The sequence below is a fragment of the Diadema setosum genome, chromosome 6 (assembly GCF_964275005.1).
Source record: "Diadema setosum chromosome 6, eeDiaSeto1, whole genome shotgun sequence".
NCBI lineage: Eukaryota > Metazoa > Echinodermata > Echinoidea > Diadematoida > Diadematidae > Diadema > Diadema setosum.
The window spans coordinates 40,305,777-40,377,865 of record NC_092690.1 but is presented as its reverse complement, the minus strand read 5'-3'; the positions used below and the strand labels follow the sequence as shown (position 1 = coordinate 40,377,865).

At 39.1% G+C, this 72,089-nt stretch overlaps 3 protein-coding genes across 3 annotated transcripts; all 3 read right to left on the bottom strand.

The window, feature by feature from the left end:
• Positions 1–1,398: 1,398 nt before the first annotated feature.
• LOC140229801 (uncharacterized) lies at positions 1,399–9,951 on the bottom strand. Its single transcript, XM_072310035.1, has 4 exons — positions 9,803–9,951; positions 5,252–5,558; positions 3,371–3,475; positions 1,399–1,745 (listed from the first exon to the last, which is right to left on the bottom strand). The coding sequence occupies exons 1-4, from the start codon at positions 9,949–9,951 to the stop codon at positions 1,539–1,541; spliced, it is 768 nt and encodes a 255-aa protein (XP_072166136.1). The 3' UTR covers positions 1,399–1,538.
• A 10,431-nt stretch (positions 9,952–20,382) lies between these two features.
• On the bottom strand, positions 20,383–24,526 carry LOC140229800 (uncharacterized). Its single transcript, XM_072310034.1, has 2 exons — positions 24,401–24,526; positions 20,383–21,477 (listed from the first exon to the last, which is right to left on the bottom strand). Exons 1-2 carry the CDS (start codon positions 24,524–24,526, stop codon positions 20,383–20,385), a joined length of 1,221 nt encoding a protein of 406 aa, XP_072166135.1.
• Positions 24,527–37,490: 12,964 nt separating this feature from the next.
• Positions 37,491–69,206, bottom strand: LOC140229799 (sacsin-like). The gene is made up of 6 exons (XM_072310033.1): positions 69,165–69,206; positions 60,947–60,971; positions 52,993–53,075; positions 51,073–51,331; positions 49,223–50,752; positions 37,491–48,502 (listed from the first exon to the last, which is right to left on the bottom strand). The coding sequence occupies exons 1-6, from the start codon at positions 69,204–69,206 to the stop codon at positions 37,491–37,493; spliced, it is 12,951 nt and encodes a 4,316-aa protein (XP_072166134.1).
• Positions 69,207–72,089: the final 2,883 nt, after the last annotated feature.

Sequence of the window (72,089 nt, the reverse complement as noted above, 5' to 3'; positions counted from 1 at the left end):
TCACGATTATAGGAATAGATGGCTCTTAACTAGGCCTGTCAAGTTGGTAGACCTCTTTAATGTTTGTTTAGGATATGAACTTTCATCCAGGATGTGACTCCCCCCCCCCCCCCCCCCCGAAAGAGAGAGAGAGAGAGAGAGAGAGAGAGAGAACCCAAGCACATGAACTGTGATTCATCGACAGCCTACACTGTATTGTAATCAAGGTAAAACAGAACCACCCCCCCCCCCCACACACACACACACATACAGACATCTTCTGCACACACGCTCATACATTTTTTCAATAATCTATATTTATTGACATTTAAAACAATGAAAATTTAGTATCATCAGCTGATGCTGCTGTACAAACAGAAAGATCACTTTTTTTGATGCAGATAACAACATTGTTCTACCCAGGAGGTACTGCCTTTCTTGCATAAATAATGTTTTCTTAAAAATTGAAATTAAGCTTATTATTTCAACACCTGGCATTCCATATACATACATACACGAGCACGCGCACACACACGCACACCCACCCACCCCCCCCCCCCCACACAGGCAAATACACAGGCAGACACACACAGACAGACAGACACACACACACACACACACACACACACATCAACACAAGACTGGTCAAATCTAAAGCTTGATAGGTCTAGGAGTGCAGTGAAAATCACTCTTGGTTTGTCGAAGATACCACACCAGAGCCCCGTTTCCTCAAAAGATAAAATCGATTTTAAATTTCCTTGCAACACAGGCTGTCATAGACTTACAGTTGAATATTGACCTACATATCAATTTGTAACTCTTCATAAAACGGGGCCCAGATCTACTCTTCTTAACACAATAAGAAGGTGATGTGAAGCGACACTGCTTTTTCACTTAGGCTGCATGGTTTCCAGACCCTTTGCCAACTGCACTCTTCGTCGCCGCCTTTGCCGAAGCACCGAAACCACTTTAAACTGTTCCAGTTTTCGACGTTGAGGGCGTCAATATTCCGTACAGGAAAGTAGTACCAGCAGAGGGTCTGGAAGCCAGACTACGTTTTACCTAATTATTGTCAAAACAACCAGTCCCACAGGAAGCAGAACACATTTTTGAAATCTAAGCTAAACACGCTACTATTTGATAGCACAAACTGTGCATAGGCCTACACGGTGATGATACAGTCGACAGTCTTCCATCACATTGCGTAATGTTGTATCACTTAGTATGACGTCATTTCCGGCCTTTCGGGCAGCTTCTAGCCATGAACCTGTCTGACGTCGTTCGACGAATATCGATAAGACGATCAAATATTGCATTATCGTTGTTCGCTGGTGTCCACTCGTTGAGCATATTCTTGTAAATTAAGAGTGACAACGCGGACGCATCGAAACGATGTTTTCCAAGACGCGCCCCCGTCGGACTAATACATGCTTCTTTGAGCGCGCAGTCGAGTAAGGGGTCAACCAAATGCTGTAACAAATAGTCATTTTTGACGAATAGTTGTCTGTTCGCTGCAGCGAATGGCGTTGCGTTGCGTACAGATATGTACTCTGTTCGTTTTATGCCGAGAGCAGCGAACATTTGGGAGATGTGAAGAACGCGATGTGGCCGAGACGAGTGTCCGTTTCACCATGAGTGTCAAAGGCATGAAAGTGCGTCATGTAACCATGGTGACGCAACACATAGGGAACGAGATGACGTAACGAGTCCTTAAAACGAACTGACGCATCTCCCCAGAAAATGGCACCAAATTCGTGTAACGTTATCTGAAAGAAAAACACAAAAATCAATAGTTTCTCATGATCAGATACAGTATGATACGGATTGAATCAAGAAAATCTAAACAACATACCAGGGGGGCGTTTCATCAACGAGTTCGTCGGAGTTTTCACCGACAAATTTGCTATCAGCCAATCAGACGCAAGGATTTACACTGACAACTGTTAAAAGCTAATGAAATCCTTGGTCTGATTGGCTGATAGCAAATTTGTCGGTGAAAACTCCGACGAACTCGTTGATGAAACGCCCCCCAGATCATCGCTGTTAGACCATACATTATTATGCTTTCACTGCCATAAACGAAATAGGCGAAGACATGCAAGCAGTCCATGTTACCATCGATCCATAACCCATTTATCTCATCAGCCAGCAGCTACCCTGTCCCCCTCCCACCCCCCCCCCCCCCCAACTAAAAACCGTTCTGCGGCTCTTGTCTATGACCCTTCATTTACACTGCGATGAAGTTCATTCATCTAGGCCATTCACTTTGTGGATGACCTTTAACCTTTTGCACATGAAGGGGACTACGATTGCTATGCATTTCTATTTGCCAGTCGAAATCAAATACCCAAATTAAATATCTTACACCTCATCACGACAATATTATGACTATAATTTGTGTCAAATTTCAATGACCACTTACTTTCACCGCTGGATGTAAGACAATCCAAATGATAATTAGTTATTTTGTTCATATTCCTATTCTTCATACCAAATTACATATTGGATGGACATTCCTCTATGAAAATTGTGGCTGGAATGGACTCTTTGACCTTTGGTAGGCCTACAAACTGACCTTGACTTTTCAGATACTGCGTGGATTACCATATCCTGAGATAAACTGCACAGCTATACAATTAGTTTGTTCAATTGACATTGTGTTACATTTATGTATGAAAAAGAAATGCAGCAATAAAACCAATAAAACCATTCAATCAATCGATCAATCTATCAATCAATGATCCCCTCAACCTACTTGTATAACAGCGTATCTGTTAATGATTTTACCATAATTTTCCTGACTAGTCAATGTACCCGTGGAGTGTCAGAAATCCTCCATGGGGATTCCCCCAGAAATGGTCAAGGTCACTGGGTCAACAGACGTCAAATATCTGTTTTGCGCTACTCCTTGGTCCGATCTTGGCCAAACTTGCTGGAAGCATAAGTAGGCATACACCAAAGAGATTTTGAGGAGAAAAATCTCTTTGGCGTACATCTGGGAATCCCCATATAAGTAGGCCTACATAGCGCCCTCTATCGGGTGTCTGATTATATTTCTGGGGGAATCCCCATATAAGTAGGCATACATAGCGCCCTCTATCGGGTGTCTAAAGTTATTTGACCTTTGACCCCAGTGACCTTGACTTTTCCAAAAATGAACCCCTCAAGGGCAATTTCGCGGTCAACCTGCATCCACCCACAAAGTTTGGTGGAGATCGGACCAAGGACCTGGGAGGAGTAGAGGAACAAACAGACAAACGTTGCTCGAATTATAGTATGATTACTGGCATCAGTTCGTATACCTTAGACAGGTTAAATAAGTATTTTGGCCCAATTCTAAAGGATTAAGCCATCTATTGGGTTACGGAATTGATTCAAGTCAGTGACTTACATTGATAATGATGACTTTCCAAGCATACGTGTGCAGGTTGCTGACGTGGGGTGGGTAATTCTCAAACGGAAATCGTCGGAGTTCAGTGTTGCACAACTGCTTTACCTGTTGTACCAAGTGAGATAGGGTTCCAAATCGTTAAAGAGGAAAAAAAAAATACAGCACGAGGAAGGTCACTTTGATTCAAAATATGAATTTGACCACGAGAGCTAGAAATTTTATAATGGTATACATTAGTCGCTACCAAAATTCATTGAATGCAGCCATTTGGAAACTCATCTATCAAGACATCAGGTTTAAGACATCTTAAAATTGATATCAGTGACATTTTTTGACGGATGATTCAGCAAATACGTACCCCCCCCCCCACACACACACACACAAATCTTCATTGCTACGTTATTGTCGGGTAAAAGAAATGACGAGATACTAGTCTTCTTTTGAGTTCATGTCCATCTGAGAAATTTGTGAAAACTTGTGTGACGGTCTGTGGTATAGGTTCGGTAGGCCATCGTATTATCATGCACCTCATCTCATAGTCGCAGATGTGGTTCCGACTAATACAATGTGCCAGAACAATAGTGGCCTCTTATAAAGCGCTGAAGTCCATAAAGAATAACGCTCATGACGCACGTTTATTGTTTCATAAAGCATGCAAGACGCTGAAGCTCTACTGCTTTTTATAATCTCGGTACCGATATTGATAAAACATCTAGGCGTCTCCTAAATTTTCTTAGCTTGATTTTACTCAATTTGAGAATGAAGTGGAACTGTACTTTGAATCTTTAGCGAGCAAATCTGGGTGCACGTCACGAGTCATACAGCCCACGAGTCATCCAGCTCACGAGTCATACAGCCCATTAGTTCGACACTAGGACCCCGTTTACAGTGCGAGGCTCGGCCGCGGCTCGGCCGCGGCCGACCCCACCTTCATTTCAGTGTAAACGCGCAAAAGGCCAAATGCGAGGCCAAAATTGGCCTCGCATTTGGCCACGCTCTGGAGGTGGTCTCGGCCGCGGCCGAGCCCGGCCTTTTCTCAGTGTAAACGCAAACTGGGCCAAATGCGCGGCCAATTTTAGTCTGGCTTCCAAACCCTCTGCCTGTACTATTTCGATATTCAGGATATTAACCCCCTCAACGTCAAAAACTCCTGCAAAGGATTTTTTTTTTCCATCGGCAAAGGCCTTTGCCCGAACGGCGACTTCGTCGCCACGGAATTCAGTTGGCAAAGGGTCTGAAAACCAGACAATACCAAATTGTGTTTGTTTACAAGCAGAGCGCCACTACAACAAAATATTGAAAGGTTTGAATTAAAAGCGCGGCCGAACCCGGCAGTGTAAACGGACAAAATTGCGGGGCTCGGCCTCGCAATTGAGGCTGGGCTCGGCCGCGGCTCGGCCCAGCCCCGCACTGTAAACGGGATCCAGGCCACAACAAGGCCCACGAGACCGACACATTAACAGGGGCGGAACCAGGAATTCCGTAAAGGAGGGGGGGGGGGGGGCGCAAACAGTATTTCTGGTGCTACTTCCGGGTTTCATCTCATTTTTTTTTATTTCTTTTGTTTTAACAACAAATAAAGAGGGGGCGCGCGCCCGGTGCGCCCCTTCTGGATCCACCACTGCATTAAGCCCCATGTTGTATCTGTCGAGCTCGTGAGCTGTTTTTACCTAGTGTCGAACTCATGGGCTTTATTTGCCTAGTGTTGAACTCGTGGGCTGTATGACTCTTGGGTGTTGGTCTAGTGGGATGACCCCGCCAATCTGCACCGGATCCATGGTAGTCCCTGTCAAAGTATTTTTATTAAAAAAAATGCATATTGAGATGTCGTGACCCACGGATTTTCTTACAGGCTAAATCATGACCTTAACGACCACGCACCTTGACCAAGCTTTCCGGCTCAATTCCGAGGTCATAGACCACGAGTTTCTTCTCCGGCATCGTCTGCTGAACAGTACCGATAAGCCCCATAGCTTCTGCGTAATGGTTCTCAGAAAAGGCGGTCACAATCGTGAGATCGCGATAGATTTTATCTATTGATACTTTATCGGTGAGAAGCCCAGGTTCGAGTTGTGATTGGTCGGTCGAGCCGTCGTCATGGGGAAGTGGGAGGAGCTTGGAAGAGGAGGGAGTGGGTACTTGGGAAATGTTGGCCGGGGAGGAAGGTTTCGCCAGTCTACGGGAACACCTGTCCATAGAAGAGGGAGATGGGTAACATGTGGGCATGATCAATATACGAAATATTTTATGATCGAATTTAAACACATGGTAACAAAACACATAATACCATTATTACCTCCGATTGGTATATGACGTACCACGATGAATATACACCTGTAATTGAATATAAATTTGGTGAACAATGGAAAAATGTGGATCTTACGTCTAGTATACAACCAGTGGCGTATCTAGGGGGGGGGGGGGCAAGGGGGGCACGTGCCCCGGGCGCCACTTTTTGGGGGCGCCGAAAACGAAAAAAAGAAAAAAAAAGAAAAAAAAAACGAAGAAGAAAAGAAAAAAAAAGAAGGGAAAAGAAGAAGAAGAAGAAGAAAAAGAAGAAGAAGAAGAAAAAAAAAAAAACTCGCCCGGACCGGGAAGGAGGGAGAACGAGGGTGGGGGGGGGGGGGGGGGGGAGAAAACCAAATCAAACAAGATAAAAACAAAAAATGACAATGTTTATTGTGTTCACACAGGAATTCCATGTTTTGTAAGCTGAAATTTTGGCTCGCTCGTTGCGCTCGCTCGCCAAAATTCATATAAAGAGAAAAAAGAAGATAAGAACAAAACGTGATGATGACGCGGACAAAATGACAATGTATATTGTGTTCACACATGCCATCGTTAGAAGGCAAAATGTTACACGGAGCAGCGGCTGCAATTTTATTTCTTTCGCTCTGAAGCGATCGCCTATTGGATCAAACGAGGGCGCCAAAGGTGTCGAACATACGGGGGGAGGGGGGGCGCAAAAAACCAAATCAAACAAGATAAGAACAAAACGCGGAAATATACAATTTCGGCTCACTCGCGCGTAGTAATTTAGAGTATTTTTTTTTTCAAGTCCTCAGTTTGTTGGTATAAATCGTTATCTATAAGGCCGTCACCATTAATTTTCTTGATTAGAATTGTAAGATTTAATAAGCAAAAAATGACAAGAATTCCATGTTTTGTAAGCTGAAATACAAAAATTTTCGGCTCGCTCGCTGCGCTCGCTCGCCAAAATTTATAACAAAAACAAAAACCAAGAACAAAACGTGATGACGACGCGGAAATATACAAAAATTTTCGGCTCGCTCGCTGCGCTCGCTCGCCAAAATCTATCTAAATTTATTACATTTAGATCACCCTCATCTATAAGGCCGTCACTATATCTTTATTAGAATTGTAAGATTTATAAGCAAAAAATGACAATTCCATGTTTTGTAAGCTGAAATACAGAAATTTTCGGCTCGCTCGCTAAAATTTCTCCAAAAAAAAAAAAAAGAGATAAGAACAAAACGTGATGATGGCGCGGAAATATACAAATTTCAGCTCACACGCGCGTACTAATTTGGAGTATTTTTTTCAAGTTCTCAGTTTGTTGGTATAAATTTTCGGCTCGCTCGCTGCGCTCGCTCGCCAAAATTTATCTAAATTTATTACATTTAAATCACCTCAAAAGACCCCTTTTAAGTGCTTGAAAAAGCATGTCATGTAGACTTTTTTAAAGTCTCTACCGGGATGGGCTTGGGGTTGAACACTTTTTCAGAAATTAGGGGCGCAATTTCGCGCTTGCCCAGGGCGCCGTTTTCCCTAGATACGCCACTGTATACAACGTTTAAGCAGCAGTGTGACCGTACGTGGAATTTATGTTATTGATAATTGTAACGGTATAAACATAAGTGAAAGATAAACAAGAGACCGCGGATCTAGCGCTCACCTGAGTATCGCAAGTTCACCTTTCACGCAGTCACTAATCTATATTATTCACAGCTCTACTAAAATTTGACCAGGCATTCTCAAGTAGAAGATGAAAATGTACAATAAGGGCCCATTTTTTTTTAAAAGATTCCTTAATTTGGGGGGATTGGGGCCCCTGGGGTCCTCTGGGTGGGGCATGGTGCCCATTTTGATAAATTGAGATCCTGTCCCCCTTGGGATGCTACCTGCCAAGTTTGACGAAATCCACCATGAGGTTTTCAGGAAGAAGATAAAAATGTACAATTCAGGCCCCCATTTGGACCTTCCCAACCCCCCCCCCTGCCCCCAAGAGGGGCACCCCTGGATCTGCTATGAACAAACTTGAAACTACAGTCATTAATGTACTCCACTCATACTATAACTATCGTAGCTCTATAACTTCTGATTCTAGAGAAGATTTTTTTTTTTTTTTAAAGATTCCTTCATTTTTGGGGGGGGGGGGCCTGGGCTGGGCATGGTGCCCATTTTAACAAATTGAGATCCTAACCGCCTAGGGATGCTACCTGCCAAGTTTGGTGAAAGTGGGTCATGGGGTTCTCAAGAAGAAGATGAAAATGTACAATTTAGGCCCCATTAGGACCCCTCCCCTGGGTCCCAAGGGGGGGGGGGGCACTCCTGATTTTGCCATGAACAAGCTTGAGACTACAGTCATCAATGTACTAACTCATAGTATTAACTTAGCTCTACCACTTCTGGTTCTAGAGAAGAAGATTTTTACAGATTCCTTAATTTTGGTGGGTTTGGACCCCCTGGAGGCCCCCTGGGTGGGGCATGGTGCCCATTTTAACAAATTGAGTTCCTAACCCCCTAGGGATGCTCCTGCCAAGTTTGATGAAAATCGGTCTTGGGGTTTTTAAGAAGATGAAAATGTAAAAAGTTTACCACGACGGACGACGGACGACGCACGACCCACGACGCACGACGGACGCCGGACGAAGGGCGATCGCAATAGCTCACTTGAGCCTTTGGCTTAGGTGAGCTAAAATGGGTAATCCAACTTTGGAGGGGTACCATTTCATGACTGTCAGCTCTGGAGAGTGCAATATGGTTGTGAGGAAAGAAGAACTCTTCCTCTTTCCATTGATGCCTAATTATGTTGACAAATGTTATGCATGATTGAGCACATGAACTTTAAAGACAACAATGACAAATTACACTTTTTCCAAGTTTGGGTGTTATCGTGAAGTGACAATGCGTGTCTCACTGAATGGATGGAATCTCTCAGTGAAAGCGTAAACATTAACAGGCCAGTCTGCATGACTACAGGTTTGTGTTTAGGGCTTCTTCTGACCATTTATGGTCCGTAATCTTTGATATGGCCACCGTTGTTGATAACTTGGTCACTCCCACAAAGGCTGAACCATTATCCATTTTCTCTCTTCACATTCAAGACTTGGTTTGGTGCTGCGAGCTATGTGTTGAATATGGACAGGGAAAAATGGACTGTGTGGGTTTGCCTCAGTAGGAGTGACCATGTTATCGGACAGGTGGCGATGTTAAAAGTTATGAACCACAAAATGTTAGAAGAAACCCTAAACACTAAACCTAAACACATATCTGTAGTCATGCAGGCTGGCCTGTTAAAATGTTGCCATTTTCATTGAGAGATCCCATCCATTCAGTGAGACATGCATTGTGTTCCTTCACGATAACACTCAAACTTAGAAAAAGTGTAATTTGTCACTGTTGTCATGGTTGTCTTTAAAGTTCATGTGCTCAGTCATGCATGACATTTGTCAACATAATTAAGTATCAATGGAAAGAGGAAGAGTTCCTCTTTCCTCACAACTAACTTGCACCCTCCAGAGCAGGCAATTATGAAATGGTAGCCCTCCAAAGTTGGATTACATTTTTTTTTTTTTGATACGCTCTGTATAGTATCGCGTATTCTGTTTCGGATATCAATCGGAGTGAACTCATGGGGAAATTTAGGCAGTCTATATACCCTTTGCTGGGGCGGATTCAGGAATTCCGTAAAGGGGAGGCGCCTTTGCAAAATTAAATGGGGGGGGGGGCGCACGCACCCCCCCCCCCCCATTTTTCTTTTTATTTCTTGTTTTATCCAAAAATAAAGAGGGGGCGCACGCCCGGTGCGCCCCCCTCTGAATCCGCCACTGCTTTGTACCCCACCTCCTCACCTCCCTGCCCTCCTTAACCTTCCCGAGAGAGCTAGGGGAGGGTGGATATAGGCCTACATGTAATTATGATTCCAGACACGTGTATACTTTGTTTTCCTTTTCATTTTTAGATTGATTTATCCTCGGATCTGTAGACCTGAACGAAAATGCATGTCGAATACTCAGTGACACCACACCTTTCCTGCCCATTATTATCTTTTTTCTGTTTTTCTTTTTTCGAAAATGGAAGATTGCTGGGGGAAATCGCCCATCTCCAGATTGAAACGCCTCGATCTAAGACTACTCCATGTGCTGTCTGGAAGTTGAATCTCAAAATCGCGACCCAGGATGACCTCACGTGACCTTGCGCTCGGTGTCTGCAGGATATCCATCTGCTGCCACTTCACACGCTGCAAAGTGAGCGGACCAATCCCAGAACTTCCGCCCTGTGGGACCTCGCCACCCTCTTACCAAAATACCGTTGAACTTTGCAATGTCACGTAGCATTTTGCCAGGGAGGTGGAAAGGAGACTGGTTTTTGCTAAGTTTTGGAAGATAACACATTTTGAAGAGCACTACGTCGATGTAAACAAGTATGCCTATTGAAATTACTATATCATCAGATATTGGCAAAGACCGAAAAAAAAAAAAATCAGTCACAAAACGTGAGAGGCATTGACAACAACATTTTTAATATCTTCACGCATTTCTTTCGAATACAAAATATGCTTTTGATGAAACAGAATAGGTGAAGAATCAAATTGTTATTAATATACTCGAGAAACTACTAACCCGTTGTTAATATGACTGCAAAGTATCTACTTGTAAAACAATGGCCATTAAAATATTAGTATCTTCTGAATTCTTTCTTTTTGTGGTTTTTCATTTCATTGTCATCCTATAATTAACCATCGTTAAAATATCATTTCACTTTTGTAATCTGTCTTTTCACCATAGGTGACAAAGGGGAGTGGTTAGCTAGTAACGCAATATCATATACATATAATCTCAAACTGATGTAATATGGCACAATAATGCTGTGAACCACCACCACCATCACCACCCCACCAATACCATCATCACAAAACATTACCATCTTCATTGCTTCAGTAACACGATTTATATAACCACCGTACTCATTATCACAATCATAGTGATATATCATATGATCCACGTACGAAAATCATTAAAAGCCTGATTACCACCATAATAATAGAAAAGCTGATCTCCAAGAACATCGTCACGCCTATCAATATAAAAGCCATCGGTATTATTACATCATCATTACTACATGTGTGATTCCAATCTGTCATAATTTTGACCTTTTTTATATCCCGTGATAGTATACAATCTATCATAATTTTGACTTTTTTTTTTAATCCCGATACCTACCCGTTGGAGCGGCTCCTTTGAGAAACACTCTGTAGAGAACCACGCAATACACGGCTGACAGAATCAACGCAGCAGCGAGAATACCCCGGGTATACTTCCGACTGCGCACAAAATCCATGCTTACGTCGAGTCGCGCCGCTTGGCCGCGTCAAGTTGGCAGTGGAAACAAAGATAATGCGATCAGCTCGCGATGATCGGAAAGTCCATCTTTTCTTCTTCAAGATTATCGACGTCGATTCCCTGATCGTTGAATAATATCCTCGTCGTTTGCTCGCGCATCGATGATGTTCAATCAACGAAGAGCGAGTCTTCACGTATCGTCTCGGTCCGGTATGCACGACTGTAAGTGTAAACTGTTTTACGCAGGCTGGAAATAAGTCCTCATCTCTCGTACGGAGTTGTTACTAGGTCGAGGTTATTATTTCAACTGGCTGACTGGTCTCTGAGGTAATCAGTATCACTTATACATGCCGCGGTTAGTCGCAGCACAAGATACATTCCCTCTCTTCACCACGATTACCGAGACTATTTTATAGCGATTACGATGATCGAAATGACGATTGCTGATTTTTATGTTATGTATCATTAAATCATGTTTATTCCGATAACTATACATCGTGATTGCTATCATGATAAATAGTTGCTATTGATCATCATTGATAAATAAATATTTCCACAGCAAGTGGTAGCATAGAATTGAATATCTTAAATCATTTTATATACTATTTTAAATTCCAAAGGAATTAATCAAGATTTTTTTTTTTTAAGTAGGGTAATGAGGCAGAATTTCACTTTAAGAACTCTCAATGTCGATAAGCGTGGCATCGTGAGCAAATAAGGTGTGAAATAAAATCACTACTACATCCAAACGTCTGTAAGACTATGCGACCACTATATATATACGTCTAGGAGAGGAGGGCATGTACGGAAAACAAATATGTGGGTAGGGGGTCAAATCCATGTTTGGCACCTCCTCAGGGATACCAATGTTGCTGGCACGCAGCCCAGCGGGGAACATTATAATAAAGTCTTGCCGAGTGCAAATTTCCTCCACATGTTATGGCAGACTTATGACTTGACATCTCGTGTTCATGAATCGGGGAAATATTAAGGATCATAATATTTGTTGTTGTTGTTGTTGTTTTTTTCATGACAGATTCTTGAGCCACTTTGATATAATCACAGTCACCGCAATCGCCATGTCAGCACCTATTAATTAGCCAATCAGCATCGAGCTTGGGATCGAGTTGGTTCTTTGCCCCCTGACGGATCTCGCACCTGTACCTGGACCACAGCCCGAGCCACAGCACTTTTTCGTAGCCGAGATAGGGAGCCGACTTTAAATCGGAAAACAATATGTGTCCATGAAATGCCATATCAGTTATTGTTGGTAAGGGTGCACTAAGGATGCTAAGGGTGCACCCTTCTGCAAAGTACAGGTCTCCATTGGAGGCTGGATACATTTTCTCTCGAATTTAGGGGAGTATTTTGTTTTGTCTGATTGGTGGAATCTTACTTCCACTACTTCTTTACGGACCTCTGAGCATAGCCTTGGACAACACTATGAACACTGCAGAACAGAAGCAACTATAATGATAATAATAATAATAATGATAATAATAATAATAATAGTAATAATAATAATAATAATAATAAGAAGAAGAAGAAGAAGAAGAAGAAGAATGATATAATGATTGATAATAATAACAGACAATAATCATATTAATGAAATAATAATAAAAAAAAAAAACTATCGAAACACAAAATCCCAAAACGAAACAAAACAAAAATTAACACAGACAGAGTCAAATACAAACATGAAAGATATCAAGTCTTTCGTGTATTTCACATTATTCTATATTATTTGCCATTTCAAACGCGTGACTTTGATAGAGAATAAATTACCAACAGGTGAGTGACCTATTCTCCGCCACCCCCCCCCCTTTCCTCTTCCCTCTCCTTCTCTCAAATAGTGATCTGATCACGCGTCAGCGTATACGTTTATTATACAGTGTTTCTCCCCCCCCCCCCAAAAAAAAAAATAAAAAAATAAAAAAATACAATCGGATTTCCGCATTGATAACTTTCAAAATGATTAAAATCTGACTGCTATTTCATGGAATGAAACTACAACCTCTTCCCTACATTTTGCAGAAAATCCATTCAATATAGTTAAGGGGTCACACAGAAATGATGGATCATTGTAAATCATGTCATGGGCCGTTTCTTCCAAGTTCAAGACTTGGATTTTCTTGGAAATGAGAATACAATGAACAAAACTTGGAGGGAAGGGATCCTTGACACGCTTTACAGCGATCCTCATTTCTCTTGGACTACTGAAGCAAGTTGGATGTTGTTTTCTAAAGTTGTCGTTGCTGAAAGTCCGATTGTATTTTTTTTTTTAACATGATACAGTACTGTGGTCACGAAATGATAAAAATAGAAAAGCGACTTCTCTTGGTGGCAAGAATTCTCCAAGGTTAAATACATAAATTACTTTCTATTCGATTTGTTTCATCACAGTTCTACACAACATCGTGTTTACCTTCAGTCACCTCCACGTAGGCTGTGAGTGTGAGGTACCATCGCTTTGAATTACTAGTAAATAAAAAATGGGAATTTGGGAATACCAAAATAATCTTGGAATACAAACATTACTGGAAAGCAATTTTTCTTCTAGAAGAATGTCCCTGAACCAACCCTTGATCTATGTATGCTGATGTTTCTTCCTAATTCGATTCTGACCTGGTTGTGATTTCTTTTTTGTCTTTGTGTTTAGATAAGGGCGCCTAGCTTGTCACAAGAGTTCTCTTAAATATACACAGCTAAAATGTAAACGTGTGTGAATAGTTATTATTCACAAGCACGCGAACACGCACGCACACGCACACACACACACATACACACACCGAGAAAGAAACCCTTGGGTTACTAACATGACAGAATTTACCCGTCAACGCTACTGAATGGACAGATGTCATTTCTGAGGATTTGTTGATGTTTTTCATTCTCAGCAACAATGTGCCCAGGCAATCACACTCATGTCGTGACATTTGTGTTTGAAAGTAGCTGGCGCTTTTCTTGACCACAGCTCCGTACAGTTAAAGTTTCAACTATCCGCATCATTCTATTAAATGCATAGCATGGTAATCAGGATTCTTTTATTCGCAAACAAACTTGTGCATGGCAATAATTGGCAATCTGACCACGAGTGCACTGTACAGTGCACACCCGTTATAAGGATCACGGCTATAATGAAATTCCAGTTACAACAAAGTAAAAATTCAGGCCGCAACATTATCCACTCTTATGTTTTTAATTATTTATTTCAAACAGATTTTTCTGAACCAGTGTATAAATGCTATCATACCCCTGATATATGGGGTTTGAAGTCATGAATTTGTACAATATATTTGAAGAGTTTTATTGCTAATACTATAATTCTTGTCAAGCTATGATATTGGCTAGTATAGGTAATGAAAAACAAGAAAATTACTATGAAAATATGATATATTTTCAATAATAACTGCAAGAATATTTCTTGCTATGCTACAAGTGAGGCATCACTGGACAGGTTTTGATAGCTCTGTCTGATGACGGACTTTATATACTCACAAATGTTTGAAATTAGTACTTAGCCCATTTTGAAATCAAACTCTTAATTTCTCAGCAACTACTTAGCCTACTATCAAAATGTTGAAAAGTCTATTTCCCTTCCCCCTCCAAAAAAGAAAGAAAGAGAATCTGCATTAATTTTTGTTAATGAAATTTCAAAGAAATAAAATAGATCACACAAATATTCATTGCACTGTTGAGCCCTTTAAACTGGCAGCCAACAATTTAGGACAATATCAGAATTATTTCACATCACACCTCAAAAAGTGCACTAATAATTCAATAATAAATGCTACATTGTAAAGGAGCAGACTAAAAATATCATGAGAAGAATATGGGTCAAAGTGAAAAAAAAAAAGGTTTATTCATCTTCCACACGACTATACCTCCACATTCTTCAGTTGAAACACGAATAGAATTTGCATGTCTACATGTGCAGTAATCTGCATATTTCATAAATCAAAGTAAATGCAAAAATATAATACTTAACTCAGTTCTACATAGCACCATTAATACACTAGGGAGTAGAGCACCAAAGTCTATGTACCACCACCATTGAAAAATATCTATTTTATTCGTTCGTGGCTAAGCACATCACAACCTTCTATCAATGCTGAAGAATTGCAATAAGAATAATACTGTCCCTATTCTTCTTTCCCTTAAAAGTTGTTTAGAACAAATGAAATCTTTTGAAAACACAATGAGAACTGAATAAAAATAAACTTACATTTATTGAATAAAGATTATATGAGTATGTACAGACACTAAATCCCTGATACACAAATCACTTAATAATACCCGACATACAATAAATAGAATGATAGAAATAATACTAATATGGAATACTTTTCTATCAACATGACAATTTAGGCCTCTATGCCTAGAAAATAAACAAATTTATAAAAACAAATACTAGAGTTGGTCCAATATAGTTCAACTATTTTCATCTCAAGGTTTTGCCTACATGAAGGTACTGTGTTAGAATCCACTACATTTTCAAGAGGATATACTACACATGTCCAAAGAAAATAATAATAATGCCTGTTACTTCTGTACACCAAACACCAAAGAACTTTTCATCTAATTCACCTACACAGTCAAGCTGTGTTAGATGATTTCATCACCATGGCAACATGCAAATTTTCAATCCACTATTTAGAAATGCAATCAACGTTTAGTACTGATACCATTGACCTTCCTAAAAAATTTTGAATATGTTGAATAGAAACAATAAGACCTGAACAATCACAATGACCTGAACCCTTGGAGGAAACAATTTAACTCTGAATGTGCCATGGTGGAAACCCCCTGTGTGCCACATTATTCTGAGACACCAACATAGTCATGCTTTGAGATAACATTCTGTTTTTCAAGTCTATGTATTTCAATAAATTTTTGTTGATCTGGACAAATAGTGTGCAAAGTTGTGGAGAAAATGCCAAGCTTTACTTTGATGTATTATTGTGTGACAAATCTATGATTGTTTTTCTTTCACATGGCCAGTAGCTACATTACTGTAAAGACATGTTTTTTGCAAACAAAACAAAGACAGAAACTTACAAATTACACACAAATCCAGTAGAGAACATCGCTTGATTGTAAATCACCACATAAAATGCAAGCTATCTGTGAGAGGAACGGAAGCGCGAGTAACACTTTCATTGTACCGAGGCATTTGACGATTTATCGATCAGAATGGACGGGTTTGTGCGTTTATGCACAATGCGAAGTTGGCACGCCATTGACTGAGTCGGGGATGCAAATACGGCACACAAAGAGTTAATGTCCTGTCATGATATTGGAGATACATTCTTTTCTCACCTTTTTGCAATTGCATCCCCCAATTATCTGCTTGTAAGAGTAAGCCTGATAACTCCATAAAAATTGCATTCAAAAATGCTAAGAATGGTGCGCACTATGTTTTTACAAGTGCCCGTTGAAATAAAAGTTAGGAAAAGATGGACAACAATTGTCATGGCAACAGCTCACACCCATGCAAAGATGCCTGCAAGGACAGGAAAGGATAGGTGCCCCTTTTCACTGCCCCTTGGAAAAATAATTTGCAAGCATTATTTTGAATCGAATTCCCAAACTTCAAGTCTGGCCATGATGTGGATAATAGCAGCACTGAAATTAGATGCATTACTACGTATCTGGTCCTGTTTTAATTTATGCCCAAATTTTTACGTCTAAATAACTCTTATCTGCAAAGCTGAGTTTATAAATGGGGCCCTACATTCACTAGAGATGAAAAGAACTCATGTTTAGCCCGTTGAAGACGAGTCCCGAGTATGTACTCAGGCAGATGTCTACGGGAAATGCGCATTGTAGCAAAATCAGTCCATCCTCAACGGGTTAACCTTCACTCTTCTAGTACTGTCAAAGTGGAATACTTCCCTTCAAGGTGATTTTCACAAATTTCTACTAATATACGACAGCATGGAATGTGTATGTGCTGCCCTCATTGTTCTGTTTAGAATGACTCACCTGGACAGTGTTATCAGTTGGTGAAATAAAGAAACATGCAAAACTAAATTTGCTCTGCCGAGACTGACAAATCTGGGTAAGTTGTATTCTACAGTGGTGTGAATGGGAAACAGAGTTGTGTTCTAACAAATAAACTTAAAGGGAAGATAAACCCCAAGAGCAATGTGGATTGAGTGAAAGCAGCAACATTAGTAGAACACATCGGTGAAAGTTTGAAGAAAATCGGGCAATCGATGCAAAAGTTATGAATTTTTAAAGTTTTGATGTTGGAACCGCTGGATGAAGAGACTACTTGAGGTTATGACGTATGAGTGGACAACAATACCAAGAAAATATAAAGAAAATACTACAAAAATCCATTTTTCATGAAAATTACAAATTCCATCAACTTGATATTGACATATGTTAAGGGTAGCAATTATTCCCCCTGCTTTCTGAAAGTGGTTGGTCCATTGCTCTTTCATAATTCTAGAAAAGTGAATTTTTGTTGAATTTTCTTTATATTTTCTTTGTATTATTGTCCACTCATACGTCATATCCTCTAGTAGTCTCCTTGTCCAGCGGTTCCAACACCAAAACTTTAAAAATTCATAACTTTTGCATCGATTGTCCGATTTTCCTCAAACTTTCACGGATGTGTTCTGCTAATGTTGCTGCTTTCACTCAATCCACATTGCTCTTTGGGTTTACCTTCCCTTTAATGAAAAAGAACCTATGCTGCATTAGGAACTCACAGAAGACAGATCTCACTGTCCAGCTACAAGGACTCTTGATAAGAGAATGAATGAATGCCAACAACAACTACATTACAACCAACTCAACATACTAAATTAAACCACAATGTCACATGACAAGTTAGATACATTTGAGTGTAAGGAATGCATAAATGTACTTATATATAATACAACCAAAGAATACTGTAATATCATACTGCTAGACCCGTATGGATATTGAATCAAGATTTTACCAGTCATTCTGATCACAGAAGCTGTCACTAGCTTGTTCCTCATCCTTCTGAATACTGTTCATATAAAAACATTCAAGGTGCCATTTACAGTCTCAAAATTTGCCTTCACCAGTCAGAATAACCAATGAATGACTAGACAAATACTTCATCAACTGATCACATATTGAAACGGTTGTTATGAAAAGACCTGGCACATCACTGAGCACGATAACAGCAACGCTTCAGTGTTTTGCTATGGTGCGCCAAAAGTAACCATGTCTGGTTCTGTTACACTTCCCCGCTGAAAATTTTGTTACGAAATACATCTTCAACTGGTGTCTTTTGCTCTTGATTTTGACATAAGAATAAATTTTTTATTCTTTTTTTAGATTTTGTACCGAATCATTCATTTTTAAAAATCAGAACCAGACATGATTTCTATTTTGTCCACAATTGCAACCCCCCCCCCCAAAAAAAAAACCCAAACCAAAACAAAAACCTGAACTGTTGTCGTTACCATGCTTCATGCGCCACGGCCTTAATGCTTCCATTAATTCGAAAAACTATGGCATCAATGAATCCTAATCTATAACATGAGTAATATGTTACAGTGTTTTTGTCCTACTTGTGTTACTGAAAAAATGACTAGAACAAGTTACTAACTTTGATAACTTAATTGATTTTCTAAGAACTAGGTATATAAGAACAGCTTCATCATTTTTGTGTGTGGGAGAAGATTACAATGGCACATGAATGTAAAAAGTATAAGTTATGATTTCTTTAACCCGTTAAGGATGAGTCCCGAGTATACTCGAGCAGGTGTCCATGGAAAATGTGTGTTGTAGCAAAAACAGTCCGTCCTCAATGGGTTAAGAAATCAATATGGTAAAATAACTGAGACCAGTTTCAAAATAATTTAGTAGCGTAACAGTGCACTGGTTGGTTTAAGATAAGTGGAATGGGAGCTCAGTGTGCAAACTACACCGAGAGCTGCATCATGCTGCAGGCTACAAACACAGAATAGAGGATGACACACACAAGATAAAAGTTCTGTAATCACCGCTGGACTTGAGCACCATCAGTGTTTGGAATGTAATGTTTGAAATGTGAAACTTTGCATAAGATCTATAGAATGAATACATTCCTTGAAACAGTTTCCTCTTCAATACAGTTTACAATCCTAGTTAACTGCAATAAAAGCAATGCCCATGGATAAAGCCACAAGTAAACAGCCAATCAGTAATGAGTATTTGCATTGTTGCTGCAGCAACTACCATTAGTACAATTTACAACTAGAGAAGCACTCTGAGACCGCAGACCTCCGCCAAGCATGCAGCCCATTTTCACCCGCACTAATCTTGTCCTTCCACAGAGATCAGTGATTTCCACCCATACGTACTGCATTGTGTGCTGAAAGCCGCCCAATTTCCCAATATAGAAGCCTTTGTTACATCATAAACCCTCAGCTGCACAGCGCGCCTCGCCCTAGCAGAAACTAGAGCACGCACTTCAGTGTGCGCATGCAAACCTCAAATACGCGCAGCCTGAACTCCCAAGTTCATTGACCCTACCTGCCAAAATATCAAAAATCCTTCATAAATTCCCCCCAAATTCTCAGATCACTACCAAAAGTTAATCGTTGGTTACTTGTCCTTGTGTCATTCTCAACCTTTCCTACAAGTTTCATCCCAATCCGTTAACTATTTTTTGAGTTATTTTGCACACGGACAAACAAACTAACAAACAAACCAACGGTAACCAAAACATAACCTCCCCCCTTGGCGGAGGTAATAATCACAAATTTCTTCATGAAACAGGACCCTGGTATAGAAGTACACTTTCTTAAAACCAGAACCTCCCTGAGAAGAACAGCCACATGGAAAGCTTTTTTTTTTTTTTTTTTTTTGAAAGATTGATGAGAAATTTAGAGCTAGTTACACTCTGACTCTGAGGATTGTGAAATCTTAACAGAATATTTATGATTTTATGCTCTCATGGAAAGCAGATAATCATAAATAAAGTTTTCACGTTTGAAAGGATGTGAAGAATAACTTCAGATTGTTGCTCTGTTGTTGTGCTTGATGATTTCAAAAGCTGCAACATTAGAGATGAATTCTCCTAACTTACCAGGGGCGGATCTAGCTTTTTATGAAGGAGGGGGTTGGGGGCGGTATGCGAGGGAGCGTAGCGACCGAGCCCGAGCGAGCGGAGCGAGCGAGGGGGGGGGGGGGGAGGGTGTGGGAGGGGGGGTGTCCCCCTCCCACAGTAGGGAGAATTTTTGAAAATCTGTGTGTGAAAATGGCGTTTTCTTGCATCTAAAACACCACTATTTTGGGTATAGAGGTCATTGCCATAAATAGAAAAAAATAAGATTACAAGTTTAAAAAGAAAAGATGAGATTAAAAAAAAAATGGTCCCCGGATTTTTTTTTTTTTTTTTTTTTTTGGGGGGGGGGGGGTTGCAACCCCCCCAACCCCCCCCTCTAGATCCGCTTCTGCTTACTTCATCTCCATTTGCCTTTTGTGTATCTCACAGTGTCTGTTTAGCTTGGACTTCTCTCGGAATCTTTTCCCACACGTGCTGCATGAATGCAGCTTTTCAACTATAGGCATCAAACTGTGCGTCTTGATGTGTCTATTGAGTTTGGACTTCTCGCGGAAGGCCTTCCCACACTCATTGCATGTGTGAGGCTTCTCTCCTGAGTGAATCATTTGGTGTCGGTTGAGGTCGTTCTTACCGCTGAAGCACTTCCCGCAATGCTGGCAGACGTAGGGCTTCTCCCCAGTGTGCACACGTTCATGGATGATGAGGTTGGAGCGGTCGTTAAAGCCGCGCCCGCAGACGTCGCAGTGGAACGGCCTTTCCCCCGTGTGCACTCGTATGTGGCGGATGAGCTTGGAGCGAGCGACAAAGGCTTTCCCGCACTCTCCACACTTGTGCCGCTTTTCGATCTCCTGGTTGCTGTGGGCGTCGAGGTGTACCATCAACCCCTTCCTGCTCTCAAAAGTCTTGCCACACTCGTCACAGGCCCACAGCTCCACATGGTGTATCTTGATGTGGTTGTCAAGGAGATGCTGCTGCTGAAAGCTCCGCCCACATTTGCAGGTGAAGAGGTCTTGGTTGTGATGCTGGCGGGAGTGTTCCGCCAAAGCTACCTGCTGCTTGTATGACTTTCCGCACAACTTACAGCTGAACAACTCCTCCTTTTGGTTTCCATCATCAGTGCATTGATCTGCTTTACAACTCGTACTCAAGTTGATAACACCATTAACTTCTGCATTACAGCATTCACCTTTCGAAGTCTTTCTGCTGAAATTCTCTTCACTGTGGACTTGCATGTGCTTGTCGAGCGTCAAGCGACTGCTGAACGGTGTCCGACAGACACAACACTCAAAGAGGCTGCCAATAAAGTGACCCCTGAAGTGAAGAACCAGGTCTGAGATGCTCTCAAAGTCTTCGTCGCATTCCTCACAGGTGAAAGGGACGGTGGTCACCCGCCGCAACGTGAAGTACTGACCGGAGTTCTTGGTCAGGTAGAGATTCACAGCAGGCTTGTACTTGATGACTTTTATAGGGGCTAGACCGTTTTCAACCTGAATGTTACAAGAAGAAGGAATTAAAATTAATTAGACAGCATATGGAGAATTCTGCAAAACCAGACAAGCAAATACACAATACAATTAAAATTCAATACATTCTTCCTATGAGAGTCAGAGTGCTTACAAAATTACATGAATGAAGAATTAATAAACACAATTCAGACAAACAAAAAAGAAAATAGGTGCCTCTGTGATATTTTGAGTTGTGGAAAATCTATTTAGATGCCTGACTTCAAGTTTATACTTACTAGTATTCCCCATCACATACTGACAGCATAACCACATATGAATAGGTGAGTATTGACTTGCATGACAACTATTCACATCTTTTAATGAGTGGAATAGATAAGCCTCACAAAAGATAAGCTTTTGTGTCACTGTTTCAATTTGTAGATACCAGACACAACACTGGAGACCGATGAGCAGAGATAGACAGAGAGATAGAGAGAGATAGAAAGAGATAGACAGAGAGATAGATAGAGATAGAAAGAGATAGATAGATAGAGAGATAGATAGAGATAGAAAGAGATAGATAGAGAGATAGATAGAGATAGAAAGAGATAGATAGAGAGATAGAGAGATAGATAGAGATAGAAAGAGATAGAGAGATAGATAGAGATAGAAAGAGATAGATAGATAGATAGAGATAGATAGATAGAGAGATAGATAGAGATAGAAAGAGATAGATAGAGAGATAGAGATAGAAAGAGATAGATAGAGAGATAGATAGAGATAGAGAGATAGATAGAGATAGAAAGAGAAGTTGATGGCCAAAGTGATTTTATCCCATCAAACATGTCTAGGAGATATTACGGATGCATGTTTCCCTGTATAATGCAAGAGGTCATGCATAGTTGGTCATTTATATATTTCTTTTTTTTTCATCTCAGATATACATGTACTGAGCAGTTGTTTTGAGTCGAGTTTCATGTATATGTTTTGATTGTGACTGTTATCAAACGGACCTATTAAACCTGTAGGTCAATATTGAGACACAGAAATTCTGCTGGAAAGAATGGTCCCTGGATCATATTGGCAATGCATTAAAAAATATTATAAAATGGGTTCAAGAATGTAGCCAATAGGAAGCACTGAAATGAGTCACGTGTGCTTTGGTTATTCTAGTCCCATCGCACTGCGTGTTTAATCCTATTGCCGATCGTCTGTGCGCGCGGCGGCTCCTTTGAATTGCATGCATACAGTACGCGCTGTCAATCCTGTAAACAACTTCTAGTTCGGGCTGCCGGCCGGCCGGCCTTTCTTCCCTTGTGCATAACAATGTGTGGCGTGCCTTGGGCGTACGTATACTCTTACGTACACTTTGCACAGTACAGTAGACCAAGCGTTGTGGGACCGGACGCGTACATGGAGTCACTTTGAAGGGCAACCAACGATTTAGCAGGTTAATTCTCACGCCGTTTTCAGAGTATGTTGTCTAGTAGGCCTATATGAGGAGTCTATATCAAGTCTTCAAGGTAAAGGGTGCATATTCTATGTAAAATAAGTAAGTTTTCATGCGGGAACTTAAGTGTCCGGAAACCCAACCCCCATCATACTTATACTGTATGTGCGGGATTTCCGAGTGCGACGTGCGTAAATGTTTGGGACGAACATCTTCGGGCGTCTTGACACACAAAGGTACGTGAAAAACGCTGAAAAATGCTGTTAGTTTTCGAATTTTCGACCCATTTTATAAAACAAATGATGCACAGGATTATTTCGTGGCGTTAGTTGAGGCGTAGCTCACTCTCGGGTATTTACAATGTAGTGCAACATGCACTCGGCTTCGCCTCGTGCATGTTTCACAATTGTAAATACCCTCGAGTGCGCTATACGCCTCCACTAACACACTCTATCCTGTGCATCATTTGTATATTACCCATGGCACTGACAGGGTTAATGCACTGACAGACAAGGATCAACCTAGAATCAATGGGTAATACACATAGTAATGTTGACCCTGGGTAGTTAACCCATTGAGGACGAGTCCTGAGTATACTCGGGCAGGGGTCTCTAGGAAATGCGTGTTGTAGCAAAATAAGTCCATCCTCAATGGATTAATTTGGGCCAATACACATGTTGACTTCGTTTGTATACAAATGATGCACAGGATAGAGTGTGTTAGTGAAGGTGCGGCGCGCTCGAGAGTATTGACAATGGTGCGACATGCACGAGGCGCACGAAATAATCCTGTGCATCATTTGTTTTATAAAATGGGTCGAAAACTAACAGCATTATTCACGTACCTTTGTGGGTCAATACCAGTCAGCTACATGTAGCACTCGCTCAAAAGTCAAGATGTCCAAAGATGTTCGTCCCAAACATTTACGCACGTCGCACTCGGAAATCCCGCACATAAGTACTGTACGTACGTATAAGAGTATACGTACGCCACGTGTTATGCACAAGAAAGGCCGCCGGCTGTTGTGGCAGCCCGCGGCCCGAACTAGAAGTTGTTTACAGGATTGACAGCGCGTAGATAGCGCGTGACGCACTTGTAACAACTGATTGAGGGCGCACTGCTACTGTAAATATTGTGACGTACGTCAGGCCAGGGAGGTGGAAGAGAGACTCTTCTTAGTGCATTTACTAAGAAATTAATGCACACACACGTGACTCATTTCAGCGCTTCCAATTGGCTACATTCTTGAACCCATTTTACAATATTTCTTAATGTAATTTATGAGAGTATTTTTGTGTGGAATTATGTCCCTCTAAAAGTATGCAAAATCATAACTCTTATTTAAGTAAGCAACTGGTACTGGAAAAAACAACAACAATATATAAATACATCACCAAACAATCCATGTTTAAATATTGCATGTAACATTTCTCAGTCCTGAATGGTGTGTCTTCTCCCATTCTACATAGTGTAAAGGGAGACTTGAGTAGACCGACAGATAAAAAGGTGGATCACTTTTGGTTCTTGGTTTCCTTTGGTTCCTGGCCCAGACAAGTCCTCGGGGGACTGCTTGAAGTCATCTGCTGCCAAATCTGTGTCCTCTCTTGATTCGACTTCAGACTCAGTGCCCTCATTCTTCATACTCGCCACCCCAGTGCTTGCACGGCATGAAATCAGTATACCTACTAGGGTGGAATATGTATTAATGATAATATGAAACACTACAAGATCTCTGCACCCTGAAAAAAAGACACAAAATCAGCAGTGCATGCTTGGAGACTTTTATAGCCATTCTGATATGATATGTCATGAAATCAGTACATCTACATGTAGTGGGGTGGAATATGGTATTAATAAGACTTATAATACACTCAGCAAAAAAAAGAAAGAAAGAAAGTAAATGCTTTTTCAAGTTTAGATTTCTCATAGAATAATTGGATGAAAGCTAATGTATTATATACCATATTGAAGGTAATTCAATTGGCTATCAACCTGGTAGGTCAACAAAAAGGGAAACTTAACGCATGAGTGACCACCATTGTTTTTCTCTTCCAGGGCACAAAAGTAAAAATGGCAAAACTGAACAAGTTGTAATTCATGCGTATGTGCTCTTCCACAGAACAATAATCTTTGAACAAACAAGTTTCACACAAAAAGAAACATGAATTAAGTTGTAATTAAACAAACCTTTGATCTCTATGATATCTTTAAAGACTAAAAGACCAATGAAAGCTAAAAAAATGGAGGAAAAGCATCTTATGTCAAATCTAAATTCAAATGAAATAAGAGAAGAAGTAATAATCAACAAAGAATGTGCTCAACCATGCGTAAAGTCTTCTTTTTAATTAACCTATGAGCTTAATAGCCAATTAAATTACCTTTTATATGGTATATAATCCATGGATTTTCATAAAATCTTCTATGAAAAATATGACCTAGAAAAAGTGTTTACTTTCTTTCTTTTTTTTGCTGAGTGTATGAAGCAGCAGAAGATCTCTCCACCCTGAAAAAAGACACAAAATCAGCAGTTCATGCTTGGAGACTTTTATAGCCACTCTGATGTGATATGGCATGAAATCGGTACATCTAGTGGGGGTGGAATAGATGGTATTAATAAGACTTAAAATATGAAGCAGTAAGATCTCTCCACCCTGAAAAAAAAAGACACTAAATAAAAAATCAGCAGTGCATGCTTGGAGAGTTTGTGGTCACTTTGATATTCAGGGTGAGGTCAGTTCCTGGTACGGTTGGCACATTGAATTTGGAGACATAATTATGGTAGTGTGACATCAAACAACAGATGAACTGTATAATGGTCTAGGTATGGATACAGTATCAACTCCAGCAGTAAACAGCTTAATACTGTCCTGTACTCGGTTAGCATCAATCTACAGTGTGACAGTGCTACAAACTATTACACGGTATTATTGACACTCATAATTGTGAGAATGCATTTTTATCCAATATTTACAGCATGTTTTGTATTTGACCGAAAGATCGGTCTGTATCTGTCCGTCAGGGAATGTTCCGCGGAGACTGCATCTGGCTTCACGGATCCCCTCCGTATACGGAGGACAGAGTTATAATGGCAAAATATAAAAGAGTCCTCCGGACAGATGAATCTTTCTGTCTAGTTTTGTATTAGCTCTTATTAAATTGTTATCAATATCATTTTATTTTCAATTTGTAGGTAATGTAGTTGTAATTTACTAATTAACTGCCTACGGTACCAAATTCAAAAAGTGCAAGAAAGCAGTAAATTTAATGATAATTCATTACACTGACTAAATCATAAAATAGGCCCTTTTCTGACTTCTGACACCCAGGCCCAGACTTCAGACATAAAATGAAAAATAGAAAATGTAGGGCCTATGGGATAAGTCCCTTCTCAATACAATGACCAATGCGCTCTGTTATACACGTAGGCCTATTAAGCGTTAACTATACACAGCCCTGTGCCTGTCGCTGTAAATTTACACAAGTGTCGCTGAGAGACACAAACAAAAAAAACATTAATTCCTACGAATGGGACTACGTATTGAGTTTTTTTTTTTTTCGCTCCACAGACCACACTACACTCGCGTTTAAAAACTAGCACAAAAGTCGAACCTCTACAGTAAGATTCTTTCGATCAACAGGTATAAACACAATCAAACGCGAAATACTGTCACTTACTTGACTTGGAGTAGGGTTCTAATATATCTAATCGATCTGGCCAGGAATGTATTCACTTCCTGAATCTGCACTGACTGCAGCAGATCAATGGCGAGTAAAGAACACGGATAAAATGTTGCCCCCGCCCGCCGTGCCCGCTGCCCCGGCCCCCTCCCGGCCCGGAGAGTCTGGTAAGGCCTCTCTGCAGCTCAACCGCTCTCTCTGCCTCCAGAGAGTACTCCCATTTGATATCTCACAAGTGACTTACTACCACCAAGCTCCGTGAACCATACACCATTACCAGCACAGCGGCGTCAAGGGTATGGCTGGGCCTTCTCGTTCTTTTACAACTCGATATCTTAGCCGCGCTGATCAAAATAATGTCATAGTGAGTACCTTAGATGTTGCTTTTATATCTTTAATTAAAAATACTGATGTATCAATTAATTGTCCTCATAGTCTTATTTACAAACATTAAAAAAGATTTTTTTTTTTCTTTTAAAGCGTTGTAGGGAAAATAATGTATGATGTTCGTTATTGGCGTTATATTTTGAAGGTTCGTTACGGGTACGGGAGGTTCCATTATTCCGAAGAAATCAGGGTCGTTATACCGACCAGGTTAGCTAATCCAAAAGTGTGGTTTTTTTTTTGTTTTTGTTTTTGTTTTTTTTTTTTTTTTATTAACGATCTCCCGAATAACGAACCGACCCGTATATATAAACGTAACGTCATTTCATTTTGGCTAGAAAACCTTATTTCGTTTCCGGATCTTATGAACCTTCAGAATAACGAACTTTATTTTCGTTTTCGGATTAACGAGCCCTATTTTATTTTCGGATTAACGAAACTGGGAATACGAACGAACCTTAGGCCCTCGCAGGCCTATTTCATTTTCGGATCAACGCAGCAGAATCATGACCTGAAAAAAATAGTTATTCAGTTGTGCGGTTATTTGATAACTTTAAATGAGAGAATAAGTTGTATACATGTACCTTTTTGTAAAATTGATTTCTTTTTTATTCTCTGTATCAATGATTAGAGCAATCATGCGCTCGTGTTTTTCTTCTTGTTTTTTCTTTGTTGTTTTTTCTTGTTTTTTCTTCCTCTTTTTTTGTGTGGTTGATGTCTATCTGCAAATGAATAAAAATATGCCTATATTGGGTGTGTCCTGCGACCCGATAGAAGCTGTGCTTTTTGTGTCATACAAATCTCCTTCATTGTATACATAATGTATATTACAGGGGCCGTGGAACGTTTTTCAGTTTTGGGGGGCTGCGAGACCGGGGGGGGGGGGGGGTGTCAAGGTCATGCCCACCCCCCACCCCCCAGACTCCAACCCCAAGCACCTTCTGATCGGGAGATTCTCCCGCCTGAAACCCCTAGCAAACGGGAGACTCCAACTTGATGTGCACCACGAAATTCCTTGCGGTCTAGGGTTCTAGATGCTCTCTCGTGCTATCGATAAGGCTATTTTTAAATATACAATGATATTAAGTAGGAAATCATTTCAAGCGGGAGACACAGAGTCAGGGCGGGAGAAATTAAATCTCGAGCGGGAGAACGGGATACTGAGTATTTTGCAAAAATGGGCTTTCGGCGGGAGATCTCCCGTCGAAAGCGGGAGAGTTGAGTCTCTGCCCCTCCGCTTAGACGCACCGGCGTAGCCAGGATAATTATGATGGGGGGGGGGGGGGGGGTATTATGACAGGGAGCGGAGCGAAAAGAGGGGGAGGGTGTGTCCCCCTCCCAGGGTGAGAACTTGTTGCATTTTAATGTTGTAAATGGCGCGATTTGATGCGGTTTTTTTTTTTTGCGCGTTTTATATGGACTTGAAACGGCCACACTTGTTTAAGGTAGCAGAGGATATTTTGATGTGGATTATTATTGAACAACTTGCCTATAAAGACATGTAGCATTTGAATAAACTTCTTGTATTATTATAATCCGCATTTCATAAACGCTATCTGTTGTAAAGCAATCAAACAGAAAAGGTTTTTGCTAGCTCCCCCCCCCCGATAAAAAAAAAAATAATAATGGAAATAATTAGGGTTTTTTTTTTCAGGGAAGTGTTAAAAATAGCACGGAATTTAGCTATTATTCCGCGTGTGCATCACCTGTGTGTATGATTGCATACAAAGTCTAATGAGGTAAAGAGGGGGAGGATGTGGGAGGGGGATGCCCCCTCCCACTCGACAAAGCTTTTGAGTTTTTAAAATTGAAATAAAGCGATATGAAGCACACTTTTTGTGGGAAACTAGGAAATTGTCATTCCCCAAAGTGTATACTAGTCTACGGGAGGGTGGCAAGATACCTCTCCCATATTCGAGGGAGGTTTTTTTTTTTTTTCATTTTTAGAACTGAAATTCAACAATCTGGCGCACACTGGTAATATCTGAAAATCTGTCAAACAGAGAAGTGCAAGTCTGTGGCGGGAGACATAGCAGGATGATGTAGGAGGGGATAAACCCTATTCTCCCTATACACGAGGGAGATTCTGTACTTTCTGATTGCAGTTAAACGTTTTGTGCACACATGTGGCATATATTAATTTTGGAAAACTCGAAGTGTAGCCATACAGTCTACTTGTTTGCACGGGGGTGGGGGTGATAGGGAGAAAACGTGGGAGAGTGCTATCCTCACCCTTCCCGTACGAGGGAGCTTTTGCCTTTTTAAAATTGAAATTGAGATCTATATCTCGTATACGCATATCTGATGGAATATTTGGGAAAGTATTGAAAAAATGATCGGGGGAACCGAGAGAGGAAAGGGTTAAAAGGGAATATTCCCCTTGTACATGACGGAACTTTTGATTTTATCGGAATGCAAGGGATAATTCTTGTGCACTCAGAATTATTCAAAATCTGACGGGGGCGACCGCCCCCACCCTTTTTTTTTTTTTTGCTACGCCGGTCCTTGGACGGGAACTTTATGTATTAAAGGGCGGAATCTTGGGATATTCATAATCATTCATGGGTGTTTTGATTTTTTTCCCGGTTTTTTTTTCCATTTTTTTTTCACGAACCTCCAGCCCCCCCCCCCCCCGGTTCCGCGGCCCCTGTATTATTATTGTTTATGAATTTTCGTTTTATCGATGATTTAGCATTGAAGGAAATACATATTAGGCCTACTTTGAATTGAACAATTAAATCTAGTCGTCTCCATGCAAGCGCACACACATAGACACACACACACATACCTGGGTTTGCCTATCTAGAAATATTTAAACTTTGCCTAACATATAGATATGTCAATACTTGCCATTATAGGTCCTACATGGAATCAATGGAAATGTTCATAATCTGTCAGTCATATCTGTAGAAAACGTCGATATTGCAGAACTTTACATTCTTTTCATGTAGGATTTGAACCTACGATCTCCTGATCACCGCACAGGCGGTGACCGACCACCGAGCTTCCTCCCGACAACCAGTGCTGTTTCTAACCATTAATAAATCAATATGAAGCAGTGGGTATTTAGTCAAATTAGGGCCCATCTTTAGAGCAATTACAGTTGTCAATCAATTGCAATAAAAACAACTCGACGCAAGGATTTATTAATTAAAAAATAGTTTTCAGCTTTCATTTTTCACTAAATTACAAGTCACTTAATTCCGATTTCACATTTCACTTTCGCAGTTTCTTCTTCTTACTCTTTCTGCCTCTTTCTTTCTCGTGTAACAGAATTAGACATACCATTCTCTTTACCGAATGCAATGCAAGGAGATCAATCTTATTGTTCAAAGGAACTGAATATTTAATAGAACCAGTCAATATTTAATTGACTTCACCCATCTTCTCGATCCATCAGTTTTCCCTATTTCTTCACATATAATATTGTATAACTTCAAGATAATTCTGATATTTGCTCCAGTCAGATTCAAACAATATTGACAACGAAAAAAAAATACACGTGATAGACACACGCATATTATAATGTCAAGTTCGACAGTGCGGAAACTACCACAAGCATGACAAGAGAGATACAAATGAAAGATGAAAATGAGAGATAGCTTTCATAATGCGTGGATAGATACCGAATCTCTTACTCTTTAAAGTAAGATCCAATTAATGTGCAATAGTTTGACTATATTGCATCACATAAGCAATAATTACGTGCAATAGTTTTATCATGCATGTCGTAATTACCCGACTATAATTGCATAAACAAACAAAGTGAGAGTCAATTTTTCTCCAAAGCAGTAATGAATATTATGAATGGAATATGGAACTGATAGCAGGCACACGAAATGCGTAACGAATCTGTCACTTTTTATATAAGATCCATTGATATGCAATATTTTGACTGTTGCATCACGTATACGTGATGCAATATAAGCAACAATGCATAATACAGTTTTATACATGTCATAAAACTCGACTAATTAAAAAAACAAACAATTTGAGGGTCGCCTTCCCTCCAACGTACAGTAATGGATGGAATATGAAGTTTATATCATACCTGCAGGAACTCTCATATTTGTCGATAACACCGAATCTATCAAATATTAAGTGTTGACTACTGCATCATATAAGCTATGATAACATGACACAGACTGATAATAAGCATCAACTCGGCTCTTATCACGCGTAAAAAAAAAAGTGAGTCAATTTTTCGTCATCGCATATAATGGAATGACGAATTGACAGCAGGAACACTTTTTATTCAATATTACAATGAATATCAAATCTATCAAACTTTTCAACAGCCAGTCTTGGTAGATGTATTCAATATAGAATATTTCACTTTTCCACCACAAACAAGCTTTTATAACGCAACGCCACGAGCATGCTGATAAATGTCAATTTTTGACTATATATTGAGAAACAAACAAACAATCAAATATTGTGAGAGCCGCTTTCTGTCCACTGCATGATGCAGTAGTGAAATGACATATGAAATTGATAGCAGGCACTCGAGTCGACATTACAGTGCGCGTCGAATCTCTCTTTTTTTTTTTAGTATGATCCAATTATTGATATGCACTATTTTCACTATTGCATCACATGAGCAATGATAAAATAACACATATAGTTCATCATATATAACTAATTGCAAAGAAAAAATAAATAAAAGAACAATGTGAGAGTCGCTTTCCCTCCAACGCACTAATGGATGGAAAATAAAATTGGCATACCTTGCAGGAACACTCAATTTTTTTTTCCTCAATGTACATACCGAATCTTTTAAACACTTATAAGTGTCGGTACATTCAATCAATATGCAATAGTTTGACAACTGCATCACATGACCTATAACATAACACTGATAAAATCTGTCATAACTCGACTGGTACAAAGAAAAAAAAACAAAAAAAAAATAAAGTGAGAGTCGCTTTCTTTCCAACGAAATACATTACGGAATGAAAATGTGGATAATATATGATAGCAGGCGCACGAATCGATACGATAACGCATGCATTTACCAAATCAATAATAATCTCGCATATTTGACTATTACATCCTAAGTAAGCTATAATAACACAACACATACTGATAAATGCCAGTGACAACCGCTTTCTGTCCACCGCAGCACTGGAATGAAATATGAAATTGATAATCTATAGCAGACACATTGATATAATATTAATGTATCAAACTAAATACGTAAGATCCAATTAATATGTGTATGCAATATTTACCTTTGCATCAATGCTATTAAGATAACATAGCAGAAACTGATGAATTTCATAACTCGACTATAAATAAAAAAAAAACAACAACAACAATGGAACAGTAGCTTTCTGTTCGATGGACCATGGAATGGAAAAGGAAATTAGAAGGAACACGTGACTAATTTAATGCACTTTTCCATAATATATAATGCGTACCTGATCTATTGAGCCTTTTGATTGTTGCTAGATCCAATCAATATAATGTACAATATTTTAAGATTGCATGAGCTATGAGAACTTAACATCCGTACTGACAAATGTCATAAATCTACTCGTGCAATTTTATCAAAGAAACAAACAAACTGAGAGTCGCTTTCTCTCCAATACAGTAATGGAACTGACGAGCAGTTCTAAGAGCAGGAAACGTTGTGATAATACCTATACCGAATATATCAAACCTTTTAGGTAATATCCAATCACTATGTAATATTTCTAGTATTACTAAGGAAATACAGCCTTAATAAGAAAAAAAAAAAACAAGTTTAGATCTCAATGCATGTCAATTGATAGTCTGTAACCCAACGGTGGGGGTGCTGATCATCAACTATGTTCAATAGGTGAGGGGTGATCCGCGTACATTCAAAATTACTTTAAAAGTCTCTTGGAAATCACTGTTAAACAAGACTGTTACATAATTAGCCTTACAGAGAAGTCATTCTTATATCGTTCATAATTCATCTAATGCTTACACTCAGATCTTCTCACTCGTGTTTTAAAATTTGCGCAAGATAATGTTTCTCACGAATTTACCTTCATTTACAGCATTTTGCAGTCTGATGATGCTACATCATTTCTTTCTGTACATTTTGAACTCCAGGTTTTAGTAAAAAACAAACAAACATTATTTACACATTACATTAGTACAACAGTGTACTAAGTCTCAGAAGTCACAAACATCCTTACTTACAACGTTCAACTTTCCGTAAATAGTATTGAATAAAAAAAAAAAAAACGACGGCAACAGCAATCCACTTCTGTTCGGTGGTAGGAACTAAAAAATCTTCTTTTTTTTTCTTTTCTTTACAGTTTCATCCTATGTTGCTATAAACGCCATGAACGCATCTTCAGCATCAACCGTAGGTGGCGCAATAATATGTCAATGGTTGAAGTTGTCTTCATAACTCCACGATACTAAGACGTTTCGTTAGCATTCTAAGACGTTCGTTTCGATACTAAGACGTTTCGGTGGCACAAGTGTGTATTAAGATGCGCAGATGTTGCATATTACAACAAATTTCAATTTTAAACAAGATTCAAACATAATAACTATATTCCTTTGATATATGATATTCATGATTCAACATCTCTCTGTATTAATATGCTAGTCCTACGCTCATCATGCTCATTCCCTATGAATAGATGTTTAATAGGTATATTGTTATGCTATCATGTCATAAAACGCGCGAAATCGACATCGCAAATGCAAAGAGGAAACAAATGCAAAATTTGGCAAGATCAGAAAATGATATACCAATACACCCGTTGCAACGAAGCATACATTATAACATGTCCATTTCATCATCATTACGTGGATATCGGACATAATATTAATACGCGGTAAATTGGTAAAAGTTATACCGCCCTCGGTGTTTCAAAGCAAGAGAAGGGTAGCGTGACTAATCAGTCAAATAACTATAATTGAAACCATTGACTGGTTGCAAAGCAAGGCTTCCGATTCTAGGAGTATATGTATGTATGAAAAACACTTGATACTTGATTAAATTCAAATCACAGAAGATGCACAACCAGGTTGATGAATATTCCTCATATCACATTGCAATAATATATACATAATTATATCAACAATCAATATGCAACAATAAGAATAGAACATGTACGCTTGGGTTGAACGGCAAATACAGAAACAGGAAGTAGATCGATCTATACACCTGAAACGTGATTGAAAAGGTGAATCCATTTTATATATACATTAAAATAAGTCTATGACGAAGAATTCAAATGTGCAGTGCACTACACAAAATAGCAATATGCTTGAAGTAACAACAATCTTAATTTCAATAATTATCCACAAACAAACTAAGTGAAGTTGTAAAAGTGTAATGTACAAGTAAGTATACTCAATTTTCAAGTTCCTGGGGATCACAGAGAAATCATATGAGCTCTACACAACATGAAACGGATCACCGTGGAGTGGAGCGTATTAGGTTCTAACGACCTTAATCCTCAAGTCTCTATCGAGTATAATACACAAGCTCAACATACTCAAAATTACAACATTCAAAATTGCATACCTATAATATCATAATGTTTTGCATGCATAGCAGATTCTCCGTCTTTGCGTAGAATAACACAATCCATATACCATCATGGAAGGGTTTCCCTTCTGGTCAGAACAAAACCTACAAACAAATGATAAGTACAGCATCAAAGATTTCTCATGAAAAGTTTGTGTTCAACACTGGATATTTTGATTTATTGAAATAATAGTATATTTCACGACATGCAGCTATTCTCAACGTCTCTTTCTGAGGTCAAACGTTCATGTTTGACAGTGAACAACTTTTGAAAAGAATGTTTCATTTGAAAATGAGGACTGTACTATCCTACATTCAGACACTATTCAAACATGTTACAAATGAAAATAAATTTTTCCCAGAGTATGTACTTTGATCATCAGTCTTCATTAATTCATATTATGTTCAGCTCTATAATAGTGAAAATACAAGATAAATGTATACATTTTCATAATAGGATTAGTGTTTGTTTGTGAGATGACAAGAGCTTGTACAATGATTTCTATGTTGTATCTACAACAAACAGAAAATTCTGATTAGTTTCAGTAATTTCACCACGAAGATTCAACAGCAACAATATCAATATGATTCAAGTATATCAGTCTCGACTGTACAACTTTCTTGCCTAGTGTGAACTATACTTACCTGACTAACTGTAAATTATACACTCAAATTCTACGATATTTGCACTATCAATGAATAATGACAAGACATGGACACAAAATGTAATAAAAATCTCATACACTCATCTTATTTCAAGAAATAGCGTTTGAAATGTAACCGTGTTTGAAATCAACGATATTTACAAGCCCAACATAGACTTGATAGACTAAGTACAATCAGAGCTAGACATCTTTGAGTTGCATACATGTAAAGGAAAATCTTGTTCTCTGCGTTCAATATCAGAAAAATACTATGTATGGAGAGGGAATATATTATATTACCTCCATACAACAGTTTTCTCCATAGAATAGTTCAAAACAAAAGTATCAATACAGCTTGTAAAGCACATATGAACAGTTAGTGTTCAACACTGTGTATGTTTTGATTCATTGAAACAATAATATCTTCCATGAAAGGTAACTTTTATGATAATTATCAATGTCTGTATACCTCAGATCAAACACTCATATTTGACAATACAAAATAATATTTGAAAAGAATACTTTTTATGAATATGAGGATTTTGATATTCTTACATTGTCTTTTTGTTCAATATAGCGAATATAAAACGAGTTCTTCCGGCACAATACGCACAATGTCAAGTCCGCATTACTAAATATTGCAGGGCAAATACACGTATACAGAACACAAGGCCTGATGAGTATACTTCATCGTGTAACCATATCCTCATATAGGTAAATTTGTGATTTGAATAAACAATAGTCCGATATTGACAAGAGGTTCATCTTATTACAGTCTATGATCGTAACAAACCTACAGAACACTTAGTTTATTACGTTCATGGTTATACGACTCGGTAATCAGCAAAGGCCTGAATTATGACAGCATGGGTTTTTTTAACGTACGACTGAAAATGATGAATGCTGCCTACCTTGATCATTTCATCATGATAAATCTACCACAAAAAACCCTTTGTGTCAAAGCACTAATAGTGAAATTCTTACCCCTGTATTCTTCATGATAGTATACCGTATGGAAGTTAATAACTAGACTGTATCTAGACACTGTCGCATTTTGGGCGACACATTTTTGAAACTATTATTAACCAACTGGTAGTTCAAACATGTGCGCGTTTCGTAGCGATAAAGTCCATTACACGTTCAGGAAATCCAACAAGAGCGAACGAAATTACGCTGGCACTCTATGTCAATGCAGAAAAAATACGTTCGCCGAAGGAAAATAAGCATACACACAAACAAAAAATGACCAGTATACCTTACAGAGATTTGCTTATTGAGCTTGTCGAGAACTTATATATCAGTCAAAACAAAAGACTGTACAAAACGTCATTATATTGTCTGTCATGTCATTGTAAGAATGTGAAAATGTTAAGGCTATTGGAAACTCATCACATGGAACATTATAATGACGAATTGGCCAAAGTACCGAAAAACATAACAGAATCCCACTGAATTGTGAGGCGACCATACACAAGAAAACGTTACGTAAAAATGTAATCTCTGAAGAGTAAAACTAAAAAGAAATTGCATTTCACCACAATGAAATGATACTTTCTGTAATTCAGACAAACGTTATAATGTCCAGCATTGGATATTGTCATCTCCAAAATGACATGTATGCCTACACATTATCTTAAATTTCCAACGTTTTGAAAACACCCTTTTCAGTACTATACATGACCATTCGACTCTAACATGACGTTAACTTCTTAGTGTAAAGTGCAACTGTACAGAATGTCTTCCTCTGTTCATGACACAAAATGCCGTTCATTCTAACACTTGGCAAAATTTTACATTGTATCATGTATAAAAAAGAAGAGTTATGGGAACGTGAGTGGAGAGTGAACAGGCGGCAAGCATTCTTCGCATTTCAGGTAAAAATTAAAGATTTACTATTTCTCGTTCACAAAAGTTTCCAACATGCTACCATAAGATATTCATACAATTGTAGCATTGTACGTGTAAAGGAAAACCAATACAATAAACTGTAAATATAAAAGGAAACTTTGTGGAGTCTGTCAGTCTCCTGTTGCATTTCATACAAGCAAAACGCTTCTTGCCTACTCATTTAAACATGTGAAGGATCTGATATCTCTAGATACTGTGAAATGCTACCACATTCATAACAGTTTATTATTTCATTGATTATAACAACGTTGACTTGAGGAGCATATTCAATTTCACACCATAACTCATAACTGAGCGATTTATATAGCATATTCAATAACACACACAATAACTCATAAGGCACCGATGAAATGCAAACTGTACATTTTTTTTTTTACATTCTAAACTCATGTTACAGCTTCTTCACAGAAAGAATGCTCAGATGTTTGTTTGAAAGTCGATTGACTATACCTGATTCTGAAACAATGAACACCTAATGAGATTGCGAATCCCGCTTCACGTATGCTGCAATCATATCGAGAATTTCCTCGGTAGCATCCAAAGCAGTTTGGGCGTCATTTTGACGACTGTAGACTTCATGTGGGATTTTGGGGAATGCGCAGTTATCTGGATACCTAGTCTTAAAGTAATCCACCAATCTACATAGGCGATTCACTTTATCAAAGAGGAGAGAGCCATTTGGCATCTTATCTTTAACTTCGCACACTAGCTCGAACAGGCTGTTTGTGCGACTGGAGTATCCCAGCGAAGCTAACTGTGCAGCCTTGAGTCCTTTCTCGATCGACTGATGACACTTGAAAGACACCCATTCAAAGGAAGGTTTTCTATCGTGAGGATTCATCTCATTTCTACCAGATCTCAAGTCTTCGTATGCCTGTCGCAACCATCGTCTAGCATTTGGAAGATCTGGTCTTCGATGCTCCTCGAAAAAGGACTGCCAATTTCTTGATTCGGAACCTTTTCTCCATGACCCACCAGCATATCCTCCGTAGGTGTTAAACCGGTGGCGATCATCAGATGCCCTCTGACTAGCTCTCCGGAAAATATCGTGATACGTAGATACGCCCTTTGTTAGTCTGTCTAATTCCCTCTGAAGATGTTTGAATGCCTCATTGAACAAATGACTTGGGCCCTCAGGGTGCTTATCAGGATGCCATTTCAACATCAGGCGATGGATTGCCTTTTTCCTTTCTTCTTCCGGCAACTTCCAAATCTCTTCTAGCTCTGCAGACACGCGCTTTTTAGCCTCTTCAATGTTACCAGGGAATGAAATATTATTCCTAAGACTGCTTTGCCTTTGGTTATCTGGTTCTTCCCTATCTGAAGGAACAAGTTCGAAGCATACCTGTGCCTTTGAAGCCTGTGCCTTCGGAATGTGGATCTTATGAATGTCAGAAACACTAGCTTCAACATGGGTATCTGACCCTACATCAACAAGATATACCGTTTGTATCGATTCGCCTCTTACACGTCTTACAATACGTGCAAAAATATACAGTTCTTCATCACGATCCATCCGTTGAAGAGCGACATATTCTCCTTCTTCGAACGACACCCACATGTCTTGTTCAATCAGATGGAAAATCTGATGAGGAATACTACTTCCCGGTGGCGGAAGACGAGTATCAGAAGCATCATTTGCTCCAAGACATACCTTCACGTCATGTGAAGCTAGTGAGAGCAAGATTTCCGAAGGAGACCTCTTAGACAAAAGGTCTACAAACACAAGCAATCCTTTGTCGTGAATCAAATTACCGAGAACATGGTTGACACGTTCGGTTACGCTTGTAAGTATCATTATCTTAGTTTCCTCGGTTGGATGAGTGACGTACAGCTGATGTTTGTCCTTCACAAACGCAGGTATCTGTTTTTCACTGTTGGCAATGTTTTTTTCATCGAGCTGAAGGACTGTGTTGACACTTTTCATACAGGTCACTTCCAAATGCATTAAGATCTCCCTCAGTGACTGCCTCTGTTCTTCATTGATAACCTTGTTATCGTCGTGCTTTACTATGCTGGCAATTGCAATGACAAGTTCTTTCGAATGCAGGACTGTTTCAAGCTGCCGTTCAAACTCACAATTACCGTACTGAACAAGCGGACACGTTGCCTGATCAATATCAGATGTATTCAATACTTCTTTTACCCTCCCACTCAGTACTTTGGGGCGAAGTCTTTCTGGCAGTTTTCTAAGAACTTCTGTCATGATGGATTCTTCCTCATTGGAGAAATGAAGGGTTGGGAGTTCACAGGTTGAAATGCGGCCTTTCAGATGATTAGCGTCATTGAAATAGAGGGTATCAGATCGTTTCAAGACGTATTTTGTAGATGGCAAGTACAAATGAGACGTTTCTTCCAATTCTTTCTCAACCAAGTGACTATCTGATTTTTGGATTCCTCTGTAGAAATCAGAAGATACGTCTTCAACCATCCGCAATATGTTTGGATGAATTGTTCCTACTTCTCCGACTTCGAATATTCTTTGAAGAACAAACGCATTTTGTGCTATGGATGGTGTATCAGTTGTTCCAAGAATCCGAAGAAGCCAAAAGAAAGGGCCCCACCTGTCAGGCAGCTGGTAGAGAAACGGAGACAGATTACACGGCAAAGTGCGGGAGATTTGTTTAGCTTCCACAATGGTACATGACCTGCCAACAACGACTGGAACAAGAGGAAGGTTTGCTTTACCGAGTCCATTCTCAATGTCTCCACAGTGTTCACATTTTTCCGAAGGGTTGCAGGATTTTTGCTTAGCGCATTGATCACACAGAAACGACAAGATTTCTTCCAAAACCTTGCTCAAACTTTCTTGTTTTTCAATCCTCTGACCTTCTCCCTCAAGTTTCCTACACAAGATAGTCGTGTGCTTCAAAACTACTGACAGCTCTGGCTTGTTGATCATACCAAGTTTAGATGGAATATCTTTCATGTGGCACTTGCGGCACTCTGATTTTATTGCAGCATATTGCGGCAAAATTGGTAGCACTGTCCACACCAGCTTCGTTTTCTCGATCATTGATCCAGAGAACATGACGCGACAGTCTCTATCTGCCACTGGGGGATGAAGGGATCGAAGGTCTTGATCGAGCTCTCCTCTGACGAGGAATTTTACTCTTCCTACCTGTTCCAAGAAATGTTGGTCTTCATGGAGCCTACATTCATTTTGCAGACAAGAGACAAGATATTTTGATTTCAACCTGTCATTTCTTTGAACACTGCTTCCTTCAATTTCCTCGGCAAATGTTAGGAACATTGACTTTGTTACTTCAGTCGTCAGTCCAACTTCTCTCAGAAATTCTAAACCCAGTATTTTCCATATCGTACTGGGCGGAAAGTCGTCGCTTGCTTTCATGAGTCGGAACACCTCGACTTTGGGGTCAAAGAAGTGTGATGCCGCATGTAGTACCCCATCATTTCCTGGAATGAATGGCAGCGAATGTAACTGCAAGTACGAAATTTTATCTTTCCTCTCTTCGTCGGGTAGAAACAGTAGCATATGCTTTATGTTTTGTAGATGTTGTATTCGACCGTCGTGCGACATGTCACCGAATCTGGGTAAAATGAAATTGGCATAGACATAATATTCATTTCCTTTGGATAATCCAAGAGTCTTGTACAGATGTGCAAACTTTTCTTTCTCTTTCAGAAAGACCGCGGGCCAGCTTTCTATCCAAACATGTTGTTCAACAGTAGGGATGGTTTCTGAGAGCACGTAGACAGATCGTGAACTGTCGATGCTTACGTGGTCCTCGTTAACTGTCTCAAAGCAGGGAAGGCGTTTTATGTCTTCGAGATCTTTGGTACTACCGAGAAAGATCCTGAGTATCTCCTCGTGCTGTCTCTTTACAAGGCGTCTGAAGAGAGTACTGTCCTTAGACATCCAGTACAGGAGGACCTGTAATATCTGCGTCGTGGAACCAACGTTGCAGGCTATCCTGTGGATTACAGGCATTGAACGATCAGCAAGTGTGCATACACCCAACGTTTGCAGCGCTGAAGAAGCTGGTAAAGGTATGTCTCTTTGAAGAGCGAGGACAGTGGAAGATAACTTCAGTGGTACCAGGCAGAGAGAAAAATTGCTTGTCGAAGACTGTCGCAGAGCTTGGGAAAGAGGGACTGCTGGTAATATCGCATAATCCCTGAGTCTTTCTTTGATTTCATCGAGGAAAGCATCTGACCCATCTGGAGATTTGTTAAGATCTTCCAGTAGATTCCACAAATTTTTGAACCACTTTGGTGGAAACCTGGTAAACCTGTCATCAAAGGGCAGGTAATCATCTGATGAAACCTTTAAGAAGGGAAAGTTTTCGCTCATCATCTCAGCAATGGCAGTAATGTCGAGGTCTCTCAACACAGAGTCTTGTTTTGCTGGTATTCTGTCAAGAAATTCCTTGTGAAGGAAATTCGGGAAGTTCTTTGGGAAAAGTTCCGCGTATTCCGATTTAAAGACACGTGTCGACGTGGAAAACACTCTTAGCATGTCATCTTGTGTAAGCAATAGTGGAAGGCCATCAAGTGCAAATTTGTCTTGTTTCATACAGAACGTGAGAAGCAAAGTCAAACCTTTGCTGTCCTGAAGCTTTGATCGCGAAATTGTAATAGGAAGCTGAGTAGTTAGCCGATTTTTCCCTCGTAGGAAATTCACAACAGTGGATGGCATGACTTGAAGAACGGGAAGAGAGGTGTTCTGTTCTTTCCGTTTCTGCGACGGCTGCATAACTTTTCTCACCACACAAACAGGTGACTCAATGACAGGAAATCCAATCTGTTGGAGGAGCTTCTTCAGGATTTCATGCTTCTTTGGCGATGGAGGTCTTGATACTCCCAAGTAAAGTGGTTCAGCAAATGTCTCACTCAACGTGTTGCAGAATCCAAGCATAGACTCATCTGTGTTTGATCCACAGTCAACAGGAGTTCTCCATGACAGAAGCCAAGTGTTCTCATCAGTTGGCAGGAGAACGGGGAAAAGCCTACATCCCGTACAGACAATCAACTCATAGAAGGTACAAATGAGTTTCTTCCAGTATCTGTCACCCTCTTGGAGTGGGAAAAACTCATGATAGGCACGTAATATCTCCATAGTGAATTTTAATCTCTCTTGTGGGATTGGCATTGACCACTGATAACGGTCAGTGAAAAAATTTCGAATCCACGACATGACTTTGACGTAGGAGAGTGAAATAACGTGCTCAAAGAGTTGCTTATTCCACAAGGTTTGACGATCCTCAGTCGAACCTCTCCACAGACTTCTTCGACTCTCGTGATCCAAGGCGAAGTAACCATGAACATGGACTGGCAATTTCGTGTCAATAGGAAGAGGTAAGAAGCAGTAAGCTTTCCCCCTTAACCCCCTACCAGACAAACGAGCAGCAACACCTCCAATAGGAATGAGTTTATGTTGGATTATGGAGTTTTCGTCCATTTCATTCCAGTTTGGACAGCCAAGCTGTTGACATATCACCCAATGTTCAGTGTTTTTCTGTTCGTTTCTCTGCAGAAAGATTTCGTAGGAAACATCTGCAGGCTGCCGTGTTTTGACACTTTCACCATTGTTGACTGCTGAGATGTATTCAGATACGTGGGTGTAGAAGCATTTCTTCTTGTACTCCTCCATTGGTTCCATTTTAACCTGCAACGTTCTTGTAGATGTCAGAACACCTTCTGGAGCAATCTCTGATATTTTGACAGATGTTACATTTTTCAGAAACAGGAGACTCTCTGATGCAGACATTTCGAATTCTTTGAGCAGTTTTTCGATCCTGTTTTTGTTCCAGATTTCTTGGCTTATTTCAGATGCTTCTGTCCTGAGAGGTAACCGGAATACAGTACAACGATTGCGAGTTTCGGTGAGAGTGTCTTCCAGGTAACAAGGAAATACATCCGAGTACGTCTGACGCATCCGGTCCGTGACATCATATAACCGACCTGGACTAGTAGGGCTTGCCCCTGGAACATGGCAGCAGAGTGGATCAAACACGCACAGGGTGTCCCCGCCAGATATGAAACTCGGACAATCACTGAGATGGTACACAGTGTTAAATCCGACGCCATAGCGACCGATCTTACTCATTTCATTTCCTTTACTTCCTTGGCCAAGGTCTTGAATTCCCTCGATGTCTTTGTCGGAAAAACATTGATTGTTGAAAACACAAAGTGCGGGGCCTTGGAGAGACTTCATGTTGTCACCAAAAACCCTCTGAGTTGGATGACTGCGAGGGTCATACACAATGTGAATTTTAGTTGCCCCAGCGTCATCTGCATTCTGAAGCAATTCCTTGAGCACCGTAGCCTCTCCGGAGTACGACTGAAGAATTCGCTTGATCCGGGATGTCAGTTTTTCATGCTGGCCAAATGCTACTCCTGGTAGATTTTGTGCATGCTGCTCTAGAACTTGGTGGCGAACATCTCTGATGTTAAGCCTCTGTGCCAAAGAAAAACTAATGTCCTGATGACACAGATAGATTTGCCCATCTTCATCGCTTATCCAGTCAACATCGCTGTAACAAAGGTCTGTAGTTGGGCGCATAACATCTGAAACATCAGGGAGATACGTGAAGGAAGTATCTTCATCATCCCGAGCTTTCCCAAGAAGACGCGCCATAGCAATCACAATTGTCACTTCATCAGCCTTTAAGGGTTTACCGTTACTTCGATCATAGATATCACGAAGAACCTCCTCATAGTCTATAGTCTTGAACGTCGTCTTAATTTCTGCAGTTTGAATGAGATAGGTGTACTGAGTTAATTGCAGAGGAAGATGAAACAAGTACGGTTGAAGTAAATGGCTGACTCTTGCCACTTTTGAGGGATGCACAAATCGTTCACCGATAAGAATCCATTTGTCATCCTTGAGTAAGGAAATGAGTTTCTCATGTGGGTTGTCTCTACATTCCTCGTTCAAATACATGTAGATATCGTTGCAACTTTTCTCAACATGACGTGACACATTTCCTTTCTCGAAGTGGTCGCGGATATTCCGCAACTGATTCATGACTTCTTTTAGAGTAGGTTGTCTCCTGTCCATATCAAGAAATCGTGACACTATGTATGGCATCGGCGATACATCAGATTCATCAAGGACCGGTGCAACACTGCTCACAAGGCTAATTTGAGAGTTGCAGTAAATACTGTTGGCAGCCATGTAGCGATCAAAGCATTTCCATGGAAGGAAAGAAAATCTAGTGCTCCCATCTTGGACCACAGGAAAAATGGCTATCGTCATCAATTGCTGTTGAAGAGATTTGTTATCTCTCCATTTCGTTCTGAACAGCATATCTGACAGATATGTCATCAAATCATGAGATCTTTGCAATGCATTGTCGTCTTCTCTTGCACACAAACTAGCGACTGAGTTACATTGTGCAATGAACCTTTCTGCAGAAACGATATCAGTTATCATTCCCAGGTCTTCAAGAGCAGCAAACGTTTGATTTGACGTGAAATCGTCTCTTGGAAATACACCGTCTGCTTTGGAAAAGATCTTCGCTGCTTTACGATGAGGATGAACAAGGTCTTTTGGTTTTTGAAGGTAGATATCTCCTCCTGACACAGGGATGCATCTGACGTCTTTTAACTTCTGGCGTAGACTGTCTTTCCTGCAGTTCAAAGTGAAGAGAATTACAGTATTCCTGTCTTCATCTGATACACATGGAAGTCGTGGTAGGAAAACCTCGTCAAAAAATCGATCTTGATCAAACATTTTTTCCTTTAACTCGCGTTCCAGATTTGCACGTATCAAAGCGCGCCGTGTTTTGTCACTGACATCCACAACAGTAGATTCAGGGAGGTGAGTTTCCAAAATGGCGCTTACTGTATCTTTTATACTTGTTTCGTCTTGAAATTCTTGACTCAAGAACACAACATCCTGGAATTTCAGAGCTTTTCCATCTTTCCTGAAGAGGGCGGGTTGTGGTGATTTATCGAATCCGTGTACCAGTGTTTGGTAGAAGGCATCAAACATTTCAGCGCAGTTTCCGTCCTTTGGCACGTTGTCAACGTCTGGCCACAGGTAATCATACTCTACTGACCCATACATGCCTGTGAAAAGTTGAAGAAAGTTCTCATCTGACACCAAGTAGATGTAGGCTCTGCAGATAACCTCCCTGAGGAGAAGATTATTCCATTGGGCATGTCTGTTCATACCTGCACGCGTTGGTTTATGGAGATGCTGTCGGTTGTCAGTCACTGCGAAAGCCCCATTGATATGTACAGGCAGCATACTTTTCATGGACAATGGGAGGTAGCAGAATACCTCTCCCTGAAGTTTAGAAAGATGTGATTCCCGGAGGGTCATTGCAACTTCTCCCCTGGGAGAGAGTCCCACATCAGGTTCTTTTGCAGCCATTTTCTTTGTTGTTGCAGAGCCCTCGCACGTAGCTTTGATCGATTTGAAGGTTTTCTTCATCATCGCTGTCTCATTGTTAAAGTATTCGGCTCCTGATTGGGTCATTTCCTGGGTAACTGATTCTGTGCAGAGTATGATGTCATCCTTGACGGTGTTTCCCAAGCAGTCTTTCTCTATGCTGAAAAGCTTTGCAGCTTTCGAGGCGTCTTTGGACTCCACAGGAAGATAGTACACAGATACTTTCATCACTTTCCTTGTGAATATCAATAGACTTCTGGAAGATTTCCACATACTAAGCAGAAGTCCTTTAAGTCTCACTTCGTCGTAATTCTCTCTACTTATCTCACTTTTCAGCGCTGCTTCTTTAGATCGTAATGGAAGTCGGAAAAGTGATCCATCATAATGGAAAGGCTCTGACATACGGCAACCAAATACCCCATTGAAAGGCATGAACTGATCTGGGAACCGTCGTAGTTGGAGATTACGCTGGAGATTCACTCTTACTCCGGGTTGAGATTTATCTCGTAAGATGCCTCCTAGGTGTGTCATGTGGGGGTCGAAATACTGAATTAACTCTCTGCTAACAAAGCAAGGTACGTCCGTCAAGTGGTACACTGAATTGAAACCATAACCAAACTTTCCAATTTTTTCAGCATTCTTTTCTTTTGTTCGTCCTCCGAGACGAAGAATGTTCGCGAAGTCTTCGTCTGTAAAGGTCGCATCGTTGAAAACCCAGAGGGCAGGACCTTGGCACGCCTTCATCCCTGGGTCAAAGAGTTTTTCCATTGCATTGCTGTTTGTTCTCATGTCAACCAGGAATCGAACGTCGGTGGCACCAGCGTCCTCAGCATTCTGTATCATTTCTTTGAAAATTGCTGTGTCCTCGTATGTATTCTTCAGGATGTTCCATATCCGAAGAGTCAGAGGTTCTGTCTGACCTGCCTGGGTAAATTCATCTAGATCATCAGCATACAAGAGCAAGCAACTGAGTGGAGGGACATGCAAAAATTTCGCAAGGTCCGCTGTTATCTGAGGATTGATGATACTGAATGTCCTGCCATCCTCAGACTGTTCTTCATGCACAAATGATTTTAGCCAAGGCCTATCAACAAATGCACTGTCTGTTACCGATATCAAATGGCAGCCTTCGGATTCTGTTGGTACTAATACACGGCTTTGCAGATCTTGAGGTATTTCCCCAATTGTCTGGAGTTGTTTGAGGATTTGGAGTACGAGACGAAGTTGGCGTGCATGGTAAACAGTGTCATTCACCCTTGATTGCTCGCAGAATTTCTTTACTTCGTGCAAAATGTCAACCAATGTTTCCACATTAGCATTCACAGTTGATTTCGCTCCAAGATCACGAAACAGATCTGCAAATTGACGCATAGTATGTGGAATCTGTGTCATATATGGTGACATATCAAACGGAAGATCATCTATGCACATCTCTGTTGGGTCTGAAAATCCGGCACCATTCCATATTGGAGATTGAACTGTTGTCAAGTACTTCAGTACATTTCCTCTTTGTACTTTCCATTTGTTCAAGAGGAAGGCATAAATGCTTTTGACCATCGGTGCAAGTTCAATGGGATCTACATCACGGGACTCTTGAGTGAGTTGGACACACTTTTTCAACTGTTCTGTCACATTCTGCAATGTTGGTTTCTTCGAATCCATTTGAAGATGCCTAAACAGTGGCATGAGGTTGCTGTCCTCTTTTGTGAGTGGAACCAGTGAACCACACAACATGGAATTCTCTCTTGAGAGGAGCATAGTCTCACTTGGAGTGGAGAGGAATGAAGAAGGCACTTGATACCACTGGAGCTGAGATGGATAGAATGAAGGCTGAACCTGCTCGTAAGGTATGCAGGGTTTGCTCTTGATGTAAGCTGCCAAAGTGCAAGAAATTCTTGATGAATAAGAATTTAAAAGCCTCATGTTATTGGCAAGAAACTTCAGAAAGGAGCGAGCGAGATCAATATTGTTTGACTGGGAAACATTATCAAGACACATGATTGCCTCGTTCACATTTACCCTGTCCTGTCCTCGCATGCCAAGTTGACCCAGAGCTGAAAGGACTTTTGGTTCTGTGAAGGGTTCAGTTGGAAATAATCCTCGTTTCCCAAAGAGCTTGCGGAGAGTTTGATCTCGGGTGTCAAGGAGTTCAGAAGGTGATTTCAGCGTTGAAGAGGAGCTGTCTGCGGGAACAAACTTCAGTTTTTGGAGCACGTGCTTGCTTGATTCACATTTATGTTTGATCTCATTCCAGTGACGCAAGAGCCAGAGTGTGACCCTTTGAACATCCGATTTGGTGTACGATATACCTTCGTGGAGTTCTCGCATTATGTGCTTGATGACGTCGAACCTTGAAAGAGCATCAATTTTCAATTTGTCCAGGAGAGGTTTAACACTGTGCTCCGCTGCGATAACAGCTCTTTGTAACTTTACTGGCTGAGGGAGGTCTTTTGATTCATTTGCAGAAATGTCAATGTAACCGATAGATTCCCTTGCACTAACTATCGATGCACAGGACACGCCAGAACCATGAAGAGTCTTGAAGAGTGGAAGAGAAACCAGTAGATCACGGGCCGGGGAATTAATTCTTGCATTTGCAATACATTTGTTGAAAAGGACACGTTGTCTATCGTTGAGGTCTTGTAACTTGTTGGTAAGAGAACTGCGGTCTCTGTTCTGAGTTGCCGTAAGAATTCCGTCTGCAACTGGCTGCTGAATGTAACCTTGGGATATCACTGCAGGGTGCCGGATGATGTAATCTGTGAAGTTGAGAACTTTGATGCCAATCTTGACAAGGACGCCTTCGAGCTGTTCATCCAGAGTAACCTGTCCATTTCTTTTAACAATCAAAGCCGACATCTTTGAAAGTGGTTTGAGTCGTACCTCGTTAGCGTTTGTGTCTGGAAGTGGAATGAGGGGCAGCCCTTCAAATTGGGACAGATTATCCGGACTCTCTTTGTATAACATATTCCAGACTGCTTTCAACCATTGAGCGGGCGGTTGGTTGGCGATTCTTGGCTCCCAAAGAATCGTCTCTTTCTTCCATGTGCCAAATCTGCGTCTTAGAAGTGTAGCAACTGATTCTAAGCTCAAGATCTCAAGCTGAAACCTGTCCTGTGCGGCTGCAATTAATAAAAAACGCGACAGAAGAGCATTATAAACAAATCGTGAAACAATTACACTCGAAAATATAATGGACAGACTCACAACAACGCACTACATTGTATTTCATAAAATTTAAAAGATTCTGTTTTTAGAGAAGATGATAATGCATCATTACCTTTGTTGGATATCAAACAATAACAATTTCCTACTAATGATTTCTTTTCGATAATAAAGACAATTGAAATTACACCAGTCGCTTTCATGCTCACATTATAGATATTCCAGAAGTGCATACATACACTAATATTACAAATCTAAACCAGCTATTTTTTTTTTCACTTAAACAAGCAACGGAAAATAAACAGAAGAGATAATAATTTCCTTACTTCAGTAATCAATAACGAAGTGATCCGTAATTAGAACCAATTACAAATATGTTTTTTTTTTAAAGAATATTTTCTCGTTCGTTACGCTAAGGTTGGTCCCTGTAAGTTAAGAACATCTTTTAACAAAACATCAAAGACAAGATTAGATGACACTCCTCCTAAGAACGTAAAGGCAACACTTGGACGTTATCTTACTCTTTTTAATAGTCTTCGGAATATGTTGTAAACTTAGATAATATGTTTGCCGGAAGAGTATGGCAAGAAGTGATGGAGGTACACGTGGCTCCGACTACATGTGAAGTGAAGATAATTTTCATATAGAGCAAAATGGATGTAAAATACATTACTTACCCACTTTGGTAAGAGAGTCTTGAAGTGCTTGAGATACTGCTGTTCGAATGAAAGACTGACTCTCACCAGGAATGAGGACGCGTGGAAATCGGGCGGTTGGAATGTACACCTTAGTGTGAGAGTCTCCAAATGAGATGAAACTGCCGTCATCGAGAGGTAGTAGTGGCAGTGTCGTCAACCCAGAGTACTCTCCATCTGACATGATGTATTCGAGAATCAAAAGTTTCTCCTGACTGTTGAGATCTTCGAGAACAGACTCGTGTCTGCGAATGCACCTACGAAGAAGTGTTGGGGTTGTTGTGACGATGTCCCCCTTGAAGTATTTCCTGATGGATTGCATGCAAAACTTGGGGAGGGATGCGTAGGGCTGATCAGCGTACCGAAGGCACTTCAGTATAACCACTTCCATTTCGTCTTCCACTGACAAATCGTTAAAGACGACTTCTCCTATTTTCAACCAGCCATTGTTCTCGCTGTGTATGACACGTTCTTCGAACAATTTTTCAAAGAAAGGCTCTAGGATAACTTTCCATTTGTCATGTACGCACGACTCGTCTGGCCATGCACAGTAGATGCTCTCCACGCTGACGTCATCTGCATTTATTGAAGTTTTTATGGCTGTGACGTATACGGACGGAAGAATTTCCTTTACAAGCAATTCATTCCATTTCGCGGGAACATCTGTTTGATCTGGACCAGGCCACTTGATCGCCCGGCGGTCACTCTGAATTCCGAAAAACCCGTGCAAGTGAACGGGTAATCCAGTGCGGCTTTCTTCGCCTGGAGGAAGTGGTAAGAAACAGAAGACCCTTCCAAAAGATTTGTCATGTTCATCTCCCATGATACTGACAGGAACGGCAATTGCCGTCCATGGCAACAGATTCTGCTTAACAGCCATATCGGAAAGTTCTGGACTTATAGCGGCACCTGCGATGTGGTGGCAAACAATCCAACGGGTAGTCTTTGATCCTTCTACGTTTTCAGAACATATCTTGACATCGTAGGACATCGCAAGGTCCTCTCGAGTTGCCACAGTTCTCAAGCTGTACTCCATCAACTGTCGTGTGAACTGATCCTGCCCAACCGATAACTCTTCATGATATGTAACGTTTGCCTTCACACGGACAAAAAGACGAGAATTCTGGTCAGCCGGTCGCTTGATCACTTCGATTTCTTTCAGTGACCGAAGGAAGAGCATCACGACATCTGCGTCGACAAGGAAAGCGTCAAGGAGATCGTCCATGTTGTTTTCATCCGTATAAACTTTGTTAGAAAGTTCAGTCTCTGTCTTGCGGAGCGGGAATCTGAACAACGTCCCGTCGAATTGTCCGTCACGGAAACCGTCTTCAACATCGTCGAAAACTTGCCGATACGGTCGGAACTGGTCTTCGCATGTACGAAAGGTGTTTTGGTCCTTTGAGCTTTGCAGGTTAAATCGGAATCCTGTCTGGGGCCGACCATGAATTCTGAAATGTCTCTCTAGTGGATCCAAGAAGGCTATCCTACTGTCACTCATGATGCTTGGGAGATCTGCAAAGTAACCATGAAGCGTGAGAAAGAGGTCTTTATCCTCCTGATTTCGATAAATTTACCCATTATCTAACCTTTATCAAACTCCTAAGTGTATCAAAGAAATATGCAGTAGACAACATTAAAGTTAATAAAAACATGAAAACATTTAGATGATAACGTGTCTTCGTGCTTGTGTTCTTTTACTTTTTGTAATTTTTCCTGACATCGTATATACATTTTGTGGAACACAGTGTTAAGGGAACAGTACAAATGGGTGTCGTGTTCACACGAATAATGCTAGCGTCTTCAGCAAATCAACGGAAGTGTTTAGGATCTACCTGTCATATGGTAGACGGAGTTGAAACCGATTCCAAATCGGCCAACCTTGAGAGGGTCTTCCTGCTTGTTGCTGCGGGCTGGCTTCTGTATTCCCGCCCAGTCCTCTCGCGTGAATTTGGCATTGTTGTAGGAGTAGAGGGCGGGACCCTGGTAAGGTGCCAGCGACTCGGTGAAGAGTGAATGTGTGCTATACTGTCTGACGTCATAAAGAAATTTAACCTTTGTGGCACCAGCGTCTTCCGCATTTTGGAGAATTTCCTTTCACAAACAAACGAAAACACAAACACACGCGGAATTGACATTCTCTGCGCAAAAAGTAATCAAAGCAATGGGTACATTGAAACAAAACTGTTGCTCCTGGTCGTTGAATACCATCGAGAAATCATCGAGAAATACGAAAATAAAATTGAAATCGAAAAATTGAAAATTGAATTAATCTATTATCTTGATAACAACCTTAACTTCAAGTGTTATCATTCTGACATGGTAAAATACGTGCCATAACATTCACAATGAGATTGAATGTGACCGTGCATCACAAAACCAACAAAAAGTCGCACCCCTTAATTTTACGTGGGGACTCAAAAAAGGTGAAATGGGTCAACCGAGTCAATCTTGAGTTTTTCATGGTTTTTGAAAGAGCTACCCTTATTCTACATTATTCTTTAGTTTGGGGATCATAACATGAATGGGAGAGTGTGTTTTTACCAGTTTGTCTACAACCGTTGTTTTGTTTTATTTTTTAGTTTTTTTGGGGGAGGGGCAGAATAGAATGGTAACGTATGTCTTATACACCACTTTTCATTCCTTGAAATCCATTGCACACTCTTTATTTTCAAGTTTAATAACTTTTGAAAGTATAACGCTACTGCTTTGAAAGTTGGCATTAATCATGGACAGAATGTGTAAATACAACTTGCTCAGTTTCAGCTTTATTTGGTAATCACTTCATTTTTGTTGCTCCGGTGGTTTCCATCCTGTGTTTTGTCCCTTTCATCGCACAGCTGGCGGAGTTTGGTAAAGATTAAGCGCTTAAATAGACCTGTACTTAGAGCCTCTTTCCTTAGTTCACACTTTTCCAGAGTGTGTGCTTCTATTTAGATAGGTTAAAGGCGTCCATTTGAATTGAGTTATACATAACTTTTAAGCTTAGAATCTGCTCTGTCAGAATCTGCCCTTAACTAAAAATTCATGTCTGGCGACTTTTTGTTGGTTTTGTGATGCAGGGTCACAAATGACAATTCCTTTGTGAAATCTTAACCTAAATAATATCGGCCTACATAAAACACTTTCAGTACTAGATTCCATTTTATTAGACTTGGATACACCTTTTCTCTCGTTTGGTATGTTGAACAAAAAAAAAGATTAATGAAAACAGTCATACATACTACAAGTCTAATACAAGTCAAGGGCAGTCTCTACATTCTCAACGCTGTCATTCTAGAATGCACTTTACTCCAAATCCAGCTTTACCAGAACTCTATAATGTTATTGATGTCATCTTGGTGAGGAGGGACATCGGGGTTATAAACATCTCTTACCATGTTTACTAGGCTGAAAATGTCGGAACCGATTTGAACTCTTGACATGGACAAAACGGCAGCATCTTATCACCAATTATGTGGATACTGGAATAGAGTAAATACTGATGGATGCAGCAAGGACAATTTTCTTGTCACACTCTGTTATATTGCCGAAGTTTATCACATGTCATCAATGTAGGCCTAATTGTTCGATGGAGAAATGGAAAAAGTTTATGTTATTTTCCTTGCTTTTTGCTTCCTCCACAGGTCTTACCCCCTCAACGTAGAACAAGAAAGCAACTTTATCAGTACCTATAGATTGATATTTCAAGTTAAAAAAATATATCTAGAAGTATAATTATAATTACATTATATCAACACACATTTATTACTTACCTTCAAGATCTGACCATCGCTGTAATCACGCAGAATTTTCTTCAGATACGTAACGAGCGGAGGGACTGTTATACCAAACTCGTCTGAATAGATGAGATAAGCAATAAAGATAAGCCTCATTTTACACAGGAAACGTTCAACATTGTATCAACAATACCATTATACGTTCAATTATGTGAGAATTGCATTGCATGTCCTTTCGGCTTTCTCCGCGTGAGTTAAAGGTTTTAAAAGCTTAACCTTTCGATTTTATGTTTTTTTTCGAAACGGAGACACGACCATAGTCAATTACATTTCCCTGATCACAGCAGCTACAAAAGCAACCAGGAGTTTGAGAATCTTATTTTCATCTCATATTCTAAATTGTATACACATGCACTTAGGATAAATTAAATATATGAAGAATTAAAATCGCGAAGAAGACAAAACGATTTTTAAAAAGTAAGTCTAAAGTCACATAGAACAAAATATATCAATTCCAGTATTACCTCACATTACAGCACGGGAATGTTCTTTAAGGTAATACGTGGAATATGCCATATTTTCTTATTACTTTTGGGTTTTTTCTTTTAGCAGGTCTAATCGGTAATATTTCAACATATCTTCTTTTTTACTTGGAATTAAGATGCTTCGCGATCAAACTCTTCATATCCTTTCATATCTTTCATTCCCAGATGGGGGGGGGGGGGGCGTACTGGGCACCACCCTTGATTTTTCTTTGATAAAAGAAAATAAAGGGCCCCCTTAATGAAACCCGAAAGTGGCACGAAAAAACGCGAAAACTTTTGCATGAGCCCCCATTTTGTTTTTGTTTGATTGTTTGTTTGCTTTTTGCTTGTCAGCCCATTAATCCCGTTAGTGGTATCACGACTTATTACGGAATTCTTGGATCCGCCCCTGATTCTTGTGTTAACTAATTGCAATTTTCAGTCTTTGCAGGCGTGATGTGCAATTGAGAGAACTCAGTGTACAATTGAAAAATCCTTATTGCGTGCAAAATTCAAACGCAGTTAAATTGCAACGTTCTTCTTCATCCTGTTTTCATTATTGAAAATAAAGACAATAAATCATTATTTACAAGGCGTTTAACCTCATATGTAAAGAACGATATCAAAAAGAAGATACAAAGCAATGGGTGTAGGGCCTATACACGTCGGTTTGTTTAAATTATAGGCCTAACATTCTTTGAGTGATTAACGATTAACGAAGTTCATTTGATGAAAACAAGTTTTGAAATACATACAACGACTCATCGGACCCATCGGACTCTCTCAGACTCTCTCTTCCTTTTTCTTCTCTTTTTACGTTTTTCAACTGAACTACATGTTTTAATCATCGTCATCTGACTATACAATACCTGAAGATTGTTTTAAGACCTATACCAAGTGAGGGGATCTACTACATTCAGAGACTTTTAACCGTCATTTTTATCCTGACAAGCTGCTTAGAATCGACTAGATAGCCTTACAGTCCCACATCATCGTTCCTGTGTTTGTGCCTTCTTCCGCCTTCCTTGCCAGCTACATAGCACTGAACTATTCACTCATCAAGCCGAATTCTTGCCCATTATGTCGACCCGCAACACCAAAGCACTGATAAAGGAAATTTTACAGGACAATTATGTACTCCATGTGATCAAAACAGCTGTCAAGGAGGCAGTCGACGCCAAGATGAATGAGATGATCAGTAGGCTGGAACAACAGGAGGGCAGGGTACTTGACCTGGAAAGCAAATGCCAGTCTTTAGAAAATGAAAACAGCCAACTGAGGAAGGAGAGGGAACAAAATGCAAATGAGGTGATCCGACTGAAAAACAAAACTGATGATCAGGAACAATACTCAAGGCGCAACTGTGTCAGATTTTTTGGAGTTCCTGAGGCTGACCAGGGCAACATCGAGAACACAGACGAGACCATTCTTCGCATCGCCAAGGAAGTGATGGGTGTGGACCTCCCCCTATCTGGAATCGACAGGAGCCATCGCATCAGACGCCAGAAGCCCCCAACTGACAGCGCTCCACAGAAGCCAAGAGCGATCATTGTGAAGCTGTCCTCGTACAGGTACCGGCAGATGCTCTTCAGGAGTAGGAAGAAACTCAAGGACGTCAAAGGGAAGCACAAAGGCATCAGCATGTTTGAAGACTTGACAGACTTGAGGAGAGCTCTGCTCTTGGAGGCGTTCTCCAAGATGAAGGCCCCCGACAGCAACATCAAGCATGCCTGGACGATGGATGGTCGGATCTACGTTTCAATGACCACAGAAGCTGGGGGGATGGTGAAAAAGGTGATCCACTCGAAAAGAGACCTTGATCTACTGTAAAGGCACATAGCACTGCTTCAACATTTCATAATTTACAGGTATATATATATATAAATTATTTTCAACTTGTGCTATTTATTAATATGAAATATACATAAAAGGTTAATATATAAGCAAAAAGAATTTATCTCCAGGGTCCAATATGCCACTTTGATTATTGTTTTATAACTATATTTTTGTATGTTTTGATTGTATGTATCTATGATTTCCCACATTTTTATTTGTTTGTATATTGTGTGTGTGAGTGTGCATGTGTGCATTGAAATATTTGATGATGACTGACATAGAAAGATATCAGCAATCACTAAGTTCGTGCAATATTGAAAGAATTTCTGAATATTTATCTCCGATTTACAGCGATGACCATGTAATTGAGCCTTCTCATTCCTTTTGTACCCCAAATGAATTCAATAATCAAAATATTGTGTCATCAAATATGTTCTCTATTTTTCATTGCAATTGTCGAAGCTTAAATAAAAACTTTGACGGTATGTTAACCTTACTTAATATGTTGAATGTGGAATTTTCAGTGATATGTATTTCTGAAACGTGGCTGAGAAGCAATGATTCATTTTTTTTTTATATTGATAATTATGTTTTTATTACAAAAGGAAGAGAAACAAAAAGAGGAGGAGTCGGATTATACATAAATAATATTCTGAATTTTAAACAAAGGCCAGATTTAGATGTAAATACCTTGTACATGGAATCTGTATTTGTTGAGATACAGAATACTGATAGAAATATAATAGTTGGTGTTGTATACCGTCCACCTGATCAATCTGTGCAATTATTTAATGATGTTTTAGAAGAAATTTTGAGAGTTGTAAATAAAGAAAAGAAATTATTTTATCTTCTAGGGGATTATAATTCAAATTTATTCAATGTTTCATTTTCTCAAAATGTAAATAACTTTTTTGATATTTGTATGACAAATAGTGTTTATCCTTTGATCCATAGTCCAACACGCATCACCAGTAATTCAGCTACTTTGATTGATAACATTCTAACAAATGACCTTGAAGATGTCTTCTCAGGTGTCATTGTAGCAGACATTAATGATCATTTCCCGATTTTTGCAATATCCAATGTATCTTTACGCCAAAATGAGAAGCCTGATATTAAGATGAAACGTGTTATGAATGAAGAAAATGAAGAGTTTGTTTGCAAAAACCGATAAGTCCATTTTTAAAGATTTTGAAACACGGTCTCTGTCATAAAGTACAAAATAATACCTTTTAAATGATATATTGGTCACTACATATAAAGGTACATTTTTGAAGTTATGGTCAAAAGAAGCAAAAATTTTCTTATTATTCTCTTTATTTTTCTTGACCTTTAATCGCAAATATCTCCATTTGGCAAATATGGACTTATCGGTTTTTGCGAACAAACTCTTCAAATATTGCTCGTTTTATTACTGAGATGCAGAATTCTCGTTGGAATGTTTATGATAATGAGGTAAATGTATCTTATGATGCTTTTTTGGAAAAGTTTATGTATATTTCTGATTTGTGTTTTTCAACTACGAGAGTCCTGAAAAAGAAGTTTAGAAATAAGCCATGGTTTGATAAATCATTAAGAAAATTATGTAATAAGAAATATTGTTTGTATAAGAGATGTAAGAAAAAATATAGTAAAGATATGTATGATAAGTATAAGATATTGAGAAATAAAGTGACACAGAAAATTAAAGAAGCTACAAGATTGTATTTTGCAAAGAAATTTGAAGGTGCTGCAGGAAATATGAAGATTACATGGAATATCATACATGGGATACTAGGCTCTGGGTCAAAGAAAACTTTACCAACCTCAATCAAGTGCAATAACAGTATTGTCACTGAAGAGTATGCAATAAGTAACATTTGTAATGATTTTTTGATTAATGTTGGTCCAAGTTTAGCCGCAAAATGTCGAGGCACTGGTAATTTTTTGCGGTATGTCAACAAAAACCAATCTACTCTTTTCTTTTTGCCATGTACCCCGAAAGAAGTTATTGACATTGTTTCTAAATTTGAGAATAATAAGAGTCCTGGTTTTGATAATGTTAATGTTATGATATTGAAAAAAGTTATTCATATTCTATGTAATCCACTGAGTTCAATTATTAATTTATCTTTTACATCGGGCATTGTTCCGGATCAAATGAAAATTGCTAAGGTCATTCCAATTTATAAGGGAGGGTCAAAAGAAGAAGTTAGTAATTATCGCCCTATATCTATTCTTCCTCTTTTCTCAAAGATATTAGAAAAATGTGTGTATAATCGTTTATCTGTTTTTTCATGCCTCCGCCAGGAAGTGGTACCGGAGGCATTATGTTTTCGGGTTGTCCGTCCGTCCGTCCTTCCGTCCGTCCGTCCTTCCGTCCGTCCGTCCGTCCGTCCTTCCGTCCGTCCGTCCGTCCGTCCGTCCTTCCGTCCGTCCGTAATGAATTTTGTGGACAAGGTAACTATCAAAACCTGTTGAGGTATCCTAATGAAACTTGGCATGTATGTGTATTGGGGGGTAAAGTCGTGCCTATCAACTTTTGGGTGCACATGCTCGGGTTAAAGGTCAAAAGGTCAAGGTCAAATACATCAAATTTCACTATTTCCACCATATCTATTGAATGCCTAAAGATATTTTCTTGAAACTTAGTGTATACATGTATTACCCAATTAAGATTCTCTGGTGAAAGTTTGGGTGATGTGGTCAAAGGTCAAAGGTCAAAAGGTCAGGGTCAAATACATAAAATTTCACTATTTCAACCATATCTATTGAATGCCTGAAGATATTTTCTTGAAACTTAGTGTATACATGTATTACCCAATTAAGATTCTCTGGTGAAAGTTTGGGTCATGAGGTCAAAGGTCAAAGGTCAAAAAGTCAGGGTCAAATACATCAAATTTCACTATTTCCACCATATCTATTGAATGCCTGAAGATATTTTCTTGAAACTTAGTGTATACATGTATTACCCAATTAAGATTCTCTGGTGAAAGTTTGGGTCATGAGGTCAAAGGTCAAAAGGTCAAGTAAGAATATTAAAACTTCTTTTTTTTTTTCTCCGTACCTTGGAAAATTGTTCAAGGTATCTTTATGGAATATAGTATGTGTACATGTACTGACTGGAAGTGATTATCTAGAGAATGTAGAGTTCATGGGGTCAAAGGTCAGGGGTCAAAGGTCAAGTGCAACACTTCAAAATTTTACTATTTCCTTCATATTTATGCAATGCCAGCAGGGTCATTTTTTTTAACACTTGGTGTATGCATGTGTAACCTAATAGAAATTCTCTGGAAGTTTTTTTTTTCTTCTTTTTTTGCCTCAAAGGTCAAAAGGTCAAAGATCAAGTGAAAGTGCTGAACGAACTTTTTCCTCCATATCTCGGAAGTGGCTCAAGTTATCTTGAAACTTAGTACATATTATGTATGTTCTACCTGAAAGTGATTATCTTATGAATTTTAGGGTCAAGGGCCAGATGAAAATGGTAACAATTTACTATTCAATTCAGAAATTGCACTTTTTCTCCACACCTGTACCTTGAAAATTACTCAATGCCTAAATGTATGAATGGGTCAAAGTCAAGTTAAAGTCCTTAAATCCCTAGATACATGCTCTCCTATTCATCCAATTAAACCTAGGTCAAGGAAGGTGAACATTCAACACATTTGTGACAAACTTGTCATTACAATATTTTGCCAATTTTGTGAAAATGTAATCACACATTGTCCACATGTACTATCTAGACCTATTGGGAAAATCATGCATTATGGCGGAGGCATACCAGTCGCCAGAGCGACATTTCTAGTTGGAAAAGTGCAATATAATTAGTAATAAGCAATTTGGCTTTCGAGCTGGACATTCTACATCTTCTGCCATTGTTGAATTTATACACAAGGTCGCTGACGCTTTTGATGATAAAGAAATAATGATTGGTCTTTTTTTAGATTTGAGTAAAGCCTTTGATTCATTAAACCATTCAATTTTATTGCAAAAGCTTAAATTGTATGGTGTAAGAGGAGTGAACCTACAATGGTTTGATAGCTATTAAAGTGGGAGAGAGCAATATGTTGTGTATGATAATATTGAATCTCATATGATGACAATAAGATGTGGTGTGCCACAAGGATCTATCCTTGGTCCTTTGCTTTTTTTTGGTTATATATAATGATATGTGTAATGTTTCAGATTCTTTGCAATTGATAATGTTTGCGGACGACACAAGTATGTTCATGAAGGGTAGAGATCCAGTTGTACTTCAAAATGATTTAAATAAAGAATTTCTGAAATTTTTTGATTGGTTAGACTGTAATAAACTTGTTCTTAATGCAAAGAAAACAAATTATATGGTATTCACGAAAAGACAGATAGATATCAACGAAATTAAGATTGAAGTTAAAGATTTGAATTTTGACCAAGTTTGTTCGATCAAATTCCTTGGTGTGACAATTGATAACAAACTTAATTGGAACGAACATACTGGTGTCGTCTGCAATAGATTGTCAAGAAATGTAGGGATATTTTATAGATTGCGATTTCTGTCAAGAAAGGTGTTGCTTCTTCTTTATAATACTCTCGTATGACCTCATCTAACCACTGTGCAATAGCTTGGGCAAACTCAGGTGTGACCAATGCCAGGAGATTGTTTTTATTGCAGAAAAAGCTGGTCCGTATTATTCATCACTGTGGTTTTCTTGCCCATACATCACCTATATTTTTTGATCTGAACATCTTAAATTCTAATGATATATATTATTATCAAAGTGCAATTTTTATGTACTTACATGTATGCTTTAGGAAGATGCTTCCAAAAAGTTTGATGAACTATTTTCAAATGAGTGATAATAGAAGATATGATATGAGAATCAAAGATAGATTTACATTGCCTTATGCCAGAACTATGCTATCATATAATTCTATATTTTTCAATGGACCCAAAATTTGGAATGCTATTCCGGTCGAAATAAGACAGAGTTCATCGCTGAATGTCTTTAAAAAAAAAATTAAGATTGCATGTTTTAAATCAGTATGCCGAAAAGGAGTGATAAACTTTTTTCTTGTAAAATATGTCAGTGTGTGTATATATGTGTGCGCGTATGTATGTGTGTATTAACTCATAAAGAAATGTATTCATTCAATACTTTAATATATTATGAATGAAATAGTATGGGGACAGGACTTTTATATAAGGCATAGCCTTTCTGTATGTCTCCGAACACTTTAATGCATTGTATTTTCGTACTGATGCTTATTGTGATCATTCTTTTCTTGTTATTATGGTGTTGTCAATTTTCTGTATTCTCCTGTTTGTTTGTTTTGTACTGAAAGTGTTGTTGAATAAATCTGAAATGGCTGGGATATCCAAAAAGAAAGTAAAACAAATTGATCTTAAAAAAGTGGGCATCACCTTTTGTTAGGATTGCTTTCTTTTGGATATCTCAGCTATTTCAAAACTAATTTTCGCAAAATAAACTTTGAATTCCTCTTTGAACTAGATGCTTCATTAGAATTTTCTCATGATCTTAAAAGAATAATCATCAAAAAACGATGAAAACATGTAGCCCCATCTCAACAGAAACTGTATACCCATCCATTTAATAATGAAAATAGAAGCATCAACATAAAGAATCTCTGTAAAATGAAAGTGTACTCACGGTCGGAATCATCAAGTTCTTGGTCCTGAATGGGCAGGTGGAAGGAGGGAATAATAAAACGGAACTATGAAGAAGGCGTTATTAATGTCTTCCAATATTCATTATCATCAAGTTCTATGAGGCTTGTGATGCTTACTTATACGTATATTGCTTACGTAACATTCAAATGTAAATCTATAACTTCGAGTTTTTCACTTTTCTCTGCGCCATGTAATATGGATTGGATACATCTGTCAAAGATCTGCTTTAGTTAAACCATGCGTCTTTATAGCTTCAAGTTTTTGTGTGCTTTCGTAGAAACGCAATATCTATAAGATTAGGTGATCCAACATTTCGTTGAATTACCATTAGGACAACCGACTACAGTGCTATTTAATCACTGCTCAACAAGTATCCAAATTCCATTTTTATGGGGCGTCAGTTCGAAATTCAATCATTAAACCTTCTACCATATCTAGACTATTTAGGACCTCATAGCTTGACACACAAATAGAAGAGAAGCACACTTAAAATTCGTATACAAACGAATGGCTTATGATTTACAATCTTTGACGAATCCGAAAATACCTTAATATTGACAGCATTTTTTTTAATTCATACATTGATACATGATAGTAATCGGTTTGTGTCACATACTCCTTTAATCTCAGTAACTTCCGTGCTCTGAACTTCAAATTCCCCGTCGCCAAAAATAGATTGCTGCGGCGCATTACCCCTTTGTGTAAGCGCTTAACAGCGCATGCGCGATTTGTCATCGGCGGCATTTGTACTGGCAATATCAAAGCTTTGTTAACGTACTAAAGTACAGTTCTAGGTGTCGTACTGCACGAACGCCGAACAAAAACCAAAATACGCCCAGATGATTATGCGTTGAATTGCTCACTTGTATGCTTCTTGAAATAAATCTAAATTCAAACTTAAACTAATCATAGAAATATATACACCGGGGCTAAAACTTAAGAATTCCGGATGATTTACAGACTGTTGCATTCGAACAAATAAAAATTGGTTACACTGGGGACAAAGTTTAAGAATCTATAGTGATTTGGCGGAGGGGTAAGAATGAACAAGAATAATGGAGATGACATGGCAGGTTCACCATAAGAATGCATGAGTGAGGTCTCAAGGAAGTAGAACAAATCAAGAGAGCACGCTTAAATTCTATACACAGGTGAAGTTGTTAGGCAAATGGTATTGCAATGGACTTATCTTAATACTGAAATTTGTGAGTTTCCTTTGTCATCATTCCTGTCCAGTGTAATTGTTTTTGGGTGTTTCATAGCATCGGTTCTTCTTCTCAAAGGCCACGATATCAGTAGGCCTATATATTCCACAATTCCAGACATGGCACTAACAATTTAGGTATACCTACCATGATGTAAAATCATGAAAATCATGTGGAAATTCCCTTTTAAACCTGATTCGGGTTACTTTCATATGGTTTTCGTTTAAAAAGGAAATAATTACTTACTCTATATACATGTTCCACAATTAGGTGTAATTCGGAGATAAGATAGCGTTTGTTTGTTTGTTTGTTTGTTTGTTTTGTTTAAAAAAAAACATGTTTTATCATTTGTTTTTCTTTGTCATTCTTTGGATGAGGACAAATTAGAAAAGGGAACGATCATTATGGGAAAATGCACGCTATTACATTTCGATCCATCAAATAATTATTTATCATCCTTCCCACAGTCAGATTGTGAAAGTTATGTTCTGTGTGTCCTTTACGGAATATGTTTACCACACACCGTTTAATGTTCTAAATTTCTGCGTACATTGTAGATGTAGCTATGAGATTAATAAGAATGAACACTACAATGTTTGAATTCAGAGTTAGAGTTTGGTTTAATTCTATGTTGAAATTGAGAAAGTAATGAACTTGAAACAAATGAGCAACTATTTATTGCAAGGGACAGAAAGTTTGCAATGTCTTTTAAAAGACCTCGCGGTGAGATTGAGGCCCACCGTACATCATGCTATACGACTCACGACTACAATGAAGACTGACAGAGTTTGGATCCTAAATAAATCACAAAAGCCTCAATATAAAAACGCTTGTTTATTTCAGATCCAAAGCTTGTCAGTCGTATAGTCGTGAGTCGTATAGTGTGTGGTGAGATTAAGTGTCCACCCTCAGAGCACTGTGCCACTGCTGTTGACCATGGTATTTCAACATCCAAAACACTTTCTCCTCTGATTTCTTTTGTTCAAGCTCTTTGAACGGACCAATCAATTTTATTTATAATATTTCAAAACCATGACACTTGTAACCACCTAACGCGTTGAACCTTGACCAATATAAACTTGATTATACATGTTTATTTTCTTATTGTGTACTGATAAAGACTTTTAAGAATTAATTCACATATGAGTCACTTTATACAGACGTCATCAGAGACTGATGTTCACGTATCTGAGGTCAGTAGACCTACATACCGTTAAGTTATAATCATGGGTAAATTCTGTTCTCAATGAATGATAATCAGCTAACAATGATATGTTTCATTGACGCAAATTATAGAAATCTAGGTGTAATCTGTATACGAGACGTATTGAAAAGTATTTACGAATATGTAAGTGGTAATTTCATTCACGATGATTATGTCCATCTACCAGTAGGTTTAAAGATCTCTTCGTTCAAAGTATTGTGAAAACTTACCATGATTGGAGGCGCTAGGTGCAGAACATTTCAAAGCAGGTGAGTTGAAGTTAGGACAAGAGGAGAAACGCCGATTCATAAATTGATCACATCCTTCAATAAGATTTCGGCTCTGTTGTCTTTTTTTTGTTATTTCAGTTTACCCACCGACCTATCTCACTTTCCACTCTTGTTTCTTTTCTAGCCCTGAGTGATTCTCGCCTTTCTATAAAAGGTATGATAACACGGAGTCACACCACAGCTCTCATAATACTCTCTCCAGATCTGGCCATACATCCGAGAGAATTCTACGCCAACGATATCTCACAGAAGCAGTTTGATGTGGGAAGAGAATCCTCTCATGGCAAGAGAAGTTAAGACTGCCCATCTCATTCGATTACAAGGAACGTATGGACTTTGATGAAACCCTCCACATCATGGGCCCCGAGAGACAACACCCAACTGCCGATGATTTAGCAATACTCTCCCACAATTCCGCGCGTTTCGTAAAGCATTGCACAGTGGACAGAATCAGGGCGTTCACTGGTCTACTGCCTGGCTTTCACTTGAGGTAATAATAATGTCAGAAAGCAATTTTGCCTGAACTTTTTAGAGCAACAGCCAATCAGAAACAAGAGTCTTGTGGTTATCATTATAGTGTGGTGAATAGGCATTTGTGTATGTGTGTGTTTTGTGTTGTGTGTGGACTTGTTTTTTAGTCATTAGGGGCCATGGAAGGAAACTCTCTAGGTGTGTACAAATCTTTGCATTTAGAGGGTTTATGGTTGTTTATTTCATGTGCGTGTTTTCAGTTTTTGTTATGACTGCTGGTCAATTACTGGTACAAATTATAACAAGTAGACCTACCTCAAACATAAATTGAGCACGTGCCAGTCAGACTTTATATTATTATCATTAAAGAGGAAAACGAGATATCTATATGATGCGCCGTATCTCTCATTCACCAGCTATGCCATTTTGGATCTGGCTGACAGGAATCCAGGCTTATCACGCAGCCTTTGAGCTATTAAGTAAATGCAAACTGTGCCAGAACTAACTGAAATAGTGTCACATGTACGGTTACAATGAGTTTTAAGGGAGACAGTATGGCTATTCCCTATTAGACGTGGACAACCACTTTAACATGAAATCACATATTACGCTGGCTCCGTCTCGGACCTATAACCTTCGTTCGGATTGCCTAATTTCCCTTTCAGGACTAGCGAATATTGCAAAATCGTATTCTATGATTTGATCGAAGTCTAATAATGTCATCGTGACTAGTCTCTATTCAGACCGCTGGTATTCACCTAGAGTGAGTCAAAAATTTACGTCCGTTTTATCACGGACCTTAAATGTCTGGCTTCCAGACCCTGCTTGTACTATTTTGCTGTACAGAATGTTGACACCCTCAACGTCTAAAACTAAAGCAAGTTAAGATGGATTTGTCCTGCAGCCTTCGGCAAAGGCGGCGACTTCATCGCCGCAGAGGACGCATTTTGCGACAGTATTATCGGGCAAAGGTCTGGAAACCAGACTATCATGGATTCTACCACAGGAAGGGTGCATGGTTTTACGAGAGAGGTTGAAAAGCTGGAATTCTAATTGGCTATAATCATTCAAACAATTGTCAGTTTACAGAAGCAGTCGCCTTTTTAGAGCAATCTTCGAAACGATAATTCCAACATCTGTGCAGAATGCGATTTTATCTCCCATTTTTACAAAGACTGTTGCTGTAGATGTTATTTCACACTTCCATTGTATTGTGTATGAAAAATGATAGAAATGATTAGGCACCCACTACTCATGAAGTCAATGCCGTTCAGTGCATAGTGATATAATTATAAAGGCCCTGTCACATCTTTCAGGGCAACTTTCAGGGCAACTTGCAAAGAACAATTTTTGCTACCCGAAGGTTCCCGCAGATGACCCGCACATGTCAGTACTTAGCACGTATCTCGTCCGTATAGTTGCCTGGAGTTGCGCAGACAAGTCCTATTTATCCGCTGCCTGTGACTTGCGGCAGCTACGAGCCTCCCTCTGGTGTTCTTCGTGGACCTCTGCCGGCAATCTCCGCGACTCACCGAGAAAAAGTTTTGGTCATGCTCAAAAAAGACCGTGATAACGCGGGTAACTACATGGGAAGATTCGTGCAAGGTATTGTCAGGTGCGGGCCAACTGCGGGGAGCTCCGAGAAGCAAAAAATTGTCCCCGCAAGTCAACCCGCAAGGCTTCCCCAGACTCAGTGTTGCAAGGCCTTGGGCATGCTTAAAACTTGTTCCGGGTGAGTCGCGGGAGTTTGCCCGCAGAGGTACACGTAGAACACCAGTAGGAAGCCCTTTAATCAGCGGCAACACCGTGTAGGCAACTCCCACGCAGGTAATTCGCAGCAGTATGGCAGGTACTTTGCAGTCCCCGTACGTCTCTCTTTAACTGAAAACGGATCGGTTTCGAAGCTCTCACGCAGGCCACACGGAATACAAGAAAGTAGCAGGTATAGTAGCACGCATCTAGCAGGTAGGACGCAAGTACGGAACTCGCCAACATACTTGTCCGCCCGCAGTAAATTCTCCTGCGTGCTGGAAAATTGTATTGGCAGCAAGCCCGCGTATATAGCTTACCCGGAAAGGTGTGACAGGGCCATAAGAACGAAGTTTAAACATGCATGACAGGTTTGTTACTATTGACTTACCATGTTTTTCCTGCTGTGTGTTTTGTGTCCATGTTATGCTAATAACTACTGTAGTAAGACATTGCCAGTACATTAATTTATTTTCATAAATTGTAAATTATGTATTTTCTTCCAAATTCTGAAATCCTTTGTAAATTTCTTGAGGTCCATTACAAATTTGTACTGGTCCACAATTGGCTAATGGTTTTCTATTTGTTTTCTAATGGTTAATAACCCACTTTTCATATAGGGCCTATCTTGGACTCATCAGCATAATGTTTTTCTAAAGATTCACTGGAATTCTAATGGTCACGATCGTAATGAAATTTTGACTGATGGGACACTCCAGTTTAACACACACATACGCACACACGCGCGCACGCACGCACACACACACACACCAACACACAATTCACTAGACACCCACATACCAAGTACATGGCATATCCATGGGCAATGCGTAGATAAGTAAATCAATGGAAATGGTCGCCATCAGGTTCTGTCAATGGAAATAATAATTGACAACGGTAGCAGATTATTTTCGTAAATACGACAGGGTACATTGTGTTAACATAATCCCAAGAGCTTTCGGAAAAATGAAAATTATGGAGCGTAGGTCACTTATCTGATTTTGACAACTTTCATCCAGTGGCAAACAGCATTAAACACACACCCACAACCTCCTTCAAACAATAGTTGTTGGTTTTCACCTTTCACAAAAAACAGCTAATCACTTTTGTAAAATAAAGGTTTCTTCCTCTTACTCTTTCTGCCTCTTTCTCTCCAATTTAACACAAAGTTGGCATATCACGCTCACAATTGAGTACAATGCACGATAATCAATCTTATTGTTCAAAAGGAAATGTCTAATAGATCCAGTCAATATCAAGTTGACTTCCATCAGAATTTTCTCAATACAAGCAAAGATGCTCACTTGCACATCAGTTTCCCCTTATTTCTTTACGTTACCTTTGCAAATATTTTTGATGTTTGCTTCAGTCAGATTCAAACCATTGATTAAACACACACAGCAAACACACACATTTTGGAAACAAAAATATATGTATATAATGATTTGAGAGCTAACTTTCATTTTTTGATAACGCAACCATGGCTCTCATTCCATAACACGTACTAAATTGGAATGTGACGGACACATTGGATTTTAATCTTTCCTTTGATAAGCATTAGGCATTCACGTTCATGTTTAGAATTAATTTCTGCCGTATGACAGCTCAAAGGGCTGAAAAAAGATAATGGTTAATACCCTTGTCTGGCCATTAGAGAAATGAAACTGATGATGCCCATTTCTGACTATCACCTCAGGCAAACCACGATTGGATTTTTATTGCTCTTTTTGCAAAAAGCATTAAAAAGAAAAGACAAAGGAACACACAAGAAAATCGTTTCATGCAAGTTCAAATGCAAGCATCAAACATTGATTTTACGTGTACAAGACAAGATATAAGCGTTGATTCTCAAAGATCAACTTTGCATCACATAATTATCTTACCACATAACACTGAAAAATGTCATAACTTGACTGATAAAAACAACAACAAACAAACAAAAAAAGTGAGAATCGTTTTCACTCCAATGCCATAACGGAATGAAAATGTGGAAATGATACAAGCACACGAATCATATAGCACATTTTTACCAATTAATTGATAATTCCGCATATTGTGATTATTGCATCACGAACAAGTTATAATAACACATCACAAGGCTGAAAAATGCCAGAATTTGACTTTATCTTGAAAACAAACAAATAAACAAACAATGTGAGAGCAATTTTCTGTCCACTGCAGTATTGGCATGAAATATTTATGGAACTGATAGTAGGCACTCGAATCGATAATAACATTGATCATTTGTGTCATAATAACCCCCACGAATTTCAAATACCCCCTCCCAAAACAAACAAACAAACAAACAAACAAACAAACAAACCAAACAAAGTGAGAGTCACTTTCTCTCCAAAAGAGTAACGGATGGAATATGGAAAAGATAGCAGGCACACGAATATATAATTATGCGTATAACTTTATATGTAAGATCAAACTGATATGCAACATTTTGACTATTGCATCATATAAGCAATAAAAGCATGACACAATTTGTTACATGTCATCTAACTCGAATAATTGCAAAAAACAACAACTACAAAATACAATGTGATGGTCGCTTTCCTCCAAAGTACAGTAATGGATGGAATATGAAATTAACATGCAGGAACGCTCATATTTTTCAATAATGGGTAAATAGAATCTATGAAAGATTTTAAGTGTTGGTATAGATCCCATCGATATGCAATGTTTTAACAATTGCATCACATAAAATATAATAACATAGTACAGATTAATGTCATAACTCGACTCGCGGGCAGAAAAACAGTTAGAGTTACTTTTTCGCCATTGCATTATTGGAATGATACATGTATATGAAATTAACGGCACGAAACTGTTTCGATATCACAATATATATCGAATATATCAAACCTTTAACAGCCAGTGTTTTTTGATCCAATCAATAATTATGATTTTTTATTTTTACTTTTGCATCACATACGTGGTATAACATAACACAGAAAGATAAATACCATAATTATCATCAGACTATATACAACATTTTACGATTGCATAAACAATAATTACACAATATCCTCACTGACAAAAATGTCATAACTCTATTCGTGCAATTATCAAACAAAGAAACAAACTGAGAGTCGCTTTCTCTCCAATGCAGTAATGGAATGAATATTGAATTACGATCAGTTTTAAAGCAGGAATCGTTGTGATAATACCTTCCGAATATATCAAACCTTTTAGGTAATATTCAATGAATGTGGAATATCTAAAATGTTGCAAAGGCGATACAGCTGTAATCAGAAAAGCATGTCAACTGACAGTCTGTAACCCAACGCGGTGGGGCGCTGCCGCTGGTATCATGGTTTATCATGACACACAGTATAGAGTGCAACAATATTAAGTGAAGAATTGATCCGCGTACACTGAAAATCACTTTAAAAGTATCTCGAAAGTAACGGTAAATCCAGTGTTTTTGTAAGCTTTCAGAGAAGTCATTCTTATTTCATTCATAATATTTCACTTAGCTATTCAAATCACAATCTTCACACTCGCCTTTTAAAATGTCCATAAGACAACGTTTGATACGAATCTGTCATCTATTTACAGCATACGGTTACAGTATGTTGCTAAATCGTTTCTTTATGTACATCACTGAACTTCAAGTTTTAGTAAAAAAAAGAGCATTATTTACACACTACATTAGTAAAAATCGTACTCAGTCTTAAAATCGCAATTCACAAACATCGTTACAACCTTCAACGGTTCGTAATCAAATTCGATTTAGAAAAAAGAAACGACTGCAACAACAACCCATTTCTGTTCAGTGGTAGAAACGAAAAATCAGTGTTTCCCAATTCTGTTCCGTTCAATTTTGCTATAAGCGCAATGAAAGCACCTTCAGTATCAACCGTAGATGGCGCAATAATCTGTCAATTCTTGAGGTTGGCTCCATAACTCCACGGTACTATGACGTTTCGTTAGCATAACCACGATAACGGTGGCATTTCAAGAAGAACAGACATTGAATATTACAACAAATCTCAATTTTATGGAAGATTCAAACATAATAACTACAGTGCACTCCCGTTACAACGAACACGGTTATAACGAAATTTCGTTATAACGAAGTAAAACTTCTGGTCCCAAAATTATCACCATTAAAGTCTATGGTACAAAATTCGCTTATAACGAACACGGTTATAGCGAAATTTCCGTTATAACGAAGTCTTTGCCGAGCGCCACAGACAAAGAAAAACAAGAGAAATGTGCTCCGTTATAACGAAATGCGAATTGCTTTCGAAAATACGTAGCGGAACAAGCATTTACAGCGTCTCTGCATGGGCGAATGCTTCACATCACTACGTGTTCGCTCCTTGTGTCACGCACAGTTTCTGAAGGGAGCGTTTAATATAGTAATAATCCCAAGGCACATTTTACATAGCTTTCCAGTGTATGCTAAGGATTCAGCAAACAGAATATGATATATATGCATGGTTTCCTTGTTTTCGTTACATATTGTATTGTTCGGTTATAACGAAATTTCGTTACAACGAAAGAAAACTGCCGGTCCCGAGCATTTCGTTATAACGGGAGTGCACTGTATATACCTTTGATATGACATTCATAATTCAACATCTTTCTATTTTCTATATTACAACAGACTAGGCCTACACTCATATCCTTAAATTGATAAAAAAATGAAAATGTCATAAAACGCGCGAAATCGATATCGCACATACAGAGAACAAACAAATTCAAAATTTGGTTATATGTAGCTTTGTACAGTACATCAAGATCAGAAAATGATATATACACCCGTTGCCACGAAGCATTTATAACGTGTCCATTTCATCATCATAGTACGCGGATATCGGACATAATATTGCGCTGTAAATGGATAATAGTTATATCGCCCTCGGTGTTTCCAAGGTACCGTGACCAATCAGTCAAATAACAATAATTGAAAACATTAACTGGTTGCAAAGCAAAGGCTTCCGATGCTTGGAGTATGTACGAAATCACCTGATACTTGATTAAATTCAAATCATAGAAGATGTACAGCCAGGTTGGTGAATGTTCCTCATATCACATTACAATAATATTGTACATATATCAACCATCAATATGCAATATATCCATATATCATGGAAGGATTTCCCTTCTGGTACAGCATCAAAGATTTCTCATGAAAAGTTTGTGTTCAACACTGGATAGTTTGATTTATTGAAATAACAGTATATTTCATGACATGTAGCTATTCTCAACGTCTTTATTTGAGGTAAAACGTTCATGTTTGACAGTGAACAACTTCTAAAAAGAATGTTTCATTTGAAAATGAGGACTGTGCTATCTTACATTCAGACACTATTCAAACATGATACAAATGAAAACATTTTTTTCCCCAGAATATGTACTTTGATCATCAGTTTTCATTAATTCATATTATGATCAGCTCCATAATAGTGAAAATACAAGATAAATGTATACACTTTCATAATAGGATTAGTGTTTGTTTGTGAGATGACAAGAGCTTGTACAATGATTTCTATGTTGTATCTACAACGAACAGAAAATTCTGCTTAGTTTCAATAATTTCACCACGAAGATTCAACAGGAATGATATCAATATGATTCAAGTATGCACTATATAATCAGCCCGTCTGTACAACTTATTCTTTCTTGCCTAGTGTGAACTACTTACCTGACTAACTGTACAGCACAAACATTCGACTTCTACACTATTTACAATATCAATAAATCATGGCAAGATATGGAAAAAAGAGATGAAACTGAAATCTCATACACTCATCTAAGTCAAGAAATAGCGTTTAAAATGTTGTAACCTCAACGATATTCACAAGCCCAACATAAAAATAAGTACAATCAAAGCTGGACATCTTTGAGTTGTAGACATGTAAAGGAGGATTCTCTGCGTTCAATATCAGAAAATGATATATATGGAGAGGGAATATATATTATCTCGATACAACAGTTTTCTCCATACAATATTTCAAAACAAATGTATCGATACAGCTTGTAAAGTCACATACGAGAAGTTGGTGTTCAACACGATATTTTGATTCATTGAAACAACAATATCTTCCATGACAGGTAACTTTTTATGATAATCATCTATGTCTACGTACCTCAGATCAAACACTCATCTTTGACAGTACAAATAATATTTGAAAAGAATGTTTTGTTTTATAAATATGAGGATTTTGATATTCTTTTCAATAAAGC

Bases quoted from the DNA above. Each gene is read 5' to 3' on its own strand.
- LOC140229799 (XM_072310033.1), bottom strand. From the start codon at position 69,206: ATGATACCAGCGGCAGCGCCCCACCGCGTTGGGTTACAGACT. The intron at 51,332-52,992 runs GTAAGTAATAAA...TGTTTGTGAAAG, and splicing joins GCGATGGTCAGATCTTGAAG to GAAATTCTCCAAAATGCGGA. The intron at 48,503-49,222 runs GTAAGTAATGTA...TATTAATTGCAG, and splicing joins AGACTCTCTTACCAAAGTGG to CCGCACAGGACAGGTTTCAG.
- LOC140229800 (XM_072310034.1), bottom strand. From the start codon at position 24,526: ATGAAGAATGAGGGCACTGAGTCTGAAGTCGAATCAAGAGAGGACACA. The intron at 21,478-24,400 runs GTGATCCACCTT...TGTAACATTCAG, and splicing joins AAGGAAACCAAGAACCAAAA to GTTGAAAACGGTCTAGCCCC.
- LOC140229801 (XM_072310035.1), bottom strand. From the start codon at position 9,951: ATGCTACGTGACATTGCAAAGTTCAACGGTATTTTGGTAAGAGGGTGG. The intron at 5,559-9,802 runs GTGAGGTCATCC...TTCTATGGACAG, and splicing joins GACACCGAGCGCAAGGTCAC to GTGTTCCCGTAGACTGGCGA. The intron at 3,476-5,251 runs GTGCGTGGTCGT...TTGGTACAACAG, and splicing joins AGCCGGAAAGCTTGGTCAAG to GTAAAGCAGTTGTGCAACAC.